Source organism: Eutrigla gurnardus (genome assembly GCF_963514095.1).
Source record: "Eutrigla gurnardus genome assembly, chromosome: 5".
Lineage (NCBI taxonomy): Eukaryota > Metazoa > Chordata > Actinopteri > Perciformes > Triglidae > Eutrigla > Eutrigla gurnardus.
The window spans coordinates 8,104,785-8,176,873 of record NC_139919.1 but is presented as its reverse complement, the minus strand read 5'-3'; the positions used below and the strand labels follow the sequence as shown (position 1 = coordinate 8,176,873).

Below are 72,089 nucleotides of genomic sequence, written 5' to 3'. Positions count from 1 at the left end.
CACACACAAAATTAATTCTGATACTCACACACACACACACGCACATGCACATGCACGCACGCAACTACACACACACACACACACACACACACGCAACTTCACACGCCCACACACATCAATAAACAGGGTGCTGGACAAAACATTTAAATTCACACTGTGTAGTTTTGAGAAGAAATTTCAAGCTTGTTATTAAACTCTGTTGTTTAACATCATGTTCCTATTAGAGCGTTATGTCTTTATTAGAATTCATGATTGATATCCAAGTGTTAAAAGTCAAAATATTCTTCCATGAATGTTAAAGTATTTGCAATCTTCATCAAATACGCATTTGGGGCTTGTTACATTCATATATGAACTGTTGGACCTGTATTTACAAAGTGCTTTTAATTTGTAAACCTCCCTGCATTTGTGTGTGAAACCTTTGAGACTCCCCTGACGTGACTCTGATCCACAAATGCGTTCTCCTCACCCGTTGAGCTGAGCGTCAGGAGCTCATTATATATTAGACTATAGTCTATATTTTACTTTTATATACAGTCAGTCACCACTGATAGAAGTTGTTCGCTCGCAGCAGGACGGATAATCAGATGGATAATCGGTAAAGTTAATAATTTAACTTAATGTGGCCGTGAATAAATTAATTCCGATGTTTCGCCTGTTATATTTCAGTGTCAAACAAAAAATACAGCTGAATGCATTTACTTTCTGTCACTGAAAACAGGTTTCAGACCTGATTTAGCGTCACGATTCATGCTAAACAGTCATTCATAATTCTGGAATATGACTTATGTAAAAGATTCACAAGAAATGAGTACTTTTTACTTACATTTGAACTGCCAGAGGCCATCTTTCGTCTCCGCCGTCCGGAGGAGGGGAGACACTCACGTGATTGGCTGTAAAGGAGGGAGACATCTGATTGGCTACAGACAACCTCCTCTTAGAAAAAACGCATTTGTGGATCAGAGTCACGTCAGGGGAGTCTCAAAGGTTTCACACACAAATGCAGGGAGGTTTACAAATTAAAAGCACTTTGTAAATACAGGTCCAACAGTTCATATATGAATGTAACAAGCCCCAAATGCGTATTTGATGAAGATTGCAAATACTTTAACATTCATGGAAGAATATTTTGACTTTTAACACTTGGATATCAATCATGAATTCTAATAAAGACATAACGCTCTAATAGGAACATGATGTTAAACAACAGAGTTTAATAACAAGCTTGAAATTTCTTCTCAAAACTACACAGTGTGAATTTAAATGTTTTGTCCAGCACCCTGTTTATTGATGTGTGTGGGCGTGTGAAGTTGCGTGTGTGTGTGTGTGTGTGTGTGTGTAGTTGCGTGCGTGCATGTGCATGTGCGTGTGTGTGTGTGTGAGTATCAGAATTAATTTTGTGTGTGACAGGTTGAGCTGTGAGGGGGCAGCAGGAAGGCAGAGAGCTGTTCAAAACACTGACAATTAAAATGAACATCTCAACATTTTACATCCTCCTCCTGTCTGACGTCTGGTGATTCAGTTTGGACTCCGTTATCTTGATCAGCAGCTTCACTGAGAAACTGGTTCACTCACTCACAGGTGTAAATCCACACTGAAGTTTTTAAACTGGTCTAATAGTAAAAACTAATTTGGTTAAATACAGTGTTCTTAACCCGGGGGACAGTAGTTTCCAACCTGTTTTCCTTGTGACTCCTTTAATATGAATTAACATCTTTGTTACACCTCATCATAGGTTTCATGTCTTTATCATGTGAGTTACGGAGCAATTTATGTGAAGTTCGTTTTTCTTTTTCATTCAAAGCAAAAGTCTCATTGGATGAATGTAATAGGTGATAGAAAATAAATGTCTGCGTTGCTAAATTGTCTATATTCTCAGACTTTGCTCTAATCTTTGCTTTTTCTGTGCATTGGATAACTGTGTCTCCTTTGGCCTCTGTAAAAGAAGGGGAAGTTTTACTAAGAACATGTAGACACGTGCAAACTGATGAGGTGCTACAAAATAATTCAATGTTAAGTTGTATGGTGTCGTAAGCATAAATGATGGCTGTAGAGATCACCTACCTTCCATGAGAGGTCAATGTGAAGTCATAAAGATCAATTTCACCTCTTACATCTAACATCACTCTTTATGCACCCGGTTTGTTTTTCCATGGCAGCTCCTGTCTGTGAGGTGTGAAATTAACTTGTGGATGTACAGGATGTATTGTATAGAAACATAACCTGAAAATACTTTTAAATTATGAAATTCATTTTAACTTGTTTTTTTCTTGTTTGTCAGTTTTCCTTTGAAGTCTGCAGCAAAAAACAAAGCATCTGCTGATATTGACTTCAGGAAACCACCGATATTTGTGAAAATATTTCTCCAACCCAAATAATAATTTCTAAAGAGAAGAACCCATTCACACACAAATCTATAATCGGACCATATGATCTCACAAGTGAAGTGTCAAATTTGTGTATTTTGTGAAATTAGTTTTGAAAATCCAAGATGCAGTACATGAAACGTAACGTGTTGAAGAAGTTGAAATACAGGTTAAAAGGACAGACCACCTTAAAAGATTTTTTTCAGGGGTCAATTGCTTTATATTCTACAATATGTTCTCAGGCAGTTGGCTGATAATACTCAACTTGCTTTGTATTACAGGCCTCAGGCTGTATGTCGCATTGTTTTGCAGTGGTGCAAAGTAACTAAGTACATCTCTAAGTACAAATTTGAGGTACTTGTACTTTAGTATTTTTCTTTTTATGTCACGTTCTTCTACTCAGCTACATTTATCTGACAGTTTGAGTTGCTTAAATTACAATTTTTACACAGAAAACCTGAAGTTCTAAAATGTTTATTCATGAATTAAACTATACAAGTACAGCTAAATCAATACATCTTTTGACCAAATTAATTGCCAACTATTTTGATAGTTTAAAGGGATAGTTCGGAATTTTGGACATAAGACCTATTTTCCAAGTGAGCCGGTGTGTTCGAGACGTCTGGAGACGTTTTCAAGACATTTCATTCAGTTCTTCTAGTTGCAGAGTTCGCTTGTGCTATGGCTAGCGCAAGTCAACGGTTCTTAGCTAGACAGGCATTAAAAACACTCATACCGACTCCACAGTGCACCCGAGGCAAATCCATTGTAACGGCAGACTATCGATGTACATATCTGTGTTGATAGAATGTTTGAAATAAAACCGACCTTGCATTTTTAAGGATTTATGTCTCAGCAGCAGCAGCAGCAGCAGCAGCGTGTCATACTTCCTAGCGGCGGACTGATATCACCTGGCACTTATAAGTTACCGGTTCTATAATAGTTTGTTTACCTGCTGTCATTGCTACAGATGCAGAGTAGCCTGCAGTGCTAGTTTCTTCAATCTCACAGAAATGGACACTTGGAGAATATACTGAAACTTTTGAAGACTCTGATGAGGAGTTTTTTTCCACCCAAACCCAACCGTACCTGTACGAGCCTGAATATACAGAGGAAGAATTGAGCGAGAGGGATGCTCAAAGGGCAGAACGTGAACGAGCGTCTGTGGAGACCGAGATAACCCCCGCTGGAGCTGAGAACTGGGACCGAACAAACGGAGAGTGGTGGTGCCAGGAGGGAATCCCCCGCAACGCCTCCGAGGGTTAACGGGTCTACGGACGGAGCAGAGTTCCGGGTTCGCGGTGCTTAATTGTGGGTTCGCGTGGCCGTGGGGAGCCCGGAGTTTGAGTGAAAAAAAAGTTTTGTTTTTTTTACAAAAGTGCAGACAAATTCAATATAATGTGGCCAGAATATGAGATTAAATAAATAAACCAGTTATTATTAACTTAAATGTGATCACACATCTTAGTTTCCCTTCACTTCATGGTACAAGTCAAGTGTTCTGTAGGTTGTAAAACAATCAAATAGTACCAACAAATCTATACTAAATACATATGCATGGGCTGCATGATTACAGCACTTATGCAAACACACACACACACACACACACACACACACCAGAGAATAGGTGGAGTCACTTCTTCATCATCATTATTTTCCAAATCCATTTTAATTTCACTTTTCAAGGTATCTTTAATAACTTGGTTATTGAGAATGTTTGAGTTCAGTCTCCAGAGAGTGGACTTCCTCTTCCTATTCAACTGGACTGACATAGAAATGGGACCATGGTCTGAAATAGTACTGGCTCCTGTTTCACAATCATCCACTCAACTTGTTTTCCCACATTGATTTTCTGCAGAAGACATGAACACACATTATCTGCCGTTCCTTCTTTCTCTGTACCTCTGTTCCCTCACCATACAAGGCGGCAGTGTGTTACCCCAAAATACATAAAACACATAAACACATCATTTTAATATCACAGGATGTGACAGAGCTATTTAAATGGGCGGGAAAACATTTAAACGTAACAACAAATCTCCTCAAAACCATGACAAGATGTACAGGAGGGAGAACAGCGACCTCTGCTGGGCAAATTAAAACAGTACGTGGATAGGAGAAAACGAAAACGAAACTTCTCACATGTAGCACAAGTAGGCTACAGGTCATCACCGTCCCAGGAAGTAGCTGTTTGTGTGGTTAGACTGTTGATCACATCTAGCCTACTTCAACGAGGCGCGACTCATCTGGAACCAGCCTCATATATTCATGTGAAGACTGAAGCCCTTGCTGTCTGTGATCACCTGTCGACGGCGGCCTGAGGTAAACTGACGACAGCCGATGGGAACTTGTGAAATGAATGAGAGAATAAATAATCGTTAATTCCCCTCAAATGTATTCAAACTAAAGCAAGGGCGTAACTTTGAGTTGAACATGGGGGGGGGGGGGGCATGCCTTCCTCATGCTCTTTCTTTTATATATATTTACTAGTGGGGGGGCCGTTATCGGCGTTAACGTGCTGCGTTAACGCGAGACTCTTATCGGGCGACACCAAAATACCGCCGTTAATCTATTCTCAAAGTTGGGTTGGGAGCTGGGTCTATACTAAGCAATCTGTGGGGACTTTCACGGCGCGCGCGCGATCCGCTGCCCCCCTGTTCAGACCAGACACGTATTTCTCCGCGACGGTCGACAAGCGCTTCTACTCAGCTGTTCATTCAGAGCTATTTTTATCATAACCTCGTAAAATCAATACGCCATGTTTCTATAACCAATAACTTTGTACACTTCTTTATTTATCCGTTCTCTCTCTCTAGAGACACACACACACACACACACACACACACACACACACACACACACACACACACACACACACACACAAAGAAAAGAGAAAGAGAAAGAGAGAGAGTGTGTATTGGAGTAGACAGTAGTAGTGTAGATATACCGTTGAAATACACATATTTGTTTATCTACTCTTCACATTTATTCATTGTTTTCATCTCTCTACTCTGTTTAGAAACACGATATGATCGCATTTGTCTACCGCGGTATTTTATTTTGAAAATTGACCGGATTGTCTCGTGTTTCTTAACTTCCTGCCTGAATTGACGCGATCGCTCGCGGGCTCGCGCAAAAAATCGAGCAGACGCCGAAACGATGGCTTCACGGCGGGACGGCCGTAGGATCGCGGGCTTCGCGTCTGGTGTGAACTCCACTATCGGTCAACAAGGACGTGCTGACATGGATGCAGCTATGAAGCTTCAGGGAAAATGTATTTCTAAGAAGCTTCCCAATGGAAACCTCGACAAGACTGATGTTTGCACCTTGAATGAGTTAGTTAGTCATTATTTAGGTATACACACTTATTATGAATGCCTTCGGCAGAATTCAAATGAGCCATTTTAATCTAGATTAATTCCATGATTACAGTGAGATTAACTATATGGCATATTCTTCTATTTTCCTCTCGCCTGGTGTAAGAATACTGGTTAGTATTTAACTTCCTTTTTTCAGATCAACCTGGGCTTTCAGAATATTCATGCTGTGGTGGTCTCATATGAATATAGAAAAGGTCATATGACCAGATATAGAAAGGAAAATAATTTTTTTTTTATTTCACAGGTATTTATAGAAACACACAGAAAATTATGAAATTATTTCTAAATGTTATACAGCTGTTCTTTAAGGGATCAGGGGGGAAATAATCAAGGCTCTAACTATGATAAAGAAATATATTATTTACGTTATGCAGAAAATGCACTCGCCTGGAGTGTGTGTGTGTGTGTGTGTGTGTTTCATTGAATGTGTCATACATGTAGAGTGTGTGATTAGGTGCTGTCCCTAATATGTCTGGGCTTACAATATGGGGGTTGTTATGTTACATGTTCATATTCATAGTTTATAGCAGACAAGAGTTACAACATACTCAGCTAGCTCTGTAGCTAGCAACATTAGCCTGCCAACTAGCCCAGTTAACTCCTTGGTCTCATGCTGGTATACAATGTACTGTTCTCTCGCTCTCTATCGGATTCATGAAGCTTAACTAGTGAGAATCTGAAATCTAAATGTATTGTATCAGGATGCAGCAGCAGAGACCAGACTCCCCTGGACCTGGACCTGGACCTGGACCCAGCTGTGTGTCCATGAAGAGTGACCGGTCTATGGTTCACCCTATTTATTTTAAAGCTGAACAAGCTGCTGATGGAAGGTAAGAACTGAACCTGAACTCTCCTTAGCAGATGAATCAGGTCTAGACCAGCCCCCTTAAACAGTAACTCAGAGTCCACCAGCCCTGAATCCTGCAACCCGTCAGGTCTTCTGAGCCACGATGATGTGAGAGAGTGACAGTGTCGTGTTTCACTGAAACTCTCACAGAAAGGACCAATTAAATCGTTTTTAACTGGGATTAAACTACAAAATAATAAATATACAATCAAACCTTAAAGAGACAGTGAGGAGAAAACCTTCTGAAAGAAAAGACTCATAGACGCCGAGAAACCTTCAGAGTTAGAGAGAGGCTAACTTGGCTAACCAGGGTTGCCAACTCTCACGCTCCCGGCGTGACACTCACGCTTGCCATGACAGCGTGAGATTGATGGTGAAAGCATGAGTGTCACGCCAGGAGCGTGAGAATTGGCAACCCTGGGCTAACATGAAGGCTAATGACAAAGAAGAGTAGTGGGGAGGCTAAGCTAAGCTAAGCTAAGAACAAAAAGACTCCAAACCAACAGACACCAAACTCGAGCACCGTCTTCCTCTCACTCAAGGGAGGTTGCAGAGTAGTAAAGTAAGACACTTTATATCCAGCAAAATCTTATTTTAGGTGTTAAGGTAACTGATAATGCCCGAGGAGATGTCTATTATCAGGAGGTAATGGACTATGTGGAGACCAGAACCGTCCAATGCCCAGTGGAGAGTTAGCAACCAAAATGTAACGTTTTTTAAGAGTCATAACTCCGTTTTCCCATCATTGTCACCCCATACCGTTCTAATGCAACGGAAACGTTGTCCACTGCTCCTAGTGTGAGTGTAACACTAAGACAGGTGTTCACATGTCCACGTGGTCTCATGTTACCCAGATCCATTCAAAGTATTGATCCTGACACTGGCATCAACTCTCAGAACATGACTCATCAATACCATCAAAGCAAACTGATTAATGAAGCTTAACTAGTGAGAATCTTAAAGTGTATATTTATTGTATCAGGATGCAGCAAGAGAGACCAGACTCACCTGGACCTGGACCTGTACCTGCACCTGGACCCAGCTGTGTGTCCATAAAGAGTGTCCAGTCTACCTGCAAAACGGCATTGACCCCGAAAACACCCCAGCCAAAAGGAAAAAGAAAGACTCTGCAACAGACACAGACAACCGACACACCACAGAAATTAAGGTCAGTCTGCTTGACAGCATAAACAACAAACTGGATCTTCTAACGTCACGAGGAAGTTAAAGACATGCTATTGCATGTCTTTAACTTCCTCTGGAATTTCCCCAAAACAGCATTGTAACACTGCAAAAACCAGACCTGTTAATACAAATGCATATTGTTACTAAAGAAAATAAACTGATGAAAGAAAGTGGACCTACAAACCCGCTCCATGCACAACATCCCAGAATCGTTAATCCCAGACTTCATGACAACCTTACGTAGAGGAGGGTCTGTTCTAAAGGGGATCTGAGCCTCAACAGGCCAGCCACCTCCTGCTGGGTCTGGTGGCGGCCCAAAGGAGGTGAGGACAAGACAGCAAGGAGGAGGAGACGGGAGACAGATTTAAACTTGTATAATCAAGTTAAAACCTACATTTAAATAATAAATAAATCCAGAAAATTCTTCCCGGATCCAGCTGTGCTGACCGGTTCTGACTACCCCGTAGCCACGCCAATGCCTCTTTGTCCACAGAGCCTGACCAGAGATAACCCTCTCCTTATATATTTATTATTATTATTATTATTTTCTTTCTTTTTTTCCTTTCCTCTCCCTCACTTTGATTAATACTCTCCTCCTTTTGCTCTTTCCTCTCTCTATCTTTCACACAGAAAACTCCTCCATTCACCCAGTGAACGGTCTATGGCTGAACAAGCTGCTGATGGAAGGTAAGAACTGAACCTGGACTCTCCTTGGAGGATAAATCAGGTCTAGACCAGCCAGAGAAAAGTTAAGAGTCAGAGAGAAGCTAACTTGGCTAACGTCACAGCTAATCCCAAAGAAGTGGATCTACACTAAGCTCAGCTTAACTAAGCTGGGTTTACATTGGAGCTACTTGAAAACCTGGTGCATCAGCATCAGACTCCAAGTGGGTCTGACCAAACTGGGTACTTGATGCATTGGGAGACCGGTTTGGTCTAAACAGGTAAAGAAATCCAGTCTGTCGTTGTCCAAGTCCGTGTGTTTGTTGGTCGATGTCCATGATCATGTGTCATGCTCTGCAGAGGCTGTGCCATCTCCGCATCATTTTAAAGATGGCTTGGATCCGATTAAAACCTTATGGGAAATAATGTGGCCGATGAAGGTTACTTCCAGTTTTACCCACTAAAATTTTGAGAGGCTGACTTTGTGGCCTTGTGCTGCTAAAAACTTTAGCAGTGCCACTGTGTCAGCCTGGCATGCCTGTTCACTTTCTGAAAACCAAAGTGAATTGTCGACCTACTGCATAATTTTACTCTTGCAAGGATGTTTAAAGACCTTTTGTCTCAGTAGCCCATCGCAGCTCTGGTGTGTGTCCAAGAATGACCTGTGACATAATTGTGTGTGGATCAGAAACCAATGGAGCTCTGGCATAAACCGCGTTGTTCTCTGCTCTCATATCCCAAACAAATTGCAAGACCGCTGGTTGTTTTTCTTGAGGTGGCTTTTCACTGGAAAGATAGGTGTGCAACAAGGTGAATCTGGACATGCAACAACTCCATGCTCCATGAGCAATCCAAATACTGGAGCTACCCCAAAATAAATGATCACCAGTTAACGAATCTGACTCATATCCTCTAAGCCATTGTGTCTCAAAATCTTCATCAGCTGTGAGTGTGATGTATTCAGTGCAATGTTAATCGTCAATGTATCTGTGTGTAACCTCCCCCCCCTTTACAATGTGCATTGCAAAGGTTGTTAGCTGTTGAACAACAGAGTGAGGATGATCACACTTCAAATCCCAAAGATCTAGTAAGGTTGCTGCTCTGCTGCTTGTGTGTGTCAGATTCACCCTTTTCCTCCAAAAATTCCAAGATGGCGCTGGCCAAAATGTCAAACCCGAGGCTTCAAAATCATAGTCCACAAACCAACGGGTGACGTCGCCATGACAACGTCCACTTCTGATCTCCAGTCTGTGCTTTAGTGACTCTTTGAACTTGGTTTTCTCCACAGAGTTCAGCAGATCTCAGAGGTTCCGTTAACCCGGCAGCATCAAACACACCTGGACTCCATATTTATGGTGAGTACATGTACAAGCTCACCTTTCACTATTAACCACATCAACTACAGACTCAATGCTGAACTGGTTCTAGTGGTCTCCATGCTGCTCAGACCCACACATGAATCCTATGTTGGGTTCTTTAGAGTTCATGTTCAGTTTATCCTTCTGTTCCAGCTGCTGGAGAAGAACATCTGCACTTTTGTGAAGAACGAGCTGAAGAAGATCCAGAAGGTCCTGAGTCCAGATTACCCTGAATGCTTAGAGAGTGAGGATGAGGAGTTGTTGGATGGTAAAGATGAAGAGCAACGGAGGAGCAGAGAGGCGTTTCAGAAGATCACAGTGGACTTCCTGAGGAGAATGAAGCAGGAGGAGCTGGCTGACTGTGTGCTGATGGGTAAGAGGATTTTAACAGATTTAACATGGTGGAAAAAAGAGAAGGATTCAATATGAAGAACTTCATATTTCCAAACTCTTAATAGGCTGCACACAACTTCAATGTTTGTTAATGTTCGGATGTCAGAATCGATATTCCAACACTCAAGTTCTACAGAGTTCAGACAGGATCACGACCGTTTCAGAGAAACTGGTGTTTCACTTCACCCAGTGACCGTGTTAACTGGTGACTTTCAGCTCGTAGGAACTAAATGGTTAGGTTACGGTATACCAGAATATTTAGAAAACCCAACGGTACTATTTTCAACACTACCGTCTCTTTCTATGATGCTGTATTGTGATGTGTTGTAGTGACTGACTCGTGGAGCTTTGCAGCTGCATTTCAAAGGGTTATATCCTTCAGTTCTGTTTGTCTTGTAAAAGTCTTTTATTTTATTTTATGTTGCACCTGATTGATATTGTCTCCACCAGTTCTGATTTAATCATTAAATAAGTCACTCATACTGAGGACTATAGGGATACACGGCTCTAATACATGGCTTGTTCATAGACTGTAAAAGGGTCTGTAGGATCCACTAACTGGGTTTCTTTGTTGTTTATCCAGGAACCGCTGGTGCAGCGTACCAACGTAAACTCAAGTCTAACCTCAAGAAGAAGTTCCAGTGTTTGTTTGAGGGCATCACTAAAGCCGGAAACCCAACCCTCCTGAATCAGGTCTACACGGAGCTCCACGTCACAGAGGGAGGGACTGCAGAGGTCAATGATGAACATGAGGTCAGACAGATTGAAACAGCATCCAGGAAACCAGACAGACCAGAAACAACCATCAGACAAGAAGACATCTTTAAAGGCTCACCTGGAAGGGATGAACCAATCAGAACAGTGATGACAAAGGGAGTGGCTGGCATCGGGAAAACAGTGTTAACACAGAAGTTCACTCTGGACTGGGCTGAAGACAAAGCCAACCAGGACATACAGTTCACGTTTCCATTCACTTTCAGAGAGCTGAACCTGCTGAAAGAGAAGAAGTTCAGCTTGGTGGAACTCGTTCATCACTTCTTCCCTGGAACCAAAGAAGCAGGAATCTGCAGGTTTGAAGAGTTCCAGGTTGCGTTAATCTTTGACGGTCTAGACGAGTGTCGACTTCCTCTGGACTTCAACCAGAACAAGATCCTGACTGATGTTACAGAGTCCACCTCAGTCCAAGTGCTGCTGACAAACCTCATCAGGGGGAAACTGCTTCCCTCTGCTCGCCTCTGGATCACCACAAGACCTGCAGCAGCCAATCAGATCCCCCCTGAGTGTGTTGACATGGTGACAGAGGTCAGAGGGTTCACTGACCCACAGAAGGAGGACTACTTCAGGAAGAGGTTCAGAGATGAGGAGCAGGCCAACAGGATCATCGCCCACATCAAGACCTCACAGAGCCTCCACATCATGTGCCACATCCCGGTCTTCTGCTGGATCACTGCTACAGTTTTGGAGGACGTGTTGAAGACCAGGGAGGGAGGGGAGCTGCCCAAGACCCTGACCGACATGTACATCCACTTCCTGGTGGTTCAGTCCAAACTGAAGAACGTCAAGTATGATGGAGGAGCTGAGACGGATCCACACTGGAGTCCACAGAGCAGGAAGATGATTGAGTCTCTGGGAAAACTGGCTTTTGAGCAGCTGCAGAAAGGAAACCTGATCTTCTATGAACCAGACCTGACAGAGTGTGGCATCGATATCAAAGCAGCCTCAGTGTACTCAGGAGTGTTCACACAGGTCTTCAGAGAGGAGAGAGGACTGTACCAGGACCAGGTGTTCTGCTTCGTCCATCTGAGTGTTCAGGAGTTTCTGGCTGCTCTTCATGTCCATCTGACCTTCATCAAGTCTGGTGTCAATCTGATGGCAGAAGAACCAACAACCTCCGGGGCGTCTAAAGTCACCAGACACAAACCTAAACTAACACATCTGCACCAGAGAGCTGTGGACAAGGCTTTACAGAGTCCAAACGGACACCTGGACCTGTTCCTCCGCTTCCTACTGGGTCTGTCACTAGAGACCAATCAGAAACATCTACGAGGTCTGCTGACACAGACAGGAAGTAGCTCACAGACCAATCAGGAAACAGTCCAGTACATCAAGGGGAAGGTTGATGAGGATCTGTCTCCAGAGAGAAGCATCAATCTGTTCCACTGTCTGAATGAACTGAATGATTGTTCTCTGGTGAGGAAGATCCAAGACTACATGACTTTAGGAGATCTCTCCATAGAGAACCTGTGTCCTTCTGATTGGTCAGCTCTGGTCTTCATCTTACTGTCGTCAGAAAAACATCTGGACGTGTTTGACCTGAAGAAATACTCTGCTTCAGAGAAGGCTCTTCTGAGGCTGCTGCCGGTGGTCCAAGCCTCCAGCAAAGCTCTGTAAATATAGTTTTTATATTCAAAATACAACAAACCACCGTGGAATTACAAGGTTCTTTCTGCATTCTGAATGATTTGATTGGCTTTACAAACTGCAAAAAGTAAATAATAAATAGTAGTCATCCAAATAGTTACTTGAGTAAAAAAGTATTTAGTGAAAAAACGATTCAAGTACTGAGTACTTGCTGATTTACTGTTTCAATAATCAGAACCCGAAATTAAAATAGACAAAAAAATAAAATATCAATGTGCAAATTCAGATATTACCAAAAATACCCCTTTAATTAAACCAGAAAATCGTTACAAAATAACATTAATTAAGGCTAATTAAGCCACAAGAAACACTAATAATCCTCAAAATTGGGTCAATTTAGTCGTTGCAAACATTCTCTGTTCAAAACATTCTCTTCAGTCATCATGAATACAGGATAGCGGTGGATGGATGGATGGATGGATATGATGGATGGATGGATAGATATAATGGATGGATGGATGGATGGATGGATGGATGGATAGATATGATGGATGGATGGATAGATATAATGGATGGATGGATGGATAGATATGATGGATGGATGGATAGATATGATGGATGGATGGATGGATAGATATGATGGATGGATGGATGGATGGATATGATGGATGGATGGATGGATGGATGGATGGATGGATGGATGGATGGATGGATGGATGGATGGATGGATGAATAGATATGATGGATGGATGGATGGATGGATGGATGGTGGATGGATGGATGGATAGATATGATGGATGGATGGATGGTGGATGGATGGATGGATAGATATGATGGATGGATGGATGGATGGATGGATGGATGGATAGATATGATGGATGGATGAATGGATGGATGATGGATGGATAGATAGATAGATGTGATGGATGGTTATGATGGATGGATGATGGATGGATATGATGGATGGATATGATGGATGGATGATGGATAGATATGATGGATGGATGATGGATGGATAGATATGATGGATGGATGATAGATAGATATGATGGATGGATGATGGATAGATATGATGGATGGATGATGGATGGATGATGGATGGATAGATATGATGGATGTTTATGATGGATGGATGATGGATGGATAGATATGATGGATGTTTATGATGGATGGATGATGGATGGATAGATATGATGGATGTTTATGATGGATGGATGATGGATGGATAGATATGATGGATGGTTATGATGGATGGATGATGGATGGATAGATATGATGGATGTTTATGATGGATGGTTATGATGGATGGATAGATATGATGGATGGTTATGCAGTAGATGTCGGGTGTTCCCGTCTGGACGTTGTCATGTTTGGACTAAGTGCCCCCGCGGCCGGCCTTACTCCCAAGCTCACGGACCCCTGGGCGTCTGGCCACCCACCTCTTCTAATCTGTTTACATGGCTGATGAAACAGTTTCTGCTGCTCACGACTTCCAGCAAAAGAACAAATCACTAAAGGAAACCAAACTCTTTTCTCTGCAGTTTGATGTTTAAATATTTGGGCCATCAAAATGAACGTGTTAATGTGGGATGATTCATTTGTGGATTTAACACATTCATCTTTTTAATGCATTAACACTGTTGGCTCTCTGTACGTTGAAGTATAAAGAGAGAGAGAGTGAGACGGTGAGTATGAAGTCATCGGTTAGATTACAGCGTGGTACAGTGTGCAGCAGTGTATTGTGGGTACCGCATGTTTGTCGGTGAATAAATGCTACAACCAGACACAAGCTAACATTCCGTGTCTTGCCGTCAGCCGTCTGATAATTAAAGTGAAGGGGATTAGCACCGAAGTAAGCCAGACTTGTTCTGTTTTTTATTCTACATTTCTGATTCCTCTTCAGACTCAGTGGCTGTAACCTCTCAGAGAGAAGCTGTGAAGGTCTGTCCTCAGTTCTCAGCTCCCAGTCCTCCAGTCTAAGAGACCTGGACCTGAGTACCAACGACCTGCAGGATTCAGGACTGGAGCTGCTATCTGCTGGTCTGAAGAGTCCACACTGTGGACTGGAAACTCTCAGGTCAGACTCAACGACTTTGAGAAGTTTACCTATGAAGCTTTCAATGATACGTTTACATGCACCAAATATTCACTTCTTTGCTCTTATTCCTGAAAAGACACTTTTGCTACTAATCTGTTTACATGGCTGATGAAACACGTTTCTGCTGGTAACGATCTAACAGCAGAAGAACAAAATCACTAAAGAAACCAAACGTCTTGTTTGTCTTTCCCCTGCCGTTCTAACTTTGAATAGTTTTACAAATCCAGCTGGCGTTTCTAAATGCTGTTGTCGTCATGAGGCTATGAACTCAGACAGGACGGCGTTTGGTTTCCTGGTGTATCTGGGACTTCACAACATGTACAAAGCAGCAATAGTGGTTATTTCATCCGTGATGGGGGAACCCTGGTTGGTTTCTACATGGAGATAAGCCCCGCCTCCTCGCTGGTGTGTCTAGCATGAGTGTCGTGACTCAACACAAATGATCCCACAAATAAAACCAATTCATCCTGCAGTCAAACTCAAATATCACTTCAGGTTTGGTGTGAACGCAGCAGAAGAACTCACTTTCTGCTTGGAATGATAAGATTCTATCTAGTAAAACATGAAAAGAATCAATGATTTTCAAGGAATACAAAGAGTTTTCTCATCATGTTTTAACACGTGAAGTTAGTGTTGGAACAGTGTCGACAGAAGTTACATTGAATTCTTTTCTATGACATTTTACATTTATTTCTGGTTTTAGGATGAATTTTTTTCTCATTGATAAAATCCTTGCTGGTTAAGTTTAAAGGTCAATGAATGAAATGTTCTTGTTGGTCTTGTGAAGGACTGCATTACAAACACAAGTTTAGTCTTTTTAAAACCTGTTTTCGATCTTGCTGAGGAGTTTTCATTGTTAATTCCAAGGAGACAAACAGTTGTTTGTTATAGTTTCATCACACATTTCTGATTCCTCTTCAGACTCAGTGGCTGTAACCTCTCATAAATGCTACAACCAGACACAAGCTAACATTCCGTGTCTTGCCGTCAGCCGTCTGATAATCAAAGTGAAGGGGATTAGCACCGAAGTAAGCCAGACTTGTTCTGTTTTTTATTCTACATTTCTGATTCCTCTTCAGACTCAGTGGCTGTAACCTCTCAGAGAGAAGCTGTGAAGGTCTGTCCTCAGTTCTCAGCTCCCAGTCCTCCAGTGTAAGAGACCTGGACCTGAGTACCAACGACCTGCAGGATTCAGGACTGGAGCTGCTGTCTGCTGGTCTGAAGAGTCCACACTGTCGACTGGAAACTCTCAGGTCAGACTCAACGACTTTGAGAAGTTTACTTATGAAGCTTCCAATGATACGTTTACATGCACCAAATATTCACTTCTTTGCTCTTATTCCTGAAAAGACACTTTTGCTAAAGTTCACATGGCGGCTCTAAAAGAGCAGTTGAACACATGAATGTCTGATATGTTCTGAGACTCCAAGTTTTGTATTTTACTTTATTCTCAGAATACTTGTTATTTCGTTAATAATGTTACTTAATTCCTCCAGTTCAATATGAAAACTGACAACAAACATAGTTGAGATGTTATTGAATTACAGTTTTCTTTGCTAGTTGGTTTAAATCAGTAGCCAGATCTTGGTTGGGACACCAGGTCTGAAGACAGACCACATAGACTGGTTCTACTGTTGTTTCTTGACTTCTCGTCCTCCTCTATCCGTCTCCGTCACTCAGCCACGCTTATCCCACCCAGTACAACATTAACACAACAACAGAGAATTATCACTTTTTCTCAGTTTAAAACTCCCCAGAAGTGACAGAAGTGTGTGTGTCTTCAGTCTGTCAGGTTGTCTGATCACAGAGGACGGCTGTTCTTCTCTGGCCTCAGCTCTGGACTCCAACCCCTCCTATCTGAGACAGCTGGACCTGAGCTACAATCATCCAGGAGACTCAGGAGTCAAGCTGCTGTCTGCTGGACTGGAGGGTCCACACTGGAGACTGGACTCTCTCAGGTGAGGACAGATGGACAGACATCAGACTGGACACTCTCAGGTGAGGACAGGTGGACAGACATCAGACTGGACTCTCTCAGGTCAGGACAGATGGACAGACATCAGACTGGACACTCTCAGGTGAGGACAGATGGACAGACATCAGACTGGACTCTCAGGTGAGGACAGATGGACAGACATCAGAGTGGACTCTCTCAGGTCAGGACAGATGGACATACATCAGACTGGACTCTCAGGTGAAGACAGATGGACAGACATCAGACTGGACTCTCTCAGGTCAGGACAGATGGACATACATCAGACTGGACTCTCAGGTGAGGACAGATGGTCCGACATCAGAATGGACTCTCAGTTGAGGACAGATGGACAGACATCAGACTGGACTCTCCGGTGAGGACAGATGGACAGACATCAGACTGGACACTCGGGTGAGGACAGATGGACAGACATCAGACTGGACTCTCTCAGGTGAGGACAGATGGACAGACATCAGACTGGACTCTCAGGTGAGGACAGATGGACAGACATCAGACTGGACTCTCTCAGGTCAGGACAGATGGACATACATCAGACTGGACTCTCAGGTGAAGACAGATGGACAGACATCAGACTGGACTCTCTCAGGTCAGGACAGATGGACAGACATCAGACTGGACTCTCAGGTGAGGACAGATGGACGGACATCAGACTGGACTCTCAGGTGAGGACAGATGGACAGACATCAGACTAGACTCTCAGGTGAAGACAGATGGACAGACATCAGACTGGACACTCTCAGGTGAGATGGACAACAGTCTCTGACTGAGGAGCTGGGCTTCATGTTTACTGGTGTTTGCATGTCTTCCTACAGGGTGGACCATGGGGGACAGCAGAGACTGAGACCTGGTCTGATGAAGTGTGAGTATGTCTTCAGTAACTCAGCTGCTCCAGATTTGAACGTGTTCATGACTGAAATCCGATTCTAATCAGGACGTAGCGTTTGTTTCTTCGTGGCTGTAAAGATGTCGTGTTGTGTTCACACCAAACGCCACATTTTCACACTCAATTACACACAAAGTCAACGCAGAGACACAAACGGACGCCAATTCCTGCCGGACGGCAACGGAGGCGAATACCCAACATTCCCGTTGTTGTGGTGTTTGTGTGAGTTTAAATATTTGAAGTGAAGAGAGAAGTTCCTGAGACTCTGTGTCTCTAAAGCGTTTCAGCGTTGAGATGGTCCTCCTGTCGTCCTGACGTCCCTGAATCCTAAATGGAGGACCCAGATGTTGTCTCCTGGGTCTGTGGTCCCCCAGAGCTCTACCATAGTAGCTCACATTAGTCCACAGACCAGACCACAGTTTGGTCTGGTTGCAATCTTTACTCATTTTAGGCCCAACTGTGATATTTTTACTACCAACGATGTCGTTTTGTAGCGTTTTTGCTTTGTTCGTTAAGGTTTTTTCAGACGGTTTCAAACGTTGACCGTTGGGTCCAGAAAACACGTTGTTTCCCTGGAAACGTAATAGAGAGTGTAGATGAGTTGTATGGGGACGTAGTTTAGTGGGAGACAGAGATGAACCTTTAGCTGCATTGTGTTTGTTCTCTCCATCAGATGTCTGTGAACTGGAACTGGACACAAACACAGTCAGCAGAAAACTCAAACTGGACGACAACAACAGGAAGGTGACACGTGTGGACGACGACCAGTCATATCCAGATCATCCAGACAGATTTGACTCATATCCTCAGCTGCTGTGTAGAGACGGTCTGACTGGTCGCTGTTACTGGGAGGTCGAGAGGAGAGGAGATGTTTGTATATCAGTGAGTTACAGAGGAATCAAGAGGAGAGGAAGCGACTCTGGGTTTGGAGGGGATGATCAGTCCTGGAGTCTGTTTTGCTCTGGTGGTGGTTACTGTGTCCGTCACAATAACAAACGAACACGCACCTCCTCCTCCTCCTCCTCTGGTGTGTTTGCAGTGTACTTGGACTGTCCTGCTGGCACTCTGACCTTCTATGAAGTCTCCTCTGACAAACTGATCCACCTCCACACCTTCAACACCACATTCACTGAACCTCTTTATCCTGGGTTTACATTGTGGCCTGGATCATCAGTGTCTCTGCGTCGTCTTTAGGTCTGAAGTCGTGTTCACACCGAACGTGAAGCATATTTTTCACACGCTGTGATTACATATCCAATCCATTCCAATCCACTTTATTTAGATCCCATTTTAACAAACACAAGGTTTTCCAAAGTGCTGCACAAGATAAAACACAATAAAAAGTACAGAATAGAAAGATAAAATGAATAAAATAAACAGATCAGATAAAAATATGCACGTATACACATAAAATCATCAAATCAACTCCCTACATGGTGTCAGAAGACAAAGACAATCCATCCAGAGTCCATTCAAAGATGAGAATCTGTGTCTCTAAGGAGTCTCAGCCAGGAACCAGATGTTGTCTCCTGGGTCTGTGGTCCCTCAGAGGTCTAGATAGTAGACCACATTAGTCCAGAGACCAGACTATGTGGAGGAACCAGAGACTGTGGTCCCCCAGAGGTCTAGATAGTAGACCACATTAGTCCAGAGACAGACTATGTGGAGGAACCAGAGACTGTCTGTAGTCCCCCAGAGGTCTAGATAGTAGACCACATTAGTCCAGAGACCAGACCAGACTATGTGGAGGGACCAGAGACTGTCTGTGGTCCCCCAGAGGTCTAGATAGTAGCTCACATTAGTCCAGAGACCAGACTATGTGAGGAACCAGAGACTGTGGTCCCCCAGAGGTCTAGATAGTAGACCACATTAGTCCAGAGACCAGACTATGTGAGGAACCAGAGACTGTGGTCCCCCAGAGGTCTAGATAGTAGCTCACATTAGTCCAGAGACCAGACTATGTGAGGAACCAGAGACTGTGGTCCCCCAGAGGTCTAGACCCTTGAATGGCTGACATCATTGAAGCTGTTCTTCTATATTAGTTCCACATATTCTATTGTAAATGTTCCGTTTTCATAATGATGTGACGATGTCATTCTACTATCTGACTGTGTGTATTGTTCTGCACCAATCACCACGTCACATTCCTTGTGTGTGAAAACATACTTGTCAATGAAGTGTTTGTGTATTGATCCAGAAGATCCTTCAGTGTTTGGAATGAGATCTGCAATGTATCCCCTTCCACCTCTGCTCAACTCTTCTGCATGCTTCCCTTTCTCTCTCATGTTACTCTGATGGATAGTTGAACATGAAAACAAGAAATTACAATTCATTGGAATTCAAATATAGTTCATACATTTTCATTTGATGCTAGTTTTATTTTAGAGGAAGAAAAGAACAGAACAAAGTTTGTCTTCACAATCTGGCATGGTTTTCCATGTTATTGTTTTTAAATTATATTTTTATTTAGAAAGGCAAATTACCATCACATACATGAATTCCAATCTTAGTCATTCAAAGACAGATAAAGATGGTTCCAGGAAGTCCATGTGATTTGGTCCATATTGCCCTTCTGGAATGTTTTTCTGACTCTTACTGGTTTTAGTTGAGAACAGTATCAGAACAGAACAGAACTGGGGACCACTTGAGACAATCCAAATAACACTCACACACACAAACAAAGGGAAGACAGGTTCACACAATGCCCAAGTACAGTCATATGAAATCACATCTAATTGGTTTTACATACTCAGTCCATTTGGTCCAGATCCTGTAAAACCTTTCTTTTTCCACTTTGAGGGAAAAAGATCTCATAGACGATGTCCATCCATTCATCACTGGTGGGGTTCTGCTTTCAACCATTTCCTCGTCACACATTTCTTACTGGCTGCCAATAGTAGAGCCAGCAGTGTTTTGTTTTTGATGTTCCATGTTTCAAACAATATATGACCCAAATACAAAGATTCACATTCAAATGGAATGTTTACATGAAATACATGTTTTATATGTTTGTGGATCTCCTCCCAGTAAGGTCTTATTGCTTGGCAATCCCCAAAACTATGGGAATGGTTGTCTCCATGAGACCCACAAAGTCTCCAACAAGCATCTCCACTGCCCTGATGACCTTTCTGAATGGGTGTGGTCAGAAATCTTGCAATGTTTTCCCACCAGAAGTCTCTCCATGTGTTTGACCCGGTCCAGACCCACTGTAGCTGGCATGTTTTCTCCCAGCTCTCCTGTGTGATCATGACCACTTCCTTTTCCCACTTCTTCTTTATGTATTCTGTGCTCTCTTGTTGACAGAACTGTATGGCATTATATTATTTGGAGATCATTTTGTTGCTGATCTGGGTTTAATTCATGATAAGAATACCTCCATGAACCCGATTCACCTTTTCTTAACACGTCTTTAAGGTTTTTGTTCACATAATCTCTCACTTGCAGGTACCTAAAAACACCCTCTCTTCCAGACCATGGTCCTTCTGTAGGCTTTCAAAACTCTGAAATGCCCCTTTGTGAATACATGAATAATATGTAGTGAAGCCTTTTGTGATCCATGTCTTAAATCTGCCATCGATTCTATTTGGTGCAAAGTCTGAATCAAAGGCACACCACCTCATCATTTTAGACGCGTCTCTTAAACGGCACATTTGGACTATTTCCAGCCAGCTTTCAGAAAACTGCCTGTTCTAGAGTCTTCTGGGATCTCCTGTTCTCCTTGTAATTTGTTATCACTTAGTAGAGCTGTTATTGGGATTCCCTTTATCATTGCACCTTCTAGTTCCTTCCATGCTGCAGTGTATGTTGGTGAACACAAGCAGACTAAAGGTCTCAGTTGGGCTACATGGTAGTATTCCTGGAAGCAAGGGAGGCCCATTCCACCCTTATCTTTTCTGCATTGCAGCGTCTTGAATTGAATTCTGGTCTTTTTCCCTCGCCACAAATACCTGGCTATTAATCTGTCCCATTCTGAGAAGTGTTTAGATGGTATTTTGACTGGCAAACACTGGAAGAGGTCTAACATCCGAGGAAGAATCTTCATCCTGATTGACTCTATCCGGGAGCTTCAACTTAAAAAGGGAATAACATTCCATCTTTGGATGTCAGACTTTCTCTTTGAATGGAACGGGCCGTCATTGATATCATACAGTCTTGAGAAGTCCCTCGGTAATGAGACACCTAAATATTTAATGGACTCAGCCTCCCATTTCCAGTTGGACATGGTCCTAATGGAGGGTGGGGGGGTCATAGTTGAATGTCAGTACTTGAGTTTTGTTATTAATTTTAGAACCAGAAATGAAACCAAATTCCTCTAATAATTTCATCAATTTTGGGAGTGTGTGTGTAGTTGTATTAAACGTATCAATAAGTGTTTTTTGCCCCCCGGATGTCGTTGTTGCCCCCTTTCTATCTGATCTTTGCCTAATCAATGACTTCTGGGTCATGAATTATTTCAAAATTCTATACTTAATAACTAAACTTAAACTAAATTAATAACTAAACTTTTTTTAGACAATATAATGACTATGAATTTATTTGACATACTTTAATATCACTTTTTAATGGAATATTATGTAATGACTCTTATAAGACTTGTTTCAACATACTATATCGCAACTTTGTTGTCCTGCAATATAATTATTTTTTTCACATTTTACACCATTGATTTTTAAAGCCATATTATACTTTGACTCTTCTATAACATTTCTTGACAAAATATACTATATTTTTTTTGTATTACTTTTATCATCATACTATACTACCACTTTTTTTCAATATGCTACACTATGACTTTTTGAGATATACTATTCTTATTTGTTTTCCCCACATACTATACAATGTCTCTTTCATGAATATTTGACATACTACAACTTGTTTTGACATACTATGTATATGAATATGCATGCATTTGTTATAGATTTTTCAATAATGCGTACAAATGGTCTCCTTAATTTCTGAGCAGAGATGCAAAGAGGTTGTTCAATTAAATTCCAAAAAATGTATTTGTCCCAGAGGGCAATAACAGGCACACAGAGTAGCTGTACAATAATAAATGGTGACACAAAACAGAGCAAGCAATACTGTACAGATTGAGATGATGTATACAGATTTATACAGACATATATAAAGAAATATACTATAAATAATCATAAATAGCTTCCTGTGTGTGTGTGTGTGTGTGTGTGTGTGTGTGTGTGTGTGTGTGTGTGTGAGTGAGAGAGGAGCTTCCCAAAAACAACAAAAACTGTTGAGAAAAAAAAAAAAAACGTCCTCTGTGCTGGTCGGGAGCCGCCTCACCCTTTGGCTGGTGGGTGTGGCGGGTGGTGTCGGGGGATGGGCGGAGGGGCAGGGAGGTTGGAATGGCACACACTGGGTCTCGGGCTCACTAAGGTAGGGGAGTAGTCCAGGGTCTGCTGTCGTGCTGGGTCTTCATTGGTTGATGTGTTGGTTGACGTCCATTCTCAGCTGCCCAGGAACGCCAAAACCATAGAGGAGTCCTGACCTATGAACCAGAACCACCAGAGATGAAAACCCATGAACTCAACTATACTACATTTACATGGTTGCTAGCTAGTGTTGAATATGGCCACCAATTCTGAAATTATATTATAAACAATGAATACTATTCTAGAAGGCTCCTATAATAAATACAAAACTGATGTAAAGTTAACTTCATGCCATTACTGGTACTGTAGTTTTAGGAGATTACATAGATTAGTCTCTGTAGGAGATTACTCACTCAGCCCACTGGTCCTGTAGTCCCCCATCCTTCTCATCTGGTCCTGTAGTCCTCCGTCCTCCTCGTCTGGTCCTGTAGTCCTCCATCCTTCTCGTCTGGTCCTGTAGTCCTCCATCCTTCTTGTCTGGTCCTGCAGTCCTCCATCCTTCTCGTCTGGTCCTGTAGTCCTCCATCCTACTCGTCTGGTCCTGCAGTCCTCCATCCTTCTCGTCTGGTCCTGTAGTCCTCCATCCTTCTCGTCTGGTCCTGTAGTCCTCCATCCTTCTCGTCTGGTCCTGTAGTCCTCCATCCTCCTCATCTGGTCCGGTCGTCCTCCACATGGTTTCTTCTTGTTGGGAGGCTGGTGCAGTGTGTATCATCCTGAAGGTCTGCTGCTGCCATCAATACCTAAGTAAAAGAGACTTGGAGACTTTTCTTCATGTTAGTAATTATGACCGTACCTCTGTCAGGAACAGCCACAAACACCTAACTTAAAAAAATTAAAAGACAGAGAGTGAGTAAAACAAGCAATCTTTGAATCACTTGTAAATTAGACTTTCAGGAGACTTGTGTTACTGCTGTAATTAAATGTTAACTTACCTTTGTCTTATCGCCATCTACAATTTAAACACATTCAATACTTAACACAATACACCTCACACTAATTGATAAAAGCTCTATATAAATGAGGACCATTTACCAAAGTGGTCCTCACTTATATAGAGCTTTTATCCAACGTGCTTTACCGTATTCATCAGAATCAACATAAAGACACATATCTTATCTTATCTATCTTAAAGGGACTTAGGGCAGGATCAAGAAATAAGACTCAACAGTGACACGACGGCCGTTAGGGTAACTGCAGCCATCTGCCAAGCCGGCGCGGTAGCGCGCACGAACTCTTCAGTGCAGCTGATGCTGTGACACGGTTATTTATTTACTTGCTGTTCACGTGACTGTTTACTACAAGCCCTCCGCACATGCCTCCGCGGAACTACGTTGGTAGCATACATCTGCGAACAGCATCATGTCAAGCGACGAAGTAAGTAAACAAGTGTTTATTTTAGTGTAACTTTAGGAAGACGAATTGCCGCTGATAAAACCTTCGTTTTCTTCTTGGTATTACTTTTTAGTGGACTTTGTGTGGTGGTGGGTCGTTTTCCGGCCGAAGCAGAGTCCATTACTACACATACAGTACTTGAGTCCACCGCGCTTGTCTTCTTCTGGTCTCCAAGCCGTCGAGTACGCGCATTCAGCGTCATTTGACGTCACGTCCGCCGGACTGCGCGGGAAATTCGGACCACGAATTGCAGTACATCATGCAGCACACAGCCTGTTCAAGGCAATGGGGAGATATGTGTGTGGTCTCATTCTTTTTGGTTTTGAACGCTTCATCACCCATTAGCATTAAAAGACTTAAAGTGAATGTTTATTTTTTCACAAATCCTGCCCTAAGTCCCTTTAACTTATCTTATCTATCTAATCTTATCTTATCTATCTTAACTTATCTTATCTATCTTAACTTATCTATCTTAACTTATCTTATCTACCTTAACTTATCTATCTTATCTTATCTTATCTATCTTAACTTATCTTATCTATCTTAACTTATCTATCTTAACTTATCTTATCTACCTTAACTTATCTATCTTATCTTATATATCTTAACTTATATATATCTTAACTTATCTATCCTATCTATCTATCTATCTATCTATCTATCTATCTATCTATCTATCTTAACTTATCTTATTTATCTTAACTTATCTTATATATCTTAACTTATCTTATCTACCTTAACTTATCTATCTTATCTTATCTATCTATCTTAACTTATCTTATCTATCTATCTTAACTTATCTTATCTATCTTAACTTATCTTATCTACCTTAACTTATCTATCTTATCTTATATATATCTTAACTTATCTTATATATATCTTAACTTATCTATCTTATCTTATCTTATCTATCTATCTTAACTTATCTTATTTATCTTAACTTATCTTATCTATCTTAACTTATCTTATTTACATTTACATTTAGGTAATTTAGCAGACGCTTTTGTCCAAAGCGACTTACAATAAGTACATTTGTCAAAAGAAGGAAACAAAGAAACCACGACGTATCATTGCCGATGCAGTAGGAGCTAAAAATAGAACAAGTGTTAGGTCCTCATCTGAGTAAAGTAGTACTTCAAGAGCAACAGTGCTACGATCTGAGTGCTATAGGTAAGGTTGAGGGAGTGTCGAGGGAGGGTGTTAGTGGGTCATGCTATGTAGAGTCGAGGTGAAGTCTGAACAGGTGAGTCTTGAGCCTTTTTCGGAAGATGGCAAATGACTCTGCTGTTCTGACATTGGTCGGGAGTTCGTTCCACCACTGAGGCGCCAGAACAGAGAAGAGTCTGGACTTTGCTGAGCGACATTTGTTTGATTTCAGCGATGGTGGTACCAGCCGGCCAGCTGAAGTAGAGGAGCGGAGTGCTCGCTTCGGGGCATGAGGTTTGACCAGTGTTTGAAGGTAGGCAGGTGCCGTTCCATTGATGGCCCTGAAGGCCAGTGTCATCGTCTTGAATTGGATGCGTGCTGCAACAGGGAGCCAGTGGAGGTCACGGAGGAGGGGGGTCACATGGGAGAATTTGGGTAGATTGAAGATAAGGCGTGCTGCAGCGTTCTGGATACGCTGCAATGGTTTAATCGCATAGGCCGGGAGTCCGGCCAGGAGAGAGTTGCAGTAGTCAAGGCGGGAGATGACCAGTGCTTGGACCAAGAGCTGCGTTGCATCCTTTGTGAGGAAGGTCCGAATCCTGCGGATATTGTAGAGGGCAAATCTGCAGGATCGGGCCACAGCAGTGATGTTGGGGGTGCAGGATAGTTGGTCATCGAGGATTACACCCAGGTTCCTCACAGTTGAGGAAGGAAATACTGTGATGCCCTCAACAGTGACCGACAGGTCCATGCGAGGGCAGTCTTTCCCTGGGATGAAGAGGAGTTCGGTTTTATTCAGGTTAAGCTTGAGGTGATGTGCAGTTGTCCAGACAGAGATGTCAGCCAGACAGTCCGAGATGCGAGTTGCAATGTGAGCGTCAGAGGACGGGGGAAAAGAGAGGAACAGCTGGGTGTCATCAGCGTAGCAATGGTAGGAGAATCCATGCGATTTGATAACAGAACCTAGTGATCTGGTGTATAGTGAGAACAGAAGCGGTCCTAATACTGAGCCTTGAGGGACACCCGTGTCCAGAGAGCAGGGTTTGGACATAGAGCCATTCCATGTGACCTGAAAGGTGCGGTTTGTCAGGTATGATGTAAACCAGGTGAGAGCAGAGTCGGTTATGCCAAGTTCAGCCAGAGTGGAGAGGAGAATTTGGTGGTTGACTGTGTCGAATGCAGCAGATAGGTCAAGGAGAATGAGAACGGAGGAGTTGGATGATGTTTTGGCGTCTCGCAGGGACTCGGTCACCGTGAGGAGGGCCGTCTCAGTGGAGTGGGCAGTCCTGAATCCTGATTGGTTAGGGTCTAGGAGGTTCTTCCGCAAGAGATAGGATGACAGTTGGTTGTAGGCAGCACGTTCCAAGGTTTTAGAGAGGAATGAAAGAAGAGATACAGGTCTGTAGCTTTGGATGTCAGTAGCATCTAGGGTGGGTTTTTTCAGGAGAGGCTTCACGATAGCGGTCTTAAAATCCGCTGGAATGACACCTGAGGTGAGGGAGGAGTTGATCAGGGTGGTGAGGAATGGCAAGATGTCGTGTGAGATGTCCTGGAGAAGAGAGGAGGGAATCGGGTCAAGGGAGCAGGTGGTGGCACGGTTAGATGTAACAAGTGCGTGAACGTCTTCAGAGGTGAGGGGGCTAAAGCTGGTAAGACCATCCGAGTTGAGAGTTGGGGGAGATGTCTTCTGGGAGGGAATAGGCGTGAATGAGGAGCTGATGTCATTTACTTTCTTGGTAAAGTAAGTTGCAAAGTCATCGGCAGTAAGGGAGGAGGGAGGGAGAGGGGTAGGAGGGGTGAGGAGGGAAGAGAACATGGAGAAGAGTTTCCTGGGGTTGGAGGCAGAAGAGTTGATCTTTGCCAGGTAGAAGGCAGATTTAGCTGCCGAAACAGTTGAGGTGAAGTCAGAGAGGAGGAGGTGGTAGTGAGCAAGGTCCTCGTGCTGTCCCGATTTCTTCCATTTTCTCTCTGACGCTCGCAACAATGATCTGTTGGTTCGCAGAGGTTCAGACAGCCAGGGAGGGGGGGGAGATGATCGCGCCGGTCGTGAGATTGGGGGACAGAGAGTGTCCAAAGAAGAGGCGAGTGAGGACATCAGGATAGAGGAGGCTTCCTCAGTAGGCATTAAGGAGAACTGTTCCGAGGATGGGAGCGAGGAGATAACAGTTGAGGAGAGAGCGGAGGGAGTGAGGGATTTCAGGTTGCGGCGGCTGGTGACCATTCGAGGCGTAGAGGGGAGGGATGAGGTGGGCTTCATGGGGAGGGAGAAAGTCACAAAGTGGTGGTCGGACACGGTGAGCGGGGTAACAGAGAGTGCCGAGATGCCACAGGATCTTGTGAAGACAAGGTCAAGTTGGTTCCCGGCCCGGTGAGTTGGTGGAGAGGGGGAGAGTGTGAGGTCAAATGCGGAAAAGAAGTCAATGAATTCAGATGAATGCAGCTTTCCCGGGTGGATGTTGAAGTCACCGAGGATGACGAGCGGTGTGCCATCATCAGGGGAGCAGCTCAGGAGGGCATCCATCTCATCCAAAAAGTCACCAAGAGGACCGGGTGGGCGATAGATCACTATGATGTTGAGTTTGAAAGGAATGGTGACAGAGACGGCGTGAAATTCAAGCGTAGATCGGGGTAGGTGGTCGAGAGGAAGGACCTGGTAGGACCATGTGGGTGAGATGAGGAGCCCAGTTCCTCCTCCTCGCCCTGTTCGTCTTGGGGAGTGTGAAAACGAGTAGGCAGTTGAAAGGGCAGCTGGAGTGGCAGTGTTTTCTGGGGTGATCCAGGTCTCTGTGAGGGCCAGGAAGTGGAGAGTCTGCAGGGAGGCATAGGCTGAGATGGTGTCCGCCTTCTTGACTGCAGACTGGCAGTTCCACAGCCCCCCTAGTACCTCAAGTTCCTTACCGGTGGAGATTGGTGAGTAGCAGAGATTGGATGGGTTACAGCCTCGAATGAAGGGACTTCGGTAAAATCTTCTCCAGTGCGATGTCCTGACTGGGATAAGACACATGGCTGCGAGGAAGGGGGGGGGGGGGGGGGGGTTGAGATGTTATACCTATCTCAATGGGCTTCCTCGATGGACTCCCACAGATAGACTCCCTGTGTCTTTGTTCAGCTGTCTTGACTCCCACAGATAGACTCCCTGTGTCTTTGTTCAGCTGTCTTGACTCCCACAGATAGACTCCCTGTGTCTTTGTTCAGCTGTCTTGACTCCCACAGATAGACTCCCTGTGTCTTTGTTCAGCTGTCTTGACTCCCACAGATAGACTCCCTGTGTCTTTGTTCAGCTGTCTTGACTCCCACAGATAGACTCCCTGTGTCTTTGTTCAGCTGTCTGGACTCCCACAGATAGACTCCCTGTGTCTTTGTTCAGCTGTCTTCGTTCTGATGGCCCGACGCTGCAGCTGACGCTGTAGTGACAGCCTTTTAAGTGCTCAATTTACCGCAAGTACTGACTGTGGCTCCTCCTTCCCTCTAATCAAGTCTATTCACTACAGGTGAGCTGGCTCAAACAAGCTGATTGCTCACTTACCATAGACAGCTTTACAAGAAGTTCAACAACAAGCTATCAATACTAGACTAAATGTTACCACTAGCTTTACACACACAATGCCTAAACCCAAATCTACAATTAGTTTCTGACTTACCAACAAGAGACAAAGCAGCTTCCTTCCTTTCTCCAGACCAAATGATAGATAATCTTATCTACCTTAACTTATCTATCTTATCTTATCTTATCTATCTTAATTTATCTTATCTATCTATCTCTTCATCGCTGGTTAAGGTAGCGGAATCTTCTGGTCTCCGAGGAACCGAGGATGGATGTTCTTCAGGACGGCTCACACCAGAAAGGAGGGAGACGGAAGGACAAGAGGGAAGGCGACCGGGAAACATCTGGTCATAATATCCCTGCCAGAAGCTGCGAGGAGGGAACTGCTGAGCTCTGAAGTCATCATCTTCCTCTTCATCCACTTCGTCCTCTTCATCCTCTTCATCAGAATCCTCAAACATGAGGCCGTAGCCAGAATACTCATCCTGAACGTCGCTGTCCTCTTCAGAGAAGTCTCCAAAAACAACCCCTTCCTGACCTACCTCATCCACAAGTTCATACTCACGTCCACCTCGTGCAGGACGGCCGATGACAACGTTGGCACCAACTGAGGGGGAAGAAAATTCAAAGTATGAGGATTTTTCATTGATTTAAACAAAGCAATAATCCTGTTTAAATTAGCCAAGAAGACAGCATATCTATATACCAACTATCGCTGCACTACGTCTGTCACAAAGCCACCAACACACAGGGCTTTTAACAGGAATATCACACATAGTGCTGTTCTGACTGGGTGAAGGAGGATCAATTAATGCAGCTGTCATGTGACAATTAATTTACTATTACTATTACTTTGTGCAAAGACATTTATTCTGCACCAAAGAATAGTGAGGACTTCAGTTTGTGCGGACGAAACGATCAGTGGTTTCTGATCAATGCGTTAGTGGATGGAGGCCTGATTATGCTTCCGCGTAGTGATAACGCAACGGCAACGCAACGGCCACGCAGTTGCTTAGAGACCGTGATGGTTCTGCGTTGGGTTTACGTGACGAAATGCAATTCAATGCCACACCGGGAAAGGGCGCTATGGTTTTTGTAAAGACTGACCGACCGACCGAGACTCTTGGCGTATATCGTCGTAGCCTCGTTATAGCGTATTTGTTTACTTTCCGGCTTTAAACGTCCACAATTTTTCAGAACTTGGTGTTTTATTTATTTGTGCAAAAGCGAGAAGGTGCAAACAATAAAACGAGGTGCAAACAATAAAAGTAGCCTTTTAAAAGTTTAAATGGCGGTGTTTATGAGTGGAAACCGGATAGCGGTCTCCAGCGGATGTACACCGCATTCCAAATTATTATGCAATTGATATTTTTCTCAGATTTTCCTAAATAGCTGATGCAAATGACAGTCAGTATAATTTTCAAGTCATCAACCGTAAGATTATAATTCAAATTTTATTGAACAAATCTCCTAATGATCCTAACTCAAAATGCACTGTTCCAAATTATTATGCACAACAGAGATCAAAACATTTAAAGGTTGTAAAGATAACTAAAATGGTAATTTGTTGAATTTGCAGCATCAGGAGATCGTATTTACAAAAATCAAAAGCTATTTCAATTAAAAAACATTTAACAGGCCAAGTTACATGTTAACATAGGACCCCTTCTTTGATATCACCTTCACAATTCTTGCATCCATTGAACTTGTGAGTTGTTGGAGAGTTTCTGCTTGAATATCTTTGCTGGATGTCAGAACAGCCTCCCAGAGCTGCTGTTTTGATGTGAACTGCCTCCCACCCTCATAGATCTTTTGCTTTAGGATGCTCCAAAGGTTCTCAACAGGGTTGAGGTCAGGGGAAGATGGGGGCCACACCATAAGTTTCTCTCCTTTTATGCCCATAGCAGCCAATGACACAGAGGTATTCTTTGCAGCATGAGATGGTGCATTGTCATGCATGAAGATAATTTTGCTACGGAAGGCACGGTTCTTCTTTTTGTACCACGGAAGAAAGTGGTCAGTCAGAAACTCTACATACTTTGCAGAGGTAATTTTCACACCGTCGGGGACCCTAAAGGGGCCTACCAGCTCTCTCCCCATGACTCCAGCCCAAAACATGATCCCGCCACCTCCTTGCTGACGTCGCAGCCTTGTTGGGACATGGTGGCCATTCACCAACCATCCACTACTCCATCCATCTGGACCATCCAGGGTTGCACGGCACTCATCAGTAAACAACACTGTTTGAAAATTAATCTTCATGTATTTCTGAGCCCACTGCAACCGTTTCTGCTTGTGAGCATTGTTTAGGGGTGGCCGAATAATAGGTTTATGCACACTTGCAAACTTCTGGAGGATCCTACACCTTGTGGTTCGTGGGACTCCAGAGGCACCAGCGGCTTCAAAAACCTGTTTGCTGCTTTTCAATTGCATTTTGGCAGCTGCTCTCCTAATCCTACGAATTTGTCTGGCAGAAACCTTCCTCAGTATTCCTTTATCTGCACGAACCCGTTTGTGCTCTGAATCAGCCACAAATCTCTTCACAGTACGATGATCACGCTTAAGTTTTCTTGAAATATCCAATGTTTTCATACCTTGTCCAAGGTATTGCACTATTTCACGCTTTTCGGCAGCAGAGAGATCTTTTTTCTTTCCCATATTGCTTGAAACCTGTGGCCTGCTTAATAATGTGAAACATCCTTCTTAAGTAGTTTTTCTTTGATTGGGCTCACCTGGCAAACTAATTATCACAGGTGTCTGAGATTGATTTCAATGATCCAAAGAACCCTGAGACACAATACTATCCATGAGTTTAATTGAAAAACTAAAAATTAAATGTTTATGACACTTAAATCCAATGTGCATAATAATTTGGAATGGGGTGTAGTTAGCGGACCAATCACAGCCGATGCCGCTGCGTTGGTGTTGCGTTGCTGTTGCGTCGCTGTTGCGTCGCCTCGACGCGCGTCTAGGATTTTTGGGAGGCACACGTCAGGCCCTTGCGTTGACGTAAGGGGGGTCCGCAAGGACGTAAGGGGTCCGCAAGCCCCCTTGCGTTGTGTCGATGCGGAAGCATAATTCAGATGTCGCCTGTGCGTCATTACGCAGTGAAACGTAGCTTCTTTCATCCAAAATGACCACAGCGACCTCTTCAGCCCAAAACTCATCATCATCACCCCGTTTATCATTTGCAGGTCGCAGCGCGTGCAGGATACGGTGTCCTCGTGGAGGCGGCTCGTGTTCAACCCGGAGTGAATGTGTTGAAGAAGAGCAGATGTTTGGAGAAGAAGTGCAGCTTCAACATCCCAACAAAGGCACTCAGGGTCGGATCGAGCCCGGCTCCACTGCACCTGTACGCCGCGTCCTGACGTCGTGACGTTCGGCCCGAACATTCCCATCGTTTCCATGGTGCACACGACTAATAATAATACTTTTGGGCATTTTATGAAATATGACCCGGGCGCATCTTTTTTCACAAATCTCTATGTAAGATGTTGAAGTTTTGATGCCCTCAAACCAAAACAGTGTTTTTCCGAACCACCACACAACTACAACGCTACACGGTTCTCCCGCCATATTTAAGACATTCTGTCCCACAAATAATCATTTTACACGTAGAAACTGTCGAGTGAGTGTCTGGTTTCACCAAATGAACGGTTCACCTTCAAATCCAAAAGTTTCACTGATTTCTGGACTCGGGCGATGTTTAAGGTTTTTAGGCTATGAATCAACAAGTATAACACTAAAATAAATATAAAAGTTGTCTTACCATCAAGGTCGAGGTCCAAAACGAGGTCCAGGGGATCCTCCAGGATCCATGGATCCCAGTGGACCATCGTCGCCGTCGTCGTCGCCGGTCTCTTCTTCTTCCAAACAGTAGCTCGTTGACTATCCTCTACTTTGGTTCTCCGACAAGATGTGTTTTCGTTGGTTTTTCTCAAGCGCTTTGAAACTTTCCACAGTTTGGGTCAACTCTCTCAGTCTCTCCAATTCGTTTCTAGTCCAATTGCAAAAGGAGAACTCCAAATGGTGGACAGCGCTTTTATACCTGCTCTGATGGGTCAGTTCTGTTTCCATGACAATCACTGAGCGCGTGCGTGCGTGCGTGTGCTTGAGCAAGTCCGAAAGACACAGAGCATTTTTTTCCCTCATATCTCATATTTGTCAAATGTTTGTTTCCCCGTTCTCTTCTTCGATTGTACTGTCGTGTTATTCTTGTTATAGCCTACTACTGCCATCTTCTGGAGAGTTTAGCAAAACCGTATTCGTCACCCTGTTAAAATAATCGCCTAACTCATTTTTTCAAGTTTTTCAGGAAACACAAAAAACTTCACCAAAAGTGTAATACATATATGACATAGGCCATTATCTTAAAGGGGTCAAATCACATGATCTGATCAGCTGAGGGTCAGGGGCGTTGCTAGACATAAAGCTCTACTGGGACACAGGCCCCCTATTACTAAAATCTAGTGATGTCCAAATGAAGCTTCGTGAAGCATTTTCTTTATTTTCTGAGCCCAATAGATGGCGCTCTCTGTTCAACAAAGGGTTGAAAGCAATGGAAATATATCGTCCTTAAACCCTTTGTTGAACAGAGAGCGCCATCTATTGGGCTCAGAAAATAAAGAAAATGCTTCACGAAGCTTCATTTGGACATCACTACTAAAATCACAAAAAGAGTGGTGCACCGGCTACGACATGCACACTGCCGTGCACGGACGTAATGTGCGCGCCGGACTCGGACCACAAGGTGCGCGCCTCAGCTTGTATTTTGGGTTAAACTGCCTTGGTTTGAGATTGTGGATGAAAAAGAAAATCCATTATTTTACCGTTATTATGAATATAAATTAATCCAATGCCAAATGTACACTCAACAAAAATATAACTTTATAACACTTTTGTTTTTGCTCCCATTTTTCATGAGATGGACTTAAAGATCTAAAATTCATTCCAGATACACAATATTACCATTTCTCTCAAACATTGTTCACAAATCTGTCTAAATGTGTGATAGTGAGCACTTCTGCTTTGCTGAGATAATCCATCCCACCTCACAGGTGTGCCACATCAAGATGCTGATCTGACATCATGATTAGTGCACAGGTGTACCTTATACTGCCCACAATAAAAGGCCACTCTGAAATGTGCAGTTTTGTCTCACAGCAAAATGCCATAGATGCCACAAGCATTGAGGGAGCGTGCAATTGGCATGCTGACAGCAGGAATGTCAACCAGATCTGTTGCTCATGCATTGAATGTTCATTTCTCCACCATAAGCCGTCTCCAAAGGCGTTTCAGAGAATATGGCAGTACATCCAACCGGCCTCACAACCGCAGACCACGTGTAACCACACCAGCCCAGGACCTCCACATCCAGCAGGTTCACCTCCAAGATCGTCTGAGACCAGCCACTCAGACAGCTGCTGAAACAATTGGTTTGCATAACCAAACAATTTCTGCACAAACTGTCAGAAACCGTCTCAGGGAAGCTCAACTGCATGCTCGTCGTCCTCATCGGGGTCTTGACCTGACTCCAGCTCGTCGCCGTAACAGACTTGAGTGTGCAAATGCTCACATTCGATGGCGTCTGGCACGTTGGAGAGGTGTTCTCTTCACGGATGAATCTCGGTTTACATTGTTCAGTGCAGATGGCAGACAGCGTGTGTGGCGTCGTGTGGGTGAGCGCTTTGCTGATGTCAATGTTGTGGGTCGAGTGGCCCATGGTGGTGGTGGGGTTATGGTATGGGCAGGCATCTGTTATGGACGAAGAACACAGGTGCATTTTATTGATGGCATTTTGAATGCACAGAGATACCGTGATGAGATCCTGAGGCCCATTGTTGTCATTCTACCAAGTACTACCGAGTACTACTGAGTCTCAAGTACTGAGAACTACTAGGTACAATGTATTGTCAAACAGTTGAGTGCTTCGCACTCAACTGTTTCCCAGTACATGTCACTGAACTCAGCTGTCACTCAAGTACTACCGAGTACTACCAAGTACTACCGAGTACTACTGAGACTCAAGTACTGAGAACTACTAGGTACAATGTATTGTCAAACAGTTGAGTGCTTCGCACTCAACTGTTTCCCAGTACATGTCACTGAACTCAGCTGTCACTCAAGTACTACCGAGTACTACTAGGTACAACTTGTGTCTCATTTTAAAGTTTAAGTTTCTAGGTGAAAGTATGGCTGAGCTGAAGATGTTTGACTAAAAAAACTACATTTCCCACTACTAAATGTAGTTTTTAGTACATTCCTGTCCAGCAATCAGAGCACACCACTCGTGTCTCCATTTTAAAGTTTAAATGGAGTTTCTAGGTGAAAGTATGGACGAGCAGAAGACGTTTGACAAAAAAAAACACCATTTCCCACTACTAAATGTAGTTTTTAGTACATTCCTGTCCACCAATCAGAGCACACCACTCGTCTCTCCATTTTAAAGTTTAAATGGAGCTTCGCACTCAACTGTTTGCCAGTACATGTCACTGAACTCAGCTGTCACTCAAGTACTACCGAGTACTACCGAGTACTACCGAGTACGACTGAGACTCAAGTACTGAGAACTACTAGGTACAATGTATTGTCAAACAGTTGAGTGCGAAGCACCCAGTACATGTCACTGAACTCAGCTGTCACTCAAGTACTACCGAGTACTACCGAGTACTAGCGAGTACTACTGAGACTCAAGTACTGAGAACTACTAGGTACAATGTATTGTCAAACAGTTGAGTGCTTCGCACTCAACTGTTTGCCAGTACATGTCACACGGCTCAGCTGTCACTCAAGTACTACCGAGTACTACAGAGACTCAAGTACTGAGAACTAGTAGGTACTATGTACTTGCAAACAGTTGAACTGTTTGACAGTACTTGTGTCTCATTTTAAAGTTTAAATGGAGTTTCTAGGTGAAAGTATGGCTGAGCTGAAGACGTTTGTCTAAAAAAACTACATTTCCCACTACTAAATGTAGTTTTTAGTACATTCCTGTCCACCAATCAGAGCACACCTGCTGTCAGTTATGAAGATCAGAGCTCCAGAGTGCTGTCACCATAGCAACGGCCCTTGGTGCGTGTGTAACTGTCTTTAAGCCTCTCTCTGCCTCTCTCTATCGCTCCATTCCGGCTTCGGGGGCGCTCCGAACAAAAGCTTGCCACGCTCACATCGAAACTCCTATCGCCAAGATTTTCACACCGTTAGCGCCACGAGACTCTGATGAAGACACTGATGACTTTTATTTTTTCCTAGTGTCAGAAATGTGGACGCTAGGGCGAGTTAGAAATGCTGCCCATTTCAAGTTTCTTTGAAAATCTGCTTCTCGATTTACATTGGAGCGGATGAGGAGAAAAACAGACTTGGCCGCACTTAGAGGTTGCTAGTTCAAATTCTATAAATCTCACAGAGTTTTTGAGCACATTGTGAGAGACAGGACAAGTTTGTCTACAAAGTTGGAAAATATCTCTATATTATAACTAGCGGTCTCTTGTGCTTGTTGGGTATATGTCACTGGATAACAGCAGGTTGTGAAGGCTAGTGCTTGAATTTCACGCCTTTTTAATTGTTCGATTGGTTTTGTACTCCTATGCCAATGATCACGATGATTGGCATGTGAGTATAAAACCTTTATATTGAGACTGAATACAGTTTTAGGTTATCTTTTCCCTGATCCCAGGGTGGTGCCCCGTTTATTCATGATTATATCATGATAATATATTAAATATAATTATTAATACCGATAATCATATTGATATTAATAATTAACTGTTGATAACCAAATCTGCTCCTGCTACAACCCCAACAACTGATAAAGTCTGTAATTTTACAGTTTTGTACACTATATTCAAAGAACAGAAAAACTACTGTAAAAAATTAGAGTCATATACCGTAAAATTAGGATTTTTTTTTACAGTGTAAGCAAAATGATTATTGATGTGGCTTGAAGGACAATTCCATGTAGGGGGGTCCCAAAAGATCGAGTAATTGTCCCGTGGTGGAACAGTGATTGTGATAAGGCTGTGAAAGAGAGAAAACAAGCTTTTAAGCTTTTACGCAGCAACCCTACTCAGAGAAACAGTATAAACTTCAAACGTTGTAGGGCAAAGACAAGGAAAATAATAAAAGATGCTTAAAAAAAAGTGTTGGAGGGATTTCTGTGGGACCTTGGGACCGGATACCCCTGTTGGGCAGGTCTGGTCAAGAATTCATAAAATGTCAGGGAAAATGGCGAGGTCACAAATGCCAGCCCTATCTGATGGAGAGAGTGAAGCAGTCAATAATATGGAAAAAGCAAATATGTGTGTCAAAGTTTTCCAAGAGGTACATAATTCAAAGTCAGTAGGGGATCTTAAGGAACTAGAAAATGCATTTCCTGCGGAAATACGTGGAAATGCTTTAATGCTGAAGCAACACTGAAAAAAAAGCTGAATATTTGAAGAAAATATTAAAAAAGCTGAATATTTGAAGAAAATATTAAAAAAGCAGAGTATTTGAAGAAAATATTAAAAAAGCTGAGTATTTCAAGAGAATATAAAAAAAAGCTGAATATGTGCAAAAGTTTGAAAAAGCTGAATAATTGAAGAGAATATTCAAAAAGCTGAATATGTGCAAAAGTTTGAAAAAGCTGAATAGTTGAAGAGAATATTCAAAAAGCTGAATATGTGCAAAAGTTTAAAAAGCTGAATAGCTGAAGAGAATATTAAAAAAGCTGATTATGTGCAAAAGTTTGAAAAAGCTGAATAGTTGAAGAGAATTTTGAAAAAGCTGAATAGTTGAAGAGAATATTCAAAAAGCTGAACATGTGCAAAATTATGAAAAAAGCTAAATATTTGAAAATAATATTAAGAAAGCTTAATATCTGCAAATGTAATTTAATTATTTATTCAATTATGTGCACTGTTGCTTTCTTTGTGCTGCTGTAAGCAACACATTTCTCCTCTGGGGGTCAAAAAGGTTTGTCTTATCATCTATTCACATGGTAACATCACCTTTAGGACTACTTGGCATCACATTTTTTTAATCAACAATATAGTCTTGTTTCACTGGTTGCACAATAAATGATAAATGTACATATTATCCAGATGTCCCTGATTTAGTCAGACCCACTTCCTGCCACTCAACAGTAGCAACTGCAGCGGTAAAAGGGGGGGGGGGGTAAGTGTGGGCTGCACTTGATTACTGTACACGCTAGATGATCACTACATCACTCACTCTCTTGTGTGCTATTGCTTATGAGTATGAATTTATTTGAGGTAATGTGAAAATGTATTCATTTAAAATATATAGAAAATTCCCCCGCCGGGAAATTTTGAGAGGGAGGCAGTGGGCCGCCGCCCGGGGGTGTGTCTGTAAAAGTTTAAAGTTGAAACGGAGTTTCTAGGTGAAAGTATGACCGAGCAGAAGACGTTTGACTAAAAAAACTACATTTCCCACTACTAAATGTAGTTCTTAGTACATTCCTGTCCACCAATCAGAGCACACCACTCGTGTCTCCATTTTAAAGTTTAAATGGAGTTTCTAGGTGAAAGTATGACCGAGCAGAAGACGTTTGACTAAAAAAACTACATATCCCACTACTAAATGTAGTTTTTAGTACATTCCTGTCCACCAATCAGAGCACACCTGCTGTTACTTCTAAAGATCAAAGCCACAGAGATCAAAGCCATCTACGCGCCTGTGTAACTGTCTAGAGCCTGTCTCTATTCCTCCATTTCGGAGGGTCCGAACAAAAGCTTCTCACGCTCACACCGAAAGTCGTATTGCAAAAATTTCCGCACCGTTAGCGCCACAAGACTCTGCTGAAGACACTGATCACTTTTATTTTTTCCTAGTGTCAGAAATGTGGACGCTAGGGCGAGTTAGAAATGTGTGATTTTCAGCATTTCTTTGAAAATCTGCTTCTCGATTTGCCTTAGATCGAATGAGAAGAAAAAGAGACTTGGCCGCACTTAGAGGTTGCTAGTTCAAATTCTGTAAATCTCACAGAGTTTTTGATCACATTGTGAGAGACAGGACAAGTTTCTCTACAAAATTGGAAAAGATCACGTGTGTAGAGTGAAAATTGTGGCCGGGAGGAGTTTGGAAAGGAAAAAAATCTGAAGTATGTCGAGGAGCCCTCACACTCTAACGATGATGTCACGCACTCTAGCAGGCGCAATACACACCCATTATAAACTCTGGTGAGGTCTGAAAAAAACATAAAACATAAACTGTGATTATAGAAAAACTGTAAAAGATATCAAAAAACTGATAAAGAGTTTTATAGTTCAAAGTCTTGTAGATTGTTTAAAGTTTAAATGGAGTCTGTAGGTGGAAGTATGTGAAACTAGTCGGAGTTCAAAGAGGAGGATGTTAAAGAGGTTTTTAGGCTGATCTCCATAGGAATGCATTGAAAAAAAAATATGGAAAAAACTGAATATATGAAAAAGTATGAAAGGTAGAAAAAAGGTTGAAGGTGAGCATAAAAGAGCTGAAAGAGCTGAACATTTTGATAGTTGAATGGTTTTTGTACCTGAAAGTATGTAGAAGTTAGAGGCGACCGAAAAACGTACGGAAGAAGAATAATAATATGAAAAACTAGAAAATGTATTTCCTGCGGAAATACGTGGAAATGCTTTAATGCTGAAGCAACACTGAAAAAAAAGCTGAATATTTGAAGAAAATATTAAAAAAGCTGAATATTTGAAGAAAATATTTAAAAAGCTGAATATTTCAAGAGAATATTCAAAAAGCTGAATATGTGCAAAAGTATGAAAAAGCTGAATATTTCAAGAGAATATTAAAAAAGCTGAATATACAAAAAGTTTGAAAATCTGAATAGCTGAAGAGAATATTCAAAAAGCTGAATAGTTGAAGAGAATTTTGAAAAAGCTGAACATGTGCAATATTATGAAAAAAGCTAAATATTTGAAAATAATATTAAGAAAGCTTAATATCTGCAAATGTATGAAATAAGCTAAATAGCTGAACAAATATGAAAACCTGAATATTTGAAAAGAATATGAAAGGCAAAAAAATGTTGAAGACATGTTGAAATGTCCATAAAGAGCTGAACATTTTAATATTTGAATGTTCTTTTTGTTTTTAGTATTAGTAGGGTACTAATAGAAGTAGTAGGAGTAGTATCAGTAGTAGTAGTAGTAGCAGTAATACTAGTATTATTAGTAAAAGTAGTATTAGTAGTAGCAGTAGTATTAGCAGTAGTACTAGTAATATTAGTACAAGTATTAGTATTATTAGTAGTAGTAGAAGTAGAAGTACTACTAGTACTAGTAATATTAGTACAAGTATTAGTAGTAGTAGAAGTAGAAGTACTAGTAGTAGTAGTCCTAGTACTACTACAAGTAGTGGAGGTAGTATCAGTAGTAAACTAGAAGTAGTACTAGTACTAGTACAAGTACAAGTACAAGTAGTGGACGTAGTATCAGTAGTAGACGTAGTAGTAGTACTAGTACTACTACAAGTAGTGGAGGTAGTATCAGTAGTAGGCTAGTAGTAGTAGTAGTAGTACTATTACAAGTAGTGGACATAGTATCAGTAGTAGTACTAGTACAAGTTCAAGTAGTGGACGTAGTATCAGTAGTAGAAGAAGTAGTAGTAGTAGTAGTACTACTACAAGTAGTGGAGGAAGTATCAGTAGTAGGCTAGTACTAGTAGTATTAGTAGTAGTACTATTACAAGTAGTGGACATAGTTATCAGTAGTAGGCTAGTAGTAGCAGTAGTAGTAGTACTAGTACAAGTACAAGTACGAGCAGTGGACGTAGTATCACTAGTAGGCTAGTAGTAGAAGCAGTTGTAGTACTAGTACAAGTACAAGTAGTGGACGTAGTATCAGTAGTAGGCTAGTAGTAGAAGTAATAGTAGTAGTTGTAGTACTAGTACTACTACAAGTAGTGGAGGTAGTATCAGTAGTAGGCTAGTAGCAAAAGGAGTAGTAGTACGAGTAAAAGTTCAAGTAGTGGACGTAGTATCAGTAGTAGACGTAGTAGTAGTACTAGTACTACTACAAGTAGTGGAGGTAGTATCAGTAGTAGGCTAGTAGTAGTAGTAGTAGTACTATTACAAGTAGTGGACATAGTATCAGTAGTAGTACTAGTACAAGTTCAAGTAGTGGACGTAGTATCAGTAGTAGAAGAAGTAGTAGTAGTAGTAGTACTACTACAAGTAGTGGAGGAAGTATCAGTAGTAGGCTAGTAGTAGAAGTATTAGAAGTAGTATCAGTAGTAGGCTAGTAGAAGAAGTAGTAGTAGTAGTAGTAGTACTAGTACTACTACAAGTAGTGGAGGTAGTATCAGTAGTAGGCTAGTACTAGTAGTATTAGTAGTAGTACTATTACAAGTAGTGGACATAGTATCAGTAGTAGGCTAGTAGTAGCAGTAATAGTAGTACTAGTACAAGTACGAGCAGTGGACGTAGTATCAGTAGTAGGCTAGTAGTAGAAGTAGTAGTAGTAGTAGTAGTCAGACAGACAGAGAGTGAGACAGAGAGAGATAGACAGACTTGTGTATACATTTTAAAGTTTAAATGGAGTTTCTAGGTGAAAGTATACCTGAGCAGAAGATGTTTGACAAAAAAAACTACAAATCCCACTGACTGCTCCTGTCTGCCGCTCCTGTCCGCCAATCAGAGCACACCTGCTGTCACTTCTAAAGATCAAAGCCACAGAGATCAAAGCCATCTACGCGCCTGTGTAACTGTCTAGAGCCTGTCTCTATTCCTCCATTTCGGAGGGTCCGAACAAAAGCTTCTCACGCTCACACCGAAAGTCGTATTGCCAAAATTTTCGCACCGTTAGCGCTACAAGACTCTGCTGAAGACACTGATCACTTTTATTTTTTCCTAGTCTCAGAAATGTGGACGCTAGGGCGAGTTAGAAATGCAGCTCATTTCAGGTTTCTTTGAAAATCTGTTCCTCAATTCGTATTGTAAGTCAATGGGGAGAAAAACCGACGTGGCCGCGCTTAGAGGTTGCTAGTTCAAATTCTGTAAATCTCACAGAGTTTTTGATCACATTGTGAGAGACAGGACAAGTTTGTCTACAAAACTGGAAAATATCACGTGTGTAGTGTGTAAATTGTGGCCGGGAGGAGTTTGGAAAGAAAAAAAAGCTGAAGTGTGTTGGGCTGCTCTCACACTCTAAGCGATGATGTCACCCACTCTAGCACGCGCAATACACACCCATTATAAACTCTGATGAGGTCTGAAAAAACCATAAAACATAAACTGTGATTATATAAAAACTGTAATAGATATCAAAAAACTGAGCAAGAGTTTTATAGTTCAAAGTCTTGTAGATTGTTTAAAGTTTAAATGGAGTCTGTAGGTGGAAGTATGTGAAAGGAGTCGGAGTTCAAAGAGGAGGATGTTAAAGAGGTTTTCAGGCTGATCTCCATAGGAATGCATTGAAAAAAAAATATGGAAAAAACGGAATATTTGAAAAAGTATGAAAGGTAGAAAAAAGGTTGAAGGTGAGCATAAAAGAGCTGAACGAGCTGAACATTTTGATAGTTGAATGGTTTTTGTAGCTGAAAGTATGTAGAAGTTAGAGGCGACTGAAAAACGTACGGAAGAAGAATAATAATATGAAGAAAAAAAATAAAGATTAGGATAACATAGGTTGGAAATGCTTGAAAGCATTTCCACCAATGAAGGGTGGAAGTTAAATGTGGTATCTTCAGAAAAAGAACATTTGAATGTGTTCTTCTCTCTGAAAGAGCTTAAACAAGCAGTTCAAGCAGGGGCTAAGACCACTCCTGGCCAAGATGGTATCAGTTATGAACTGCTTAAACATTTAGATGATGTAGCTTTGGAGGAACTCCTGGCTCTGTCTAATGTGTGTGAGGCAGGTGTTTTACCTAAGGTGTGGAAACATGCTGTTGTGGTTCCTGTCCTAAAACCAGGGAAAGACCCTTCTTATCCGTCGTCATATCAGCCTATAGCCTTAACAGCTGTTTTATGCAAAGTAATGGAAAGGATGGTAACAAATAGGTTAGTTTATTTCCTTGAAACCAAAGGTTTTTTGTGAGTTATCAGAATGGGTTTAGGGTTGGAAGAAATACTATGGACTCCATTGCATTAGATCAAGACGTTAAAAAGGCCATTATTAACAAAGAAGGGGTAATTGCTGTGTTTTTAGATATTGAAAAGGCGTATGATACTATGTGGAAGGAGGGGTTACTAATCAAGCTTCATGATGCAGGTGTTAAAGGTAGGATGTTTTATTGGATTAAGGATTTCCTTAATAATAGATCTATTCAAGTTAAAATAGGGGGAGATCTCTCAGAGACTGGTAACATTATAAATGGAACTCCACAAGGCTCAGTTATTAGTCCTGTTCTCTTCAGTATAATGATTAATGATATATTTTCAAAAGTTCCTAGTCATTTTGGGAAGTCTCTATTTGCAGATGATGGGGCTGTCTGGAAGAGGGGGAGGAACTTGCATGTTCTTTTTCATCAAGTGCAAAAGGCTCTGGATCAGGTTGTTCAGTGGGCTAATGATTGGGGCTTTAGAATCTCATCCTCCAAAAGTCAATTTATGATTTTAGGGAATAAGAGGAAAATCCCTGACTTGAATATTCTGTTGTATGACTGTCCAGTGGAAAGAGTGAAAGAGTTTAAGTTTCTTGGGCTATGGATGGATGAAAGACTAACATGGAAAAGCCATATAGAGAAAGTTGTATGCAAGTGTGAAAAGGTGATTAATATCCTTCGATGTCTGGCTGGGAGTGACTGGGGTGCTGATCGAGATACTTTAACTATGATTTATCGCGCTATGATTAGATCTATTCTGGATTATGGTTGTGTGGTTTTTGGTTCAGCTGCCAAATCTGTGATATGTAAACTGGAGCGGGTTCAGGCTAAGGCCCTGAGAGTCTGTAATGGTGCCTTTAGGACGACTCCAATCCCTGCTTTACTTATTGAAATGAGAGAACTACCACTGGAAATCAGGAGGAAAAGGCTAGGGCTCCATTATTGGGCTAAGCTGAGCTGTTCAAGTTATAGTTCTGCCTCAAGATGTCTCCTAGAAAGTTCTTGGGAGTTTTCAGGTAAAGGAAAGAAGCTCAATTTTATACATTGTATAAAACAGTTGGCGGGGGAATATGGAGTAGAATGTCAGAGAATGGCTGGGCATGAGTGGTCTCCTGTTCCGCCTTGGTTTCTTCCTGAACCTGAGGTATTGCTGTCTCTTCTCGAAGAAGGGAGAAATAGTCAGTGTAGGGATCTGAGAATGATCCTGAATCAGTTTGAAGGATTTGTTAACATTTTTACTGATGGATCAAAGGATCCTGTCTCGGGGAAAACTGGGGCTGGGATTTTTGTTGCAGATGAGAATCTACTTCGTTTATCAGACAATTTATCTGTGTTTTCAGCTGAACTGTTGGCAATTCTAAAAGCTCTGGAGTGGATAGAGCAAAATAAGACTGAGAACAATGTTATTTGTTCAGATTCTGCTGCCGCTTTGGTGGCTCTAGAAGAAGGCTCCTCCAGTGCCCGTCCAGATTTGATAATGGAGATTCTGTGTTGTATTTTAAAAATTGAGCGGCTAGGCTGTCAAGTGTGTTTTATGTGGGTGCCTGGGCACTTCGGGGTAGAGGGGAACGAAGTTGTCGACAGATTGGCTAGAGAATCACTATCTAAGGATAACATAGATCTGAATGTAATGATGGGAAAGAGTGAATGTATGTCCATCTGTAATGAAAAACTTGAGCAACAGTGGCAGAAGGAGTGGAACCAGGAGCAGAGGGGAAGGCATTATTTTTGTGTACAACCTTTAGTAAAGTGCAAAAGATGGAGAAGTAAGCTTACACGAAAGGAGGAAGTTGTTTTAACTAGGTTGAAGCTGGGACACTGCTGTTTAGCGAGCTGCTTAAAAGTTATAGGTAAACATGAGAATGGGTTATGTGATTGTGGGGAACTGGAGACAGTGAAACATGTGGTTTTTTACTGTAACAGATATTGTAATCAGAGACGACAACTGTACACAGACCTGTTTGATCTGGGTCTGACTGTGATCTCCTTTCAAGGAATTTTTACATCAGGGGAAAAATCAGACTCCTTTGGAAGAGCAGTTTTAAAATATCTGCACTCTGCTGGCCTATTTGAGAAAATTTAGGTAGATAGTCTTTATAATGACCGGTGGAGGGCAGCATTACGCTGGATAGCGTACAGCCTGCCGGAAATAAAGAAGAAGAGGAACCCCCAACAGCCAATCAGGGGTAACGCAGACCACGTTCAGCTCGCGAGGTGAAGGGCGTCGCTCTTCCGGGCCTTTTCATCTTAGCCACGGGGGTGAGCGCAGCTACCTGCTTAGCAGACAGAGAAAAAGAGAGAAACCCGAGCTAACCTGTGAAAAGAGGAAAAGTAAGCCAGCGCGCTTACCCACTGGGAGTCCGGAGCCGAGTGACTACATGAAGGAGACGAGTCGCGTCGGTAAGACGAGTTGTCTATCTGGAGAAAAAAAACCTTGCTAGTACTTACCGTCGTCGTCCATGCTAATGCTAGCTCTGTGTCTAACAGGCTAACCACTTACCTTCCATCCGGAGAGCCGCTGCAGCTCCGACATCGGCGTGCTCGGCTTTGAACTACAGAGCAACGGTGAGACACGTGTCTCAAGCTGCTCCGATGCTATTTCTCTGTTGATTTTCAGTGTGCTGAAAGAGAGCAGCGGTGATATTAAAGGCTATGAGAGTGAACTGAAGTGAATAATGATGCAATATTTTGAACATGTGTGTATTGTATCTATTATTTTATGCCGATATCTGAATGTAAAAAAGGTTTGTTTTATTTTCCTAATGCCAATTTATAGGGAAAGTAAGTAATTTGATAAATCATATGAGAGTAAAATAATATTTTATTTTGTAATGTGAACTACTGAAGGAATTTATTTCATTTCAATGTGAGTCTAAAGTTACTAAGAGGGTAATTTTTGGTGCAGTTTCTCTCGCATAAATAGGCCTATAGTGTTGGAGTAATTAAGCACACTTCTTTGATACCTCTAAATCTCAATATGTGTATTTTGTTATTTGCACATTATTTTGATATGGTTATGATATATTTTGGATGTAAATGGTTACTTACAGTAAATATCGTTGCAATACTGTTCACATGAACAGATAAATAGGTGAGCACTTGTTTAGTTCTCATATTTGATACTGATTGTTGAATGTTGTACAACTATAAAAACTAAAACTGAAGCTTCAAGATTTGATAAGATTGAAGATTTACATATGAGGTTTGATGCAATATATAGATTTTTGACATTTAAACCTTAATGATGCATCTGAGAACAGAATGTAACTTGTATGACCTTGTGTATAGGTCAGGTTTTTGAGAGGAAGGAGAAAATCTGAGGACCAGGACGAGATTCCGGTCGTGACAGATGGCGAGCCAACCACTTTGAGGAAGAATCACCACAAAGGAGATACCCACGTACACACTCTCACACATACATTCACATTACACTCCATGGACCTTTAAAATCAGGTGCACCTGCAACAACTCTTATTTCATAAGGGCCCCAACGGACACTTTAGTTTTATTTAAGTGTGCACACTATTCCTTTTATTTTTGGTAATCTGGGTCATTATTTTGTATGTTCGTACAAATTGAATATGTCTTTTCATGCACTGTAAAAATACAAGAGTGGCTACTCAAAAGTTATTCCAGTGCCTGCCTCATTATTGCTGCTCAACACATTGGCTCCTTATGAATTTGGTGTCTTCTGATTCTGGCCAGGGTCTAGTTATTAGTCCAAGTTGTTATTATACTGTAATTCACTTTTATATCACTAAGATTGGTTACAGAAGTATTGTAGAATTGCTGTTAATTACTGTAAAATGGATTACAGTATATTACAGGATAACTTTTACAGATTTTGGTTGTATATAAATTACAGCAATTTATTTTATTTTTTTTAGAAAAACAACTAATTGTAATCTAGTTTACTTGTATTCTATTCAAATTACAGAGGTTACCTGGCAACTAAAGTTGTTAATACTTCACAATACAATATGTTGTTGTGAATGTTTTTACAGTTATTTTTTGTTGTTCACAGTAGCAGCTTTGAAAAATATGCATTTTGAATGGGACCAGGCTTGCTGTTACTCCAAAATTCATCAACATTGCATTAGATTTTCTTCACCTGTTAAATAAAACCAGAGTCAGAGCTGCAACAAAACAAAAATTTTATTAAAAAAAACAATAGTTTTACAACATGCCATCAGAACTCAATTCGAATCCCCATGAATAAACAATAATTAATAAAATAATAATAATAATAATTGAGAAATGAATACCACTTGTATATCTTCCTGTTAAATAAAAGGCTTCAGACAGAAGCTGGTTAGCCTAATTAAGCACAGACTGGAAACGGGGAAACACGCTTTGTACAAAAGTAACAAAATCTGCCTACTAGCACCTTTAAATTGTTATGGTTTGAACCAGATCTAAACCCAAAAGCACGACTATGAATCACAGGTAACAGTGAACAAAAGTCTTTTAATGTTCAAAAGTGACAAACAAGTGTGGGTGAGGAGGGGTGGTGCGAGGTCCCGGGGTCCCGACGTGGTTCGTGAGGTCACCAGTGACAAAGAGGGTGACGGTGACGCGGAGTGACGTCTGCTGCCGAACAATGGTGGTGTTGCAGCACAGCGTAGTGAGATCCGTTGACTCAAGCGGAATCACTCGGCGGGGAGACGCAGGAGAGCAGGTGGCAGAGAAGCAACACAGGAAGCTAGGCGAGCACGGCAATCCGAGGCAAGTGGAAAAACACAGGGTATTAGCCGCACAAGCTAGTACTGGAGCACAGAATCCAAAAAGGTACAGAGGTGAGCCACGAGGAGTTCAAATATACTGAATCAACGATCCAGCAACTTTATAGCTGGTTGGTTGCTGAGTGGATCCACCTCGCTGCTGCCTGTTGAGAGAGACCACGCCCACATGCACACACACACAGAACAGACAGAGGAAACAACACATACACCAGGGAGAAGGCAGGGCTGCCATGATGAGATCATGATATAAATCTCACTTGTTAACGTTTTTACTGGGCATTATGTGCCTTTAATGGACGTGGTATCGATCTTCTCATCTAAGTTTACACCAGTAAGCGAATGGGAGTATTTCCCAAAATGTCGAACAATTCCTTTAAAAAACAGGTCATGAAAATATACTACTTCTAAAACAGCTGGGCACTGTAGTTTCTGGTAAAAGTTACCCAAACAGAAATAAACAGTGTATTTGTAATAGGACGACTTTCAGCTACGGATTTGGTGAACTAGTGAGTATTTGCAGCAGAAGAATGGTGTATAATGGATTGACTCAAAATAAACTACAGTGTAAACAAAAGATTCAACGGAAATGTTGTCGTATGTTGTCTTCAACCTTAAAGGGATAGTTGGGAAGACAAGAATCCTCATCTTTTCCATATGACTTACACTCAAAGCCATTCAAAGTCCATTAATGGCCTGAGGAGAGAGGAGACGTGAGGATTAACTGAGCTGTTCTTCTTCTCATGCACCTTCCCACTTCTTTGGCTGACCAGCTTTGCCGTCTTGGTGCCACTGGTGGGGTTGAGTCCAATGAAACATCTGAAATCACAAAATCACATGAAAAGAAAGTTGTGCTCACAGCTGCTCCACAAGAAAGAGCAGAATAACAGGTTGTGCAAGACAAGCTAATCATTTGCCCATCCATAGTTTCCCTCTCATGGGCACACTGTTTGCAGTGATACATTTCTGGGCTAAGAAGAGCAAAAAGGGAAGAAAAAAGAAGAAAAGTTATTAAGCTTGTGTGTTCAAAACAAAAAAAATAAGTAGCCTATAGTTTTACCTAACCACATTGGTGCGACACGTTGGGACACGTTTTTCGTCAGGGCTTTCTGCCGGTGCAGCAAGGTTATCAAAAGTAGTTTACTTGAGCTAACTAAGCTGATAAATTAGCATAGAGCTCATGCTTAATCCCAAATCTGTCAAATGCCACAGAAAATGATTACACAGTCAGACACAATCACATAAACGACGAAATGATTGACCTGAAAATCATCTTCAGCGGTGGTGCTTTCCTCTGCAACGTTAGCTAAATGATGCAAATGTGTCAACGTTAATGGAGGTTTTCCACTTTATTTGTCTTCATCAGTCATTAATAATGTAAATTAACTTATCTAACAACATCTAGATAACATCTATCTTCACAATTTACACCGTTCTCATGATAAATTCGCCACCATGTTTCACAAACCTCAAACATGAACGTTAAGGTTATGTTAAGTTACACTGAAGTTTATTTAACTTAACATTCATTCACAGAAGAGCTGGAAAAGTTCAAATACAGCTGAAATTAAAACTCTTTTCTTTATGAGTCATACGTTATGATTTACGTTTTGTAGGGGTGTGAATCTTTGGCTTCACAGCGATTCGATTAACGATACAGTAGTTGGCGATTCGATTAGAGGACGATTTTTCTTTTTTGTAACGATTCGATTCGATTCTGTAAACCACGATTCGATTCAGTAACTTGTAACCAAAATTCTATATCCATTAAATAAACATGCAATAATGCGAGTGAGACTATTTGTATTCTTCTGAAAGGTGAAAAAAATAACACATTTATTCTATAAAAAAGTAAACCTGCATAATATTTTATGCTGAATACAAAAATGTAATTAAAATATGCTCGGTTATTTTTAACATTTTCAGTAGACTACATGCTGGCAGGGGAGAGAGTGTCTTAAACGTATTAAAACATTAATCATAAGTAAGAATCACGATTAATCAGATTAAATGCATTAATATCGATCATTGGTGAAGCCAAAACGATTCATTCTATTTATTTATTGTAGCAGATCGATTTAGTAGAATCTATAGGACTGACAATCGATTCATCGATTAATCGAATGAATTGTTACACCTCTAACGTTTTGATTTATAAGTTATCTGTTAAATTGAGCATTATGTTAGCGGAGAGTAGCCGGCAGTCACTGAACTATGAGTGTGTATTTTAGGAGCAACGACCTTCAAAGCAGTGGATAACGGCACATCGGACTATGGGCTTTCGGTCCATTAGGTCCTAATGGATGTGCTGTCCATAGCTAAAGCTAGCTAGCATAACATGTATTAGTTACAACTAACGTTACAATACAATAACCAATACATGTTACGCTAGCTAGCTTTAGCTGAATTATTTATATATATATATATATATATATGAATTAGTGCTGTCAATCAATCGAAAAAAATAACGAATTAATCGCATAATTTGCCATAATCGCTCATTGTTCTTCTTAAGAATAAAGTATGTTATAATGGATATTTAAATGTTAAATGATGGAATTTATGTAGAATCAACACAAAGGAAGTATTTAAATTCAAATACTATTGTTAAATAGCAGCTTTTTTTAACCTTAAGCACAGATTCTCATGTGAACTAGAGATTTCCAAAGAAACCATCAAGGCCATCAAAATTAACTGTCAGCTTGAAAAAGGCAAATATTTCTTATATGTACTAACAGAACATAAGCGATTGCCCCCCCCCCCCTATGTATTTATATATATATGTATATTTACTATATCATTCAGCAGCATGGTTGCTCAATGTTCAGCACTGTATATACTATATATACAGTATATACTATATATATACAAGCAACCTCACATTTCAACAACACATAAACCACACCACCAGGACTGCCTTTTTTCACCTTAAGAACATTGCTCGTCTCCGCCCATCAATCACCTTCTCTGCTGCCAAAACTTTGATTCATGCATTCATCACATCTAGAATAAACTACTGCAATAGCATCCTCTATTCGCTCCTCCGGCACAAACCTCCTCTCCCCACCTGTCAGGACCAAGCACCGTACCTGGGGCGACAGAGCCTTTTCAATTGCTGCCCCCTCCCTCTGGAACTCACTTCCCGCACACATCCGAGCCTGCACTGACCAGCCCACCTTCAAATCACTCATCAAAACCCACCTCTTCAGAATTGCCTTCAACCTCCAATAATCCACTATTTCATTTTATCTGTTTTGCTTCACAAATTTGTTTTTAAATGTGCCTGCTTTTTAACCGTTTTATAACTTCACATTACATCTTTTTAACCGTTTTATAACTTCACATTACATCTTTTTAACCATTTCATAACTTCACATTACATCTTTTTAACCCTTTTATAACTTCACATTACATCTTTTTAAGCATTTCATAACTTCACATTACATCTTTTTAACCGTTTAATAACTTCACAGTACATCTTTTTAACGTAACTTATTTCTTAAAAATAGCCTGCTTGTTTTAAACTGGACTTTTTATAAATGTATAGATTTTTTTATTGTATATGTAAAGTGTATTTGAGAACTTTTGAAAAGCGCTATACACGTAAAATGTATTATTATTATTATTATTATCATCATTATTATTATTATTATTAAGTCCTCATTAACATATATTGACAAAAGTAAGCACAATTTGCATATTAACGAGTCGTGTGTGTAGAACCCTTTGTTTTTTAAGTTACAATTATTTACACATAATGTGAATGAAACTAAAATTAAGGTTTTTCTTATTTCAATTTGTCAATTTGTGCAACTATTTAATGATTAATGAGCATAAATGACACTTAAGTTTTGTTTTTATAGTAATATATACACTGCTCAAAAAAACAAATGGAACACTTAAACAACACAATGTAACTCCAAGTCAATCACACTTCTGTGAAATCAAACTGTCCACTAAAGAAGTTTCACATGCTGTTGTGCAAATGGAATAGACAACAGGTGGAAATTATAGGCAATTAGCAAGACACCCCCAATAAAGGAGTGGTTCTGCAGGTGGTGACCATAGACCACTTCTCAGTTCCTATGCTTTCTGGCTGATGTTTTGGTCACTTTTGTATGCTGGCGATGCTTTCACTCTAGTGGTAGCATGAGACGGAGTCTACAACCCACACAAGTGGCTCAGGTAGTGCAGCTCATCCAGGATGGCACATCAATGCGAGCTGTGGCAAGAAGGTTTGCTGTGTCTGTCAGCGTAGTGTCCAGAGCATGGAGGCGCTACCAGGAGACAGGCCAGTACATCAGGAGACGTAGAGGAGGCCGTAGGAGGGCAACAACCCAGCAGCAGGACCGCTACCTCCCCCTTTGTGCACAGAGGAACAGGAGGAACACTGCCAGAGCCCTGCAAAATGACCTCCAGCAGGCCACAAATGTGCATGTGTCTGCTCAAACGGTCAGAAACAGACTCCATGAGGGTGGTATGAAGGCCCGACGTCCACAGGTGGGGGTTGTGCTTACAGCCCAACACTGTGCAGGACGTTTGGCATTTGCCAGAGAACACCAAGATTGGCAAATTCGCCACTGGCGCCCTGTGCTCTTCACAGATGAAAGCAGGTTCACACTGAGCACATGTGACAGACGTGACAGAGTCTGGAGACGCCATGGAGAACGTTCTGCTGCCTGCAACATCCTCCAGCAGGACCGGTTTGGCAGTGGGTCAGTAATGGTGTGGGGTGGCATTTCTTTAGGGGGGGCTGCACATCCCTCCATGTGCTCACCAGAGGTAGCCTGACTGCCATTAGATGAGATCCTCAGACCCATTGTGAGACCATATGCTGGTGCGGTTGGCCCTGGGTTCCTCCTAATGCAAGACAATGCTAGACCTCATGTGTCAGCAGTTCCTGCCAGATGAAGGCATTGATGTTATGGACTGGCCCGCCCGTTCCCCAGACCTGAATCCTATTGAACACATCTGGGACATCATGTCTCGCTCCATCCACCAACGCCACATTGCACCACAGACTGTCCAGGAGTTGGTGGATGCTTTAGTCCAGGTCTGGGAGGAGATCCCTCAGGAGACCATCCGTCGTCTCATCAGGAGCATGCCAAGGCGTTGTAGGGAGGTCATACAGGCACGTGGAGGCCACACACACTACTGAGGATCATTTTGACTTGTTTTAAGGATATACATCAAAGTTGGATCAGCCTGAAGTGTGTTTTTCCACTTTAATTTTGAGTATGACTCCAAATCCAGACCTCCATAGGTTAATAAATTTGATTTCCATAGATCATTTTTGTGTGCTTTTGTTGTCAGCACATTCAACTATGTAAATAAAGTATTTAATAATATTTAATTCATTCAGATCTAGGATGTGTATTTTAGTGTTCCCTTTATTTTTTTGAGCCGTGTATATTTATTTATATATACGCGCAAACACCATTCTATATCCATCCTTGTGAACCTCAGCGCTCACAGGGAGAGGAATGAAGGACGACACAGCTTGGTTTGAGGTTCCGAGCGTTTATTTTCGCTCTCACAAAACATGGCTCAACGTAGCAAAAACAGAAGACAAGATGAACAGCCGTTGTTGTGCCAGTGTAGGTATCCCCGACAGAAATTGTTTCCCCTGGCTGCGGAAGCGCGCATTCATTCAGGTGGAGCAACAGCGTTATGATTTTATTCTTTTGTACGTCATAACGTCGTATATAGTACTGAACGGCAAAACGAAGGTAATCATTTCCTCATGTGATTTGACATATAACACGCTGTAATTCAAGTCCTGGTATGGAATTTGTCGAACTAAATATACGTCAATATCCAAAATCAAGACCACTGTGATTGTTTTCTGGCTTCAATTACGTCTATTTAAGCTACTTCACTCGAAATGTACTATAGTAGACAGATGAAGTCTGAGCATCAAATGATTTATTTTGTGTGTTCTTTAGATACTACTCTATAACCTCTGGGATTATGAGCAAGTTTCTTATCTTATACACAAAGTTATGGGGGGGAAACAGATTATTTCAGACGTTTACCTGTCTGCCAGAATTTGTATCTCCCCCTCAAAATAGACAGAGGAAGTAGCTCCCGCAGCCAGGGGAAACAATTTCTGTCGGCGATACCTACACTGGCACAACACCGGCACAACACCGGCGCTGCCTTTGAGGGAGTTGATTCATTGCACGGGCACACACACGCACACACAAACATATGCATGCACACACACACAAACACACACACACACTAGGGAGGTCAGCGAATTGAACAATAACAAGAAAGCCAATAAGTAATGTGAAGATGTCCAATATGGCTGTGAATTTGAGTTCATAATTACTTTTCATACATTTAAATAGGTTTGTCAAGGATTTTCCCTGCCTCTGATTGGCTCAGACCGTGGTATTTCTTCTTCGCTGTATGTTGGTGGTGAAAAACCACACATAGATTTACCAGCTAAATGTTAGGCGCACCAGTGAGACGAAGTTAAATTTTAGTCGCACTCTGGAGACCTGAATGTCTAGATTAACATAGGAAATGGGTGCTTTTCACCGGAGTCTGCCATGTTTCTACAGTAGCCAGTAATGGAAAAACCAAACACTGGTGTGCGAGGGCCTTTTTTCATGTTTTTGAAGCTTGAAAACCAACGTAGGTTCTCTGACAAGCTTGGAAAGGGAGGTTGAGCGGAGGAGTTTTCAGTTGGATGCAATCTGCAACCTCACTCTAAGATACCACTAAATCCTAAACACTGGTCCTTTAACACACAAAAAATTACATTGTTGTGGTTTGCTATTACAAATTCTTTACTCAGTCAGTCTCGTGTTAATATTTTTGCTACCATTACTTCTCTCTGTCTTATTACTGCATGTTCTGCTGTGTGGTGTTTGGGGAATCTACTATATTACTAACCTCCTGCATGCTGTGTGTGCACACTGTGATGTCCACTAAATGAAAAATCGCCCTGTTTCCTTTCATTTATAGTCAGCCAAAGTCCGATGAATGTACACCTGATCATTTTGTACAGAGAGAGGCAAGCATGTAAAGCTTTGGTGTGATGCTGCAAATGCTTCTCCTTTCATTTTCTGATTCATCTAATATCATCTCACTGCATGTTATGTCATTTTAAGTTGCAACTGGGCGAGGATGCATTTGGACATACAACCTACTGTAACAGAAGCCAAAGGAAGAGAGCAAAACAGTTAGACCAGACATTTGCTTCCACACTCATCAGTGTTAAAGTAGCCAAACTTGTCTTTTACTTGCGTTTCATTCCAAAAGCAGCTTTCCAGGTTTGAGCAAATGCTGGCAAGTAAAACATTATTGACTAATTAACTTCTATATTTTCTTTAAATTGATAGAAGATGTTGGAATGAAAAGTACAACATCACTGTTGCAAAATCCAACATGCTTTTAAAGGGGCAATGACAAATCTATGACCAATACTGACCTTTATCAATGTACAGTAGACACTGGGACACTGACACTTCACCCTCCAGTCTCTCTTTAAATCACGTTAACCTGTACAGGAAACAGATAAGTTTAAATTGTGAGGGCCAGAAATCTTTGAACCTTGTGAATTAATCCTGACATCATTCATATTGATAAAGAAACCCATGAACCCCGGACTAATATGAACATTATCTTGTGCTGCACGGTGGTGTAGTGGGTAGCACTCTGGCCTCACAGCAAGAGGGTCCCGGGTTCCTTCTGTGTGGAGTTTGCATGTTCTCCCTGTGTAAGCGTGGGTTCCCTCCGGGTTCTCCGGCTTCCTCCCACAGTTCAAAGACATGCAGGATGGGGATAGGTTCATTGGTGACTCTAAATTGCCTGTAGGTGTGAATGTGAGAGTGAATGGTTGTTTGTCTCTACATGTCGGCCCTGTGATAGACTGGCGTCCTGTCCAGGGTGTACCCTGCCTTCGCCCAATGACAGCTGGGATAGGCTCCAGCCCCCCGTGACCCTGAATACAGGATAAGCGGTAGAAAATGGATGGATGGATGGATGGATGGATGGATGGATCTTGTGCTTTCAGACAGGAAACGTATTGCCTCTTTAAGTGACCATACAGTTTATTCATCTTGAGAGATTACTGATGAAGCTGTTTTGCTCTCTACCTTGTGAACCACTCGTCGTACTCTTTACAAAGTAAAAGAGGAACAGGCGATGGTTTTGCAAAATGGTGATGCTTGAATTGTGCTGTTAATCTTTATCCCTGTGTGTGTATGTTCCTGTGCTGGTAGCATCCCTACCTATGACACTATGAACAGCTTTCCGCGGGCCTCAGCTCCTCCGAGGCACATCGACTGGTGACAGAGAGCCGGCTCTTGTTCTGGCTCCTGAAAGGTACTGGAAACCTTTTCGTCAGACCTCTACGTCTCTCACACCTTTTCATTTAATTTCTTCCTGCCAATTTTTCTGCTAGTCTTCCTTTTTTTACAGAGCGGTCATCTTGTCCTGCTGTTCGTCTGCCATCACCAAACCATCCATCTCTGTCCTCTGTTTTTAATCTTATTTCTTCCACTAACTGAACCTTTTAACACTTATTTACAGCTTGGTTTAGTGCTTTTCTGCTCACAGTGACTTTGCAGGAAAACCATCATAGTGAGAATTGCTAATTTTGGAATCATTAACGAACCATAAATGTCTGCACGGTAGTTATGTCTGATCGCTTGTGACTGTGTACTCAGCTTACTGTAGGGGAGAGTAGCTGAATGTGCTAATGTGATACTCCCCCCCACCCCCCCCTTGTTTGATGCTTATCGAGAACAACATAATTTGCATCAAAAACTGCCTCATTTACAAAACCGTCTTTGTTATTATTATTATTATTATTATTACATTATTTGTATTTATTACAAACAGTCAGTATTTAAGGACATTCATACAAACAAAGATTTTATTAATGAACTGAATGTCAAATAACATGATGTAAGAGTTTAAGAATATAGCTTTTAATGTCTGCGGTATTATTCCCAGAGGACAGCAAGATGTATAGGACTACTAACAATAGTTACATTTTCCCAGTTGCAAAGAGCCCCATGCAGTGTCTGAAAAGCCTCCATGGAGCTTCACGTTTGACGTAACTGACTGCACTCTTGTCTGTTATTTCACAACCCAGCCAGAGCTTCATTAATCTCCTGAGCCATTCGAAAGGATAGAAAAAAAGCAATATATGAAATCTTCACTAAAACTAAAAAAAAAAATTCTCTCCAACGTTTGTCTTTGCAGTGCCCTCGAAAACTGGAACTAAAATACAGCAGAGTAAGTAAGTTTGCCTTCTTACATTTTAGATTAAAACCATTTAGTTTAATTTGTTGCAATTAATCCAATTGCAAGATGAGTTTCCCAGATTAATATTTAGGAATACAATTGTTCAGAACCATTTTTGTTAAAGGCAGAATGAACAGGATTTTCATACAAAACAATGTCCAGTAAATACAAAATACAATACATAATAAATACAAAATGAATTCCTTTGTACAAAAGTGGAGCCATGTCCATGCATTCACTATATCTTAGGTTTACTAATCATAACCTTTCCGTCTATTTTAAAGCTGTTGTTTCGTGAGCCCTCGGACCAGAAGCAGTTCAATAAAGCTGGTTTCTTCTCACGGAAGAACAACACACAAAGCCCTTTGGGTTTTTTTCATCTGTAGCGATCAACTCAACCTCCTCAAAACGGGCGGATCACAGCCCGACATTACAGCTACTTACTCCCCATCCAAAAAACTCTGCCTGTAGGATATCAAGCTCTCCTCCTTCAGCATCAATCTGAGCCAGGCTTGTCCTGCATTTTTTCAAAGGACTGCTGTGTCTGCGTTTACATTTATTCAGACACAAAACCAAGCTGAAAAAATACATTCAGTAAGAGGATGTGATTATAATTGTGATGCCTGTTCATATTAATGTTTGTTTGTGTTTAAGAAGACAGTGGCTGAAAGGTCACCTAGAGGCCATGGTAAGAGGAAACTTTTTCTTCTGCACTTAGAATGGATACATTAAACACATGCTAATAATAAAGTTAGAGTCTGTCAATGCATCTGCAAGGAAACGAGCAAGTTAACATGAAATCCAATGTGAAAATTGCAATTCTTATTTTACAGAATTTGCCTCCACACTGAATAGGACCGTTTGGTTGGGAATGGCAAATGCTTTTTAACTGCAGTATGTGTGATTTGGTGGGTCTGTATGTGTTGCTTCACAGCCGAGAACAGGATGTTTCAAACAAGTAGTAAAAATACAGAAACAGGTTGGTCCCAGTTGGATGTTTGTGATTTATATGAAGAAATTCAGCATGATCTTTTTAAAAACATGTTTACAATATTACAAGACACCCAGATGTCTTTGCTGGTTTTGGGGTGAATTGCAAATGACTGGTTGCCTTTCAGTAGTATGTTTTCAGATTTTTTTTGACAGATATTTTCATTCTTTAAAAAAAATAGGGAAAATCCACTCACGGATCCACTGTTAAAAATCACCAATCTGAGATGTTGTACAATGTACTCTACCTTTTACCCGAATATTTGAGCATTTTCCCCTAAATTGTGTCAACAATTTTTGTGCCAGATCCTCATTTCTAAATGTCCCAGAATGTGTTTAAACAATACTGAAATTATTATGAAAAAGTTGAGCTGAACTCTAAGCAAAATATGGCTTAATCCTGCATTATGGTCTACGAAGGCTGATGTCCATATGTCTGATTCTTTTTAGTGATTGATGAAAACCTGACTATGTTTCAAACCAGTGGTTCCCAATTTTTACTCTTTAAAATTAAGCAATTTACAGTTGCAGCCCCCCCCTCACAAGTTATATGTGTCAATGAGTGGTAAGAAATTTACCAAAGAGTGATTTCCCCTCCATAGATTAATTTATACGATTGGCTATTGACACCTGACACCTTAAAAGTCAGATAAAAACAATATGTTATTTATATTGTTACAGCCGCCACTGGCTACCGTTAAGGGGATTGATTGTGGTTAGTGTGTGTTGTGTTTTGATTCTGCCCCCTGTGTTTTCCCAGTCAAGCATTGGTCCTCCTGGAGCCGACACCGACGCTTACTGCCTGCATGCTGTTCGAGAACCCACCAATCGGGAGCCATCAATTGTCTGCAGCATGTTAAATAGCCTGTGTCCACAGTCAGGGGGGCGGCTGTGAACCTGAGTCAGTTCAAGTCGCCGGAGGTTGCACTAAGTTGGGTCTAGAGAGAGAGAGTAGTAGTGGTCGGGTTTGTTAGTACTGCCTGGATATTGCCTGTCCTTAGTTTTTTCTCATTCATTTGATGTTGCAAGCTGCTGGGTGCAGACCTCTTTTTGTTCTTAGTTGTATATTTTTGCCAGTTGTTCATGTCTCCCTATTTTGTGTATGGGTCGTTTGTCGGCACCTATGTAGCCTTTGTGTTATTGTATTTGCTTGCGCTCAGCCTGTTTTTATGGTGAACGTTGACCAGAACTCCTTCAGTGTCACATTCCATCTCTTTTCTTATCATTGCTACCATCACCAGCCCGCTGCATCAGTTGACCCAAAAAGGCCAGGTGTTCCGGTGGGGCGAGGACTGCACTGCCGCCTTCACGCAGCTCCGGTCCGCCCTTACGACAGCCCTTGTTCTGGCTTATCCCGACCCCAAACTACCGTTCATCCTAGACACCGATGCCAGCAATGTGGGGGTCAGTGCACTGTTGTCCCAGGAGGGGGAGCATGAGGAACAGGTAGTGGCCTACTACAGTTGTTCTTTGAGCCGGCCGGTGAGGAACTATTGTGTCACCCGCAGAGAACTGCTGGCCATCATCCTCGGGCTCCACCTCTTCCGTCCCTACCTCTACGGGCAGAGGTTCCTGCTGCGGACCGACCACGCATCCCTCACCTGGATGTTGCACTTTAAAGAGCCTGAGGGTCAGCTGGCCAGGTGGCTGCAGATACTGCAGGACTACGACTTTGAGGTACAACATCGCCCAGGCCGGCTCCACAGCAACGCTGACGCCCTGTCCCGTCGGCCCTGTGAGATGGGGGACTGCAGGCACTGCCAACGCGTTGAGGAGAGGGAGGCGTCGACCCCTAGAGTGGCAGTCCTGCACGCTGACCCCCCAGACGATGGCAGCAGTGACCACGAGGCTCTCGACCCCCAGCAACTCCAGGAAGATCAGCGGCAAGACCTTATCCTCTCCCGGGTTCGGAGTTGGCTGGAGCAGGGACAACGACCAGCATGGACGGCCGTATCCCCATTGGACATGGAGACTAAAGCCCTTTATTCCCAGTGATCCAGCCTGGTCCTCCAGGGAGACCTCATCTATCGTCGCTGGCAGGCTCCCATGGGGCATCGTCACATCCACCAGCTCCTTATTCCTCGTCGACGGCGCTCACACATCCTCCAACTGGTCCATGGTGCAGTGGGCTCTGGGCACTTCGGGGTTACGAAGACATTACATCGTCTCCGGTCCCGGTTCTACTGGCCGGGTTGTCGCCAGGACGTAGAGCTGGACGTCCATCGATGCGACTCCTGCACCGCCCAGAAAGGGCCGACCCGACGCTCTCATGCCCCTCTGCAGCAGTACCAGGTGGGGGCTCCCATGGAGCGGGTGGGCGTCGACATCCTCGGTCCATTTCCAGTCACTGACAGTCGGAACCGGTATGTCCTAGTGGCAATGGACTACTTCACCAAGTGGCCAGAGGCGTACGCGGTTCCTGATCAGACCGCCACTACCACTGCTGAGTACCTGACCAACGAGATGTTCTGCCGGTTCGGGGTGCCAGAGGAGCTGCACAGCGACCAAGGCCGGAACTTTGAGTCCCGGGTTTTTGGGGAGGTCTGCCGGCGATTGGGGGTAAAGAAGACTCGCACCACTCCACTACACCTGCAGAGTGACAGTTTGGTGGAACAGTTCAACCGGACTATGGCGACTCAACTCGTGATCCTGACCAGCCAGCGGCAGCGGCGACTGGGACCTGCACCTCCCTATAGTTCTGTGGGCTTACCGGATGGCAGTCCAAGAGTCCACCAAGTGCACCCCGGCAGCTCTTATGTTTAGGCGCGAGCTGCACACTCCTGTGGAGCTGGTCTTCGGTCCTCCTCCTGAGCCTGAGGTGGAGGGCGAACCAGGGTTGGACTACTTCTACCACCTCCGCGAACGGCTGCGGGAGATCCACGAACTGACAAGCAAGCCCCTGGCCGATGCTGGGGCCCGTCAGAAGCGGGCCTATGACTCTCGTTGCCGAGGGTCGGACTTTGCTGCAGGAGACCGGGTGTGGGTGTTTAGCCCGGAGCGAAGGAAAGGGTTGTCCCCTAAACTCATGTGCCAGTGGGTGGGGCCATGCGTGGTATTGGAGGCCGACCCGGAGGTCCAGCCTCAGACCCCGTTACGTTCTTCTGACCCGACAGACGCACCTTCTCAGCAGGCTCGCCGGCCATCCCGGTTGCCTCAACACCTGCGGGACTGCTGGATTCTTAGGTTGCTGGGGGCAGCTAACCAGCTAGGGGGGGCTGCGTAGCGCCGGGGAGCCGGTACACTTGAGAAGGACTCCATTGCCCATTACGCCTTGCAGCCGGAGGCGGATATAGTTGGGGGCAGGTGTTATGTTTCCGGGGCCATGTTCTAACGTGTATGCACTGTTAGTGGTAGCACAGGTTGCTAATAAAGCTGTTCTAAAAGTGAGTTGTTTCTTCACAAAAAAAAAAATCTCCGTTGTTTCTTCACACGAGCCGAGCTCGCCACAATATGAAGTAGAAGCATAACTTCTTAATATATCTCACACTGACAACAGAACCAGGCTTATAGATTATTCCCTAGCTCACAACACAAGCCATCATGTTTCATTTACTTACATAATCGTTCTTGCTTTCATAGTGATATGTTTAAACGTGGAGAAATACATTCTCAAGCCAAATTGTTTATTTTTTACTGTAGGTCTCAGGTCTTCAGTGGTCTGTCAATGATGTGCTTATTTTGTTTCTGTTTTTTAAACCCCCACAGTAGTTACGGATACATAAAAAACATATATATTAATATATATATATATATATGAAAGGAGTGAATGTATTCAAGAAATATTTTTTATTTTTGATGATGTGGGCTGATAAATATGCTGAAATCTTATCACTAGCAATGGGCAAGCCAATCGAGTTATCCCACTCCCCTCGCCTCCATGTTTACAGGTTAGATGTAGACAATCCATTCATGGAACAATTCAAAAAGTAGAAAACCAAGACAATGCTTGATGCTTTACACAGTGATGGTGTTGTTGGTGCAATGTGAAAAAATAATGTCCATCTTAACATTGAACATTTAACAGCTGAATTTTAACTAATTGTCTTTGAATAAGTAACTGCTTTTCAGTACCAAATGTAACTTTATTGTACTAAAATATGATATGAAAACTGTCAACAAGTTGAAATAAATAAAAAGTGCATTTCAGTGTCGATTTTCTTTATTTGTGATTTTTTTTTTTTTTTCGGAAAAAGCTGACAGGATTTTGTGGAAATGTTGGTACTAGCTTCTTGATCCCCTACCATTAACATCAAAGTTGTGCCACTTGAACCATCAAAATCAACTAATTAGCCTGAAAACTACTGCCTACTACTACTGCTACTGTTTTAAACTTTCATTACCTTGACAAACAAATTTTAAGAATCAAAAGGAATCATAATTTTAGATAAAAGTTTTTTACTTGTTCCTTGTTAAGATGGACATTTTTTAATTATCTGTGCGCTCACTTCGACAGTACTTTCATTCTTGTCTGCAAGCATCTGGATGTGACTCATCCTAGGAGAAAAATGGTCTGATTTTACTTTAAGTGCTTAAAATAAATATTGTGTATCCGAACCTTCAGGACAGATACAACAGTAACTGGTTTGACATGCAATGCTCCAAAGTTGGGGACTGATGGAACCATAGGAACTTCCTATGTGGTGGTTGAAAGAGTGTGTATACATTGTGAATAAACTTTGAAATTCAATTTATTGTGACATTTTTCAGTTTTGTTAGGCTTTGCATTTTTGGTTAACATGATTTTAATTCCATTTGCTAGACAAGATACTGTAAAGCTACACATAATGATTATATGATAGTTGTTAATGCATTTTGTGACGCCAAAACCATGTAACACATTGTGGTGGAAGAAGTACTCAGATCTGCAGTTGACAGTGCAGAAACAATTTGGTAGAAGTAAATGTATTTAAAATGTTACTTCAGTAAAAGTACTAGCATCCAAATATACTTGAAGTACCAAAAGCAAAAGTGCTAATTTTGCAGGATGGTCCCATTTAGAATATTGTGTATTAATTTATTGTAGTAACTTAAGTTACTAAAAATAAAAAATACAATATCCCTAGTTAGCTAATAGTAGTGGATTGGAAGTATAAATTAGCAGGAAATGGAAAAGCTTAAGTAAAGTGCAAGTTCCTCCAAATTGTTATTAAGTACAATATTTGAGGAAATATAGTTAGTTACATTCCACCACTGGTAACAAGACATCTTGCTCATAGAGTATTTTAATTCTTTAACACAAGACTGCACATTCTTACGTTGTGATGATTCCACTGCTGGCAAGAGCCCACTGGTTGCGTTATTGGTCAGCTATTTTCAATGGGAGATGATTATCTACTTCCATAAGCTTTATTCTGAGGTTCTCAGGCATCAGACAGACAAAAAACACATGCAGTCTCTTTCCTACGTCTATATAGGCACGTATAAAAGTCAAATGAGAACAAAAAGAAAAACATAAAAAAACAGAAGCCGTGGTTCAGAAGAAAAATGTTTTTATTGTGTTTACTTGCACATCTAAGACTGTGTTTGAATGGTTATTTTCGAAATTTTGCACAAGCTGTACATTACTGTGTGTATAATCCATCTTTATCCTGAGTAAAGCTAAACACTAACACTTGCAGCAGGACCTACAATGCTATAATAGTATTCACTTTAAGGGGCTCTGGAGAGAAAAATTCACAAGTGAAAATGCATAATACTTTATAGTGTCATTAGGAAGATTCACTGTCACACATCACACTAAATTCTAGACGTTTTAATTCTAATAGCTTTGGTGTAAAGGCGGGCTCACACCGGACCGAAAATCGGCGTCTTTGAGAGAGTCGGCGTCCATGACATGAGTCTCCTTGGTGTGGTCGCTCGAATCGGCCCACGTTCATTTCAGCCGATTCAAATGTGTAATCCGCCATTCGAGTCGGTCATTCTTTTACCATTCTGATTGGTGGAGGCTACAGCTTGACTAGCGAATCAGTGAAGCCCGGAAGTGACACTGCAAAAACAGCCCTTCTAGAAAGAAGTAAAATATTCTCATATTCAATCAAATTATCTTGTATCAAGCAAAAAAAATCTGCCAATGGGGTAAGCTTTTTTTGCTTGACAAGCAATTCTTAAAATAAGCCCAAATTTCTTAGCTCCGAAAGACTAAAATGAGACTTTAAACTAGACAGAAAATCTTAAACTAATCCAAATTCTTCTAAAACAAGCAATGAAAAAAACACTAATTCAAGATTAAATTACTCAAAATTAGAATTTAAGTCTCTTTACTAATTTAAGAAATTACACCTTAATCTGGGATTGATAATGAGCATAAAAGTAGTTAAAATAAGACATAATTTCTTAAAACAGCATAACAAATATAAAAGTGATGTCTTAAATCAAGATACTTGACTTGAAACTTTCTCAGTTAATTATTTTTTTTTTTTTTATGGCTGGAGTGCCATGCACGCCTTTTTTATTTTTATTATGAGAGAGACAGTGTGGAAAGGGGAGATAGAGGGGGAAGACATGCACGAAGGAGATTGCCGGGCCGGGAGTCGAACCACTGATCTCCGCGTCGAGGCTGAGCCTCCGTATATGGGGCGGCTGCCTTATCCACTGCGCCACCGACCGTCCCAGTTAATTTTTTTTATTAACTTTGCAATACAATTGCTCAATTCAACATAAAAAAAAAAAAGGGCACTTCTGCATTCCAGATCCATCATAATCAAACAGATTGAAAAGCCAGTTTTGATTTGAACCTCACTATCAAAATAATAATACATCAGTTATTGTAGCAGCATAGCAACTAAACATCATGTTGCAGCTGGTTTGCAGCATAATATCCCATATGGTTTTCAATCTCACCAAGCAACTGTCCTGTAATGAAAATGAAAATATTAATAATAAAAACTTTTGTCCTTGTTTCATGGCATTCTTGAATTGAGATGTTGTGCAAATGGTCTTACTCTTAAAATAAGGCAAATAATCTTGGTGCCCCGCTGGGTTTGATCGTAAAACATTTTTATACTCTTTTTCTGGTTCATTCTAGCTCAAAATTAGCTGGAATATCTTATCAAGAAAAAGTAAGGCATACTTTCTTAAAATGAGATATTTTTTCTAATGCAAAACTTGCTTGACAAGATTAATATTCTTTTTGGACAAAAAATAAGACTTATTTTCTTGATACAAGGCTTTTTTTACTTTCTTGAAATTCCATTTTTGCAGTGTGGAATCGAAGAAGGTGGTCTAGAGAGGACCGGCTACTTCCGGTTTTCGTGTTTTTTGGCCCACAATACAGATTAGCGCCGCCTGTTGTTTTGGAGACATTACATCTCGCGCAAGCGCGGAACGTATGGCGTCGGCTGTAATTCTGTAGGTGTGAACCGCCCATGTCGTTGTTCGAGTCGGCCATATTAAGTAGCCTGACTTCATTTACCGACGCGAGTCGGGCAGTTCTTCCGGTGTGTACACACCTTAAGACTAAGAATTAAGAATGGAGCCAGGCCCAGAGGTGAGGGCACGTCAGCGAGCGTCTGGTGGCTTGGCTTGCCACAGAGCCCAGAAGGGCACAGCCCGAAGAAGCTACATGGCAACGGCTTCTCAGCCATCCTGTGGGCTCACCACCCAAAGGAGGAACCGCTATGGTCGGGTACGCTGCCATACGGGTGGCAGTGAAGGCCTGGGACCTCGACGGACCAGACCCGGGCAGCAGAGGCTGTCTCTGGGCACGTGGAACGTCACCTCTCTGTGGGGGAAGGAGCCAGAGCATGTGCGGGAGGTGGAGCGCTACCAGTTAGATCTGGTGGGGCTTACCTCTACGCACAGCCTTGGTTCTGGAACCGTACTCCTGGATAGGGGTTGGACTCCCTTCTTCTCTGGAGTTGACCAAGGTGTGAGGCGCCGGGCGGGTGTTAGGATATTCACAAATCCCTGGCTGAGTGCTGCTGTGTTGGAGTGGACGAGAGGGTCTCCTCCCTACGCCTTCGGGTTATGGGGGGGGACTCTGACTGTTGTTTGTGCATATGCCCCAAACAGCAGTTCAGAGTATTCTGCCTTCTTGGAGACCCTGAATGAAGTCGGGGACTCCATAGTTCTGTTGGGAGACTCCAACACGCACATGGGTAACGATAGAGATACCTGGAGCAGCGTGATTGGGAGGAACGGCCTCCCTGATCTAAATCCGAGTGGTCGTTTGTTATTGGACTTCTGTGCTAGTCATGGACTGTCCATAACGAACACCATGTTGGAACATAAGGATGCTCATAAGTGTACGTGGTACCCTAGGCCAAAGGTCGATGATCGATTTTGTGATTGTTTCGTCTGATATGAGGCCGCATGTTTTGGACACTCGGGTGAAGAGAGGGGCGGAGATGTCAATGTCATGCTTTGCGTTCTATTAAACTCCATTCATCTGTCATTCTCCAGGGATTAACATTTTACAAACAAAATATATGATCAACGTATAAAATATATTACTGTGCAATAGATTAAACTATTCAACAGTCGATAAACGCTCCGCCTCCACCAGCTGTGATAATATTAATGATATGATATGCTATACATACATGTACTGATCTGCTTTTAAAAAAAAACTGCTTTTATAGAAATTCATTATTTGTGTTTAGATGTACTGTAACCCTATGAACAGTACGTGAGTCAATGCAACTACACTTCCTTTCACTCCTCACATTACTCGCAATGACCCGTTTTTCTCCAGATGGGCCTGAAAATAAAGCCACTTTCCTTTAAACCATACTAACCCCCAGACAGACATTTATTCTTCTATCTTAATTGGCACAAATACTTACTCCACTAAACACTGAACTTGGATGTGTAAGTGACTTCTACCAACATTTCTTTGTGGTTTTGCAGTATGATTGTGTTTATATTTGGGAGGGAAATGATAGGCTATGCTGCGTGGTTGTGAGTTCCAACAGCCTTTAAAACAAGCAAGAACTTGAGGGATTCAGGAAGCTCATATATATGATTATATTCCCAGACAGATGATTGCATAAATTGCAAGGAATTGTTCAATAAGATGCAATTGGCTTAATTGAGTTATTCTTTATGTGTGACGGTTCACTCATTGCATAACATCTGGATAAACATGAGCATCGATGTAAACATCTCATGTGGCCCTTTGTCTGCTCCAGACAACTCTAACCGTAGTCACTGCTCTCCTCCCTCCCTACATTTCGTTTAGTCACATTTTTTTGGTAACATGAATACATTCTTTGTCTGCTCAGCCAATAAATAGCTGGAGGGACCATCAGCTTGAGCAGTCCCACTCTCCTCCTCTTGCAGTCAGCACAGCATCCTCTGACACCATGTGGACCCAGGATAGCGCTCTGCTGCTACTGCTTGCCTGCTGCCTTTGGTCAGCCGAGGCTCAGAACGAGAGGAGACAGAGCATCTGGGAAGATCCTATCACATTCAAGACCCAGGCCAAGGACCTGTGCACGATGAGAATCACCGGCCACGGGGAATATACCAGGCTGAGGCTGTCGTGCCAGAGCAGAGAGCTCTCCTACTGGTGTGAATACGTGGGCAAGCCTTAGACCTGCCGCTCCTACAATAAAACCCCCCGTCACTATTTCATCCAGATGACCTGGGGCCTCAGAAAACTCCACAATGCCTGCCAGGCACCAAAGCAGATCAAACCTCAAATGTGCAGGAGGGCAACTAATGAATCTCAAATGGTCTTCTCATCCGCTTCCTTTTCCCAGACAGAGCCAGAGGCTTTATCTAAGACCAGACCAGCAGCACAGCCTGCCAAACCTCAAACTCGTCCTGCACCCACAAGGCCTGAAACTACAAGGAAAATCAATCGAGCCCCACCACATGTAAAGACCACAAGAAGAGCCAGTCCACGGCCAGCGACAACTCCTGTAGAGAACGATGCCAAGAGGATGGCTCGGCAGTACTGCTGGAGGTCACTTCAAGGCATCTGCTCCAGCTTCATCGGTTTGTTTTGGAAATAACGAGGAAGGTGAGCGGCAGAACTGGGCCTCTTCATGAACACAACTTGTATTATGTAATTTAAGGACTAACCTAATATTACTGTACTGAATGACAAGTGTGTGTAAATCAAGTAAGCCTCCAGCATTTCCTCGTTTTCTGATGCACATCATTTACAACTGAATATGCATTCCTGCCTGTTATATTCACAGGTTTACAATTCGGATGATGATAACTCGTTAAACGTTTGATGTCTGATTAAAGCTGCCCTTGGAGGGAAATTCCAGACCAGCACAGCTCTGTTCATCGTCTAGAAGAACTGTAGCACTCTCTTCAGGGGAACGGATGCTACTGCTGTGACCATTCAAAGCATTGTAAATGTCACACCTTGGAAAAACACTACCCATATTAATTGTGGATTAAACAAACAAAATGGTTCACAGAGCACGCTATTAAACATGTATGAAAAGTACTACTTTTAACTGCTAAGAATGTTTCTGCAGCTGCACAACCACAATATATGGATGTGAGGAAAATGAGACAGACAACTTATTGGTGTCACTTTCATATTCATGATCATATTCATATTTATTTGTTTACGTGTAAAATTCTTTACATTTTTTGGACACACCAAATAGTTGTTTTTTTTTGGGGGGGGGGGGTGATTTCTGTATTGAAGCATTTGTCAGAAAAATAAACATCCTCAGTTCTTCCGTATTACAAAACTTGATTTCATTGTCGATGAAAAACGACACAAATCATGCAGCAAAAAATAGGATTGAGTTTAGTGAAATCTGATAGCAAAAGAGCAGCAATACTGTAAACGACTGCTATACAATATTATTATGTGATGTCTTATAATAATCAGCATCGAAGTGATCATAAATTAGTGTAATTACCTGCTATATCGCACCATTGGGTGTCACTGTTGCTTAATTTACACAGAATATCAAGTTCAATCAGTGATTTTCTCCTACATGGATATCAGGCTTGTTTCAAGATATTTTCAGTCATTTTATCTTTGGTACTCTGTAACAGATGGTGCAGTGAAGGTTTTAAAGGATTAAGAGTTTACATTTATGTTTGAAAAGTGATGTTATCATAAGCAGTAGCTGTTGGGACTTCTTGGGCACACATAATCAAAACAAAACCAAAACAGATTATTTTTAGTCCCAATAATGTTTACAAGTTTATACGAGTCAATATAAGTTTTTAATATTTTCCTTTTACTTAATTCAAATTCATTCTGACTCAGATCTAAGACAAAGAGGAATTAACGTCAAAGTGCATGAAACAGTTAAGAAGATGTGTGTGTTCGCCCTTTTTAAGTGACATTTTCTCATTGTGCAGGCTTTTGAGCAGATTTTGATGGCATTTTCCAGGATAATTTCATTAATTGATTAAAATGTGACATTAAAAAATTACAAGCTTCAATATTGTTCGGAGGTTAGAACAGGGCTTGAAGCAGGAAAAAATCCTGTGCCTGAAAAATGTTTATGCTTTGGGGAGTGTGCCCACCCCCGGTGTTGAAGGATATCATTGTTTTTATTGCTTTTACTGTAAACTCACTTAGGTTTAAACTCACAATTATTCCCTCAATATTTGAGTAATCACTGGATATTAAAATATCAGCAGATTGAAAAAAATGCCTGGGTGTCTGGGCTCCGGGGGAAGAAAATTCTGAACATTTGCAATCTAAATGAATTAATCTGGTGCACTTTGAGAGTATCAATCACGTACCACATCAAGAAGTTGGAATAACAATTTCAAAGTTTTTAATAATGAAATATTAGCATCTGAAAAACTAACATTCTTACATTGACATTAAATTGAAAAAAATCAAATACAATACAAAATCAAATAAATTAAATAAAATACAAAATAAAATCTTTTTTTCCATAAAAATAGTTACACTTACAGTATCTCACAAAAGTGAGGACACCCCTCACATTTTTGTAAATATTCTATTATATCTTTTCATGGGACAACATTGAAGATATGACACTTTGATACAATGTAAAGTAGTCAGTGTACAGCTTGTATAAGAGTGTATATTTGCTGTCCCCTCAAAATAACTCAACACAGCCATTTCTGTCTAAAACACTGGCAACAAAAGTGAGTACACCCCTAAGTGAAAATGTCCAAATTGTGCCCAAAGTGTACATTATTTGTGTGGCTACCATTTTTTTCCAGCACTGCCTTAACTGTCTTGGACATGGAGGTCACTAGAGCTTCGCAGGTTGCCACTGGAAACCTCTTCCACTTCTCCATGATGACATCACAGAGCTGGTAGATGTTAGACACCTGTCATTTTTAGAAATATTTTTAAATGCACCCCTGTCTTTTACGATGCTTTTACTTCATTTGAACATCTTGGTTTTATGTTAAACTCAAATACTCCAGTTTTAATTATAATCATTTACAGACCCCCGAAACCAAACAGTGTTTTTATTCAAGAGTTTTCAGAGTTGTTATCTAATTTTATGTGCAAATATGACAGGGTTCTTATCTTAGGTGATTTTAACATCCATGTCTGCTGTCCCACCCAAAGTTTTATCACAGATTTTTTAGACGTTTTAGATTCTTTTAATCTCACTCAAGCTGTGAATGTACCCACCCACTGTAAAGGTCAAACACTAGACTTGGTTTTATACAGTGGTCTCAGCCCCAAGAACCTAAGATCTGAGGATATCTGTGTGTCCGATCATAAAGCAATTTTATTTAATGTGGTTTTATCCGTTTTACAGGTAGATCAGGAAACAGCTGTCCGCCGCCTAGTTTTTACCTCTCTGTCTGCTTTTAAGTTTTCTAAACTTTTTACCTCTGCTTCTTTTAGTGCTCTTAACCAAAATTTTAACACTGAGGAGCTGGTCTCCAATTTAAACCAAACATGTCAATCTCTTCTGGATTTAGTTGCCCCTTTTAAAATGAAAAAGAAGAATTCTAATCCACAGCCCTGGCACAACGATTTCACACACCAACTGAAAAGAGATTGTAGAAAAAATGAAAGAATTTGGAAAAAGTCCGGTACTCATGTTTTTAAGGAAATTTGGATAGACTCATTGAAAAATATCAAAATACAGTAAAAGAAGCAAAGAATTCCTACTTTTCCAACCTGATTTTAGAGAACAGTTCTAACCCCAGAGTTTTATTTAAGGTTTTAGATTTAGTCACCTCCCCCTCTCCCTCTTATTTTAATGATGCAACACAAGAGCCCTGCGAGGAGTTTTTACAGTTGTTATGTCCCAGTCTAGGGGTCTAGGACACAACACGAAAAGGCCCCCCATCTTCCCCAAGTCCCAAGTGACCACGAACACAATACTATGAGAATAATAAGAAAGTGATTTATTTACAAACTAAAGATGATGACAAAACCAGTTAAGTATAAATACAAATAGCTATAGGCTTCAGGGTGGACCAAAGCCAAAACAACAAACATAACGGTTCCTGTCTGGGAAGTAAATCTTACCTAATAAACTGAGGAGAACAGAAATGACACAAAACTTACCTCCCTAACTAAATAAACAGGAGAAAACGATGTTAACAAAACTGGCAGTCCACCCTTACTACTTGAAAGAAACAAAACTACTCAAACCAACAAAAGACTACTCAACAACAAAACTGATACATAAGTGTGGCCGGTTGGGAGAGGAGGAGGATGAGGAAATGCCTGCTGCCCCCGGCGTCCGCCATCTTGGCTCTTTAAATATCAGCGGGGCTTGAGAGCCAGCCAATCGAGTGCAAAGCCTGGAACCACTCCACCAATCAGGACACGGGCATGGCACACACATATTTGCATACGAGATCAGGGAAAAACAAAGCAAGCACAGTGCGCAAACAACTCACGAAATGACTACAGTCATAACACAGTTTTTTAAAGACAAGGTTGATTTTATTAGGCAACAGATCACTCCCCCAGACAGCATTTTACCCACTAGTAGAGACATTTATACACATTTTTGCGATTTTCAACCTGTTTCACTTTCTTTCTTATCAGATATTTTATCAGACATGAAACCAACCACGTGCAGCCTTGATTTTATTCCTACTAAATTTCTTAAAGAGGTTTTTAACACAGTTGGACCCAGTATTTTATCCATTGTAAATAGTTCTTTAACCCACGGTGTTTTTCC

At 41.8% G+C, this 72,089-nt stretch overlaps 3 protein-coding genes and 1 long non-coding RNA gene across 5 annotated transcripts; 3 read left to right on the top strand and 1 right to left on the bottom strand.

Annotated features, from left to right (window-relative positions):
- The first annotated feature begins 4,552 nt into the window (after nt 1-4,552).
- Nucleotides 4,553-18,932, top strand: LOC311013965 (NLR family CARD domain-containing protein 3-like). 2 transcript variants are annotated; one of them, XM_084010286.1, is made up of 12 exons: nt 4,553-4,688; nt 6,448-6,576; nt 7,576-7,761; nt 8,409-8,465; nt 9,730-9,796; nt 9,953-10,172; nt 10,776-12,579; nt 14,457-14,630; nt 15,731-15,904; nt 16,436-16,609; nt 17,460-17,506; nt 18,204-18,932. In XM_084010286.1, the coding sequence occupies exons 2-12, from the start codon at nt 6,449-6,451 to the stop codon at nt 18,722-18,724; spliced, it is 3,552 nt and encodes a 1,183-aa protein (XP_083866412.1). In that variant the 5' UTR covers nt 4,553-4,688; nt 6,448; the 3' UTR covers nt 18,725-18,932. The 2 variants fall into 2 exon arrangements, with proteins under 2 accessions (XP_083866412.1, XP_083866413.1); XM_084010287.1 differs by lacking the exons at nt 7,576-7,761; nt 8,409-8,465.
- A 10,270-nt stretch (nt 18,933-29,202) lies between these two features.
- On the bottom strand, nt 29,203-33,064 carry LOC311013357 (uncharacterized protein; the record flags this gene model as incomplete). Its single annotated transcript, XM_084009375.1, has 2 exons — nt 32,769-33,064; nt 29,203-29,606 (listed from the first exon to the last, which is right to left on the bottom strand). Exons 1-2 carry the CDS (start codon nt 32,833-32,835, stop codon nt 29,203-29,205), a joined length of 471 nt encoding a protein of 156 aa, XP_083865501.1. The 5' UTR covers nt 32,836-33,064.
- A 22,722-nt stretch (nt 33,065-55,786) lies between these two features.
- LOC311013673 lies at nt 55,787-57,651 on the top strand. Its single transcript, XR_014597176.1, has 3 exons — nt 55,787-56,106; nt 56,992-57,024; nt 57,318-57,651. It is a non-coding gene; the product is annotated as an uncharacterized lncRNA (long non-coding RNA).
- Nucleotides 57,652-66,974: 9,323 nt separating this feature from the next.
- Nucleotides 66,975-68,397, top strand: LOC311013167 (fibroblast growth factor-binding protein 2-like). The gene is given in 3 exon segments (XM_084009126.1): nt 66,975-67,553; nt 67,557-67,987; nt 68,169-68,397. Coding segments are annotated over 2 exon segments (651 nt in total). The 5' UTR covers nt 66,975-67,325; the 3' UTR covers nt 67,980-67,987; nt 68,169-68,397.
- The last annotated feature ends 3,692 nt before the right edge of the window (nt 68,398-72,089 follow it).

Coding starts and splice junctions, on each gene's coding strand:
- LOC311013965 (XM_084010286.1), top strand. CDS start 6,449: ATGCAGCAGCAGAGACCAGACTCCCCTGGACCTGGACCTGGACCTGGA. Junction 14,631..15,730: donor TGTGGACTGGAAACTCTCAG/GTCAGACTCAAC, acceptor ATTCCTCTTCAG/ACTCAGTGGCTGTAACCTCT. Junction 16,610..17,459: donor TGGAGACTGGACTCTCTCAG/GTGAGGACAGAT, acceptor GTCTTCCTACAG/GGTGGACCATGGGGGACAGC.